This window comes from Peromyscus eremicus, chromosome 1 (assembly GCF_949786415.1).
Source record: "Peromyscus eremicus chromosome 1, PerEre_H2_v1, whole genome shotgun sequence".
Classification (NCBI taxonomy): Eukaryota; Metazoa; Chordata; class Mammalia; order Rodentia; family Cricetidae; genus Peromyscus; species Peromyscus eremicus.
In genome coordinates, this window is record NC_081416.1 from 87,181,163 (window position 1) to 87,253,251 (window position 72,089).

Here is a 72,089-nt window from a genome sequence, read left to right on the forward strand (position 1 = left end):
TATATGTATCTATCATATATCTTCATATGTTCTTTTTTTTTTTTTTTTTTTTTTTTGGTTTTTCGAGACAGGGTTTCTCTGTGTAGCTTTGCGCCTTTCCTGGAACTCACTTGGTAGCCCAGGCTGGCCTCGAACTCACAGAGATCTGCCTGGCTCTGCCTCCCGAGTGCTGGGATTAAAGGCGTGCGCCACCTCTTTTCAAAACCTTCTAAAGATTTTTCTAAGATGCTGATAAAGGTTTGGGAACCATATTGTCAATGACTCTGGAATGTATTTTTGTTTATCCATGCATGTGGAGAAAGTTCAAAGATTCCACCACACAGGTAGTGGCTAAAGTTTGGGCCTGGGAGGTTCCAGTTAGTCTGCTCATCTCTGTGCTGACAGGAAGCGGTCACTGTGAATAAAGATGTCTTGATTAGCAGATTAGTGCTATTGAGTATCAGAAAGCGCCTACATATCCAAGAGGTGCTAATGATTGCCTGTCTGTAGTCATGTGAGCTTAGTGTTATCTAAGCCATAGCGCTGGACCTGCTCTGCCTACATGGAGTCCCAGCAGCCCTCCCTGGCCACCAGCCAGAGTCCTAATGGTTTCACTTCTGCTTCTGTATTAGATGGGACTTTAAAATTCACAGGAAACCTTCACAAGGCACCCTGTTTTCAGTTGCTAGGCTCTCTCCACCACCCATCTGCCATTGGTCACCTACTTCTGTTCCAAGATCAGGGGAGTGTGAAATTCTGCCCATCTGGAGTTTCTCTAACTACACATATCACATGCCATTAGATGGGGAGGTAAGTCCATTGAGGCCTATAAGTCTGTAGAAAAGTCTGGCACCCAAGCCACTCTGCAATTGGAACTTATGTAACTCTCAACAGTCCTTTGCACTGGGTCTATAGGAACCTTCCTGACACAGACACCGCTTTCCTCAGTATTTCCCACTTATGGACGTTATCCTTCTGCCTCCCTGATTGCTTCATATTTTCTCTATTCGCTACTTCTGGAGTGTCTTACCACATCCCTCTTCCTATTCCATCTACTTCAATATCTCCTCTCTGTCTCTCTCTCTCTGTCTTTATTTATCTGTCTGTCTGTCTCTCTCTCTCTCTCTCTCTCTCTCTCTCTCTCTCTCTCTCTCTCTCACACACACACACACACACACACACACACACACACACACACACACCACTGTGTTTGGTACTTTCTGCTAAGTAGGATTGAGAAATACAATAAGAAAGAATGGTTTGTTTTTAAGAAATTTTCTTTTGTTGGAGGGACAGAAGAACCATCACATGGGAGAAGGAAAGAAATCTCTATGATCAGTGAAGGACGACACCTAAGTATCACTCAGGGTGGCTTTTTTGCACCTGTCTAGATTTGAGTTAACTGAAAAGTTTTTGGTAGTAAGGAGTGACCCCATAATTTGTAAGTTATTGCCAAATAAAAGTGAGGGCTCCTTATTAATGACTTATGAGGTATGTAAACACGAAGACAACACAGCATCAACCCAAGGACTGGGTCTGCACACTGCAGAAATGTCCATGCACTCAGCCTCCTTGAATACAGACCTACTTTAGGAAGATGAAACCCAGAGAGTACTCCAGGCACCTGCCTGTTGAGAGAGATCCAATCAGCCAAGATTAGGATTGAATTATACAGGAGTAAATAGAAAACTAAGCAAACATCAACAACAGAATAGAACAGCTACTACTCAGAGGGATAAAAGGAAGTTGAGTAAAGAAGGGTAAAGACCAGGAATTGTTTATTCTGGTGGCTCAGCTTGAATACTATTGCATAGTCTATTAGCTGGGCTTCGGGAGACACAGAACTAGCTGCATGTGTATGGAGAAAGATTGTTTTGAAGACTTCGCTCACACAATAGCAAGTTCAAAATATGCAGGGCTGACCCAGCAGATTGGAGAACCAGAGATCAGTGAGCATGACAGCTAAAGTCTAAGAGTGGTCTGGAAGCAGAATCCCTTCTTGTGGAGACCTCAATTTTTTTCTGCAAAGGCCTTCAGCTAATTAGAAGAGGCCCACTCATACAGTGGGTAATCTATTTTACTCAGAGTTCACTGATTAAAACATTAATTTCATTCACAAAAAATGGCATCACAAAGACAACTAGACTGGCATTTGATGGTATGTCTGGCTTCTTGGGCAGGTGTGCACATAAAATTCCGTTTAAATTTATAAAATTAGGCATCATTTACAATCATATAAAGATGTCCAAATATTCAGCTAACCAGAGTAATGACATGTTATACTAGAAAGTTAGGGGAGAAATGAAGTACACGCATGTAGTGTGGGGCGTAGAAAGGAAGAAGCTAAACTCCACTTGTGCGCAGTGAAGGGAAAACTGAAGAAGAGGGAAAAAAACAACAATTCAAGAGCAAGCAGCACAGCCATGGTTTTCAGAGAAAGGTAAGGTTCGCTCCTAAAGAGGGACTGAGGGTAGAAGATGAGAAAACGCTGTTTTTAATAATGTACAGGGTGGACACATGTTGAATTCCAAAATGTACGCATGTAAATCATATATGTACATAATATACAGTATTAAATATACACACACACACTAAGAAAAGAAAATATCTGTAGAATTAAAGAAAATTGATTATAAGTCCAGTATGGGGTATAAACCTATGATTGCAACCCCTCAAAGGCAGAGGCAGGGAGAAAAGAACTTCAAGGCCATAGTCAGCTGAAAGCCACCCTGGGCTGCATGAGACCCTGTAGCAACAAAAAGGGAGAAATCAATTATATTGTGCTGGGGAGGCAGCTCAGGGGATAAAGCACTTCCTGCCTTGGGCACAAGCCTAAGCATCTAAGTTCAGAGCCTCCCAACTCACGTAAAAGCTTGGTGCTACACTGAGCATCTGCAATCCCAGCACTGCTACAGTGAGATGGGAACAGAGCTGACAGAGTCTCTGGAATCTCATAGGACAGCTTGCCTGGTGGAAGCAAAAGTTTAAACAAGAGACTGTCTCAAACAAGTGGAAAGTCAAGGCTGACACAGAGGTCAGTCTCTGACCCCCACATGTCTGCTGTGACATGCACACACTTGTGCTCATACACACAAACATGCACACAGCAACACAGAGAGGAAATATGTAAATAAATAAATAAATAAATAAATAAATAAATAAATAGATGCCTCAATTATAGAAGAACTAGAGGTAGCTGAATGCTGATGTGGAAGGAGGTACATGCTGTGAGAATAAGAAAGGGCTGATGAAGACTGATGATGACAGGGAGAACTCCCAAGGACTCACTCATGGAAGCACATAACAGACTAAGCAAAGCCCCAGTAGCATGAGCTTCTTTCTTTCATACACAGATGAGAGCCCTGACTTCCTCCTCCCACAGAGTTGCTCTCCTCTCCTCTGGACTTTTACAGTGTGTGATGCTCACCATCATCCAGCAGGTTATTTGTTAAATGAATCTTCCTTCCTTAACATGATCCCATGAGTGATGGGGTCAGGACTCTTGGCCCAATATTAAAAATAACCGTTGCCACCATTTGCCATGCCTCTATCCTACCCTGACCCGGGGCTAGTTCCCTGAATTCATACCCAAGACACCCCTCTGAGGGAAGCATGGTTATTATCTCAGCTTTATGGATAAAGAACTTGAAATATAAACCCATACCCACTCAACAGCCTGCAGGCCACATGTGGCCACTATGAATGCTGCCCATCATAAACTACTTAAAACATGAGATTTTTTATTTGCAATTTTAAACACAATTGCCTGGTTCTCAAGTGTGAATTTTATAGATGACATTATATTTCAATGTCAAAAGAGAGGACATTCCTGTTTGAGGTGACTTGTTGGCTAGGAAGTAACAGAGATGGGCTTCAGAATCAAATCATCCTAACTCCAAAGTTTATACTTTGTGATTTGAAGTCCTGGCATGCTCCCAAAAGATAAGGGACTACCCATCCTCCTATACCATTGTCCCTGCCTTGGTCACAGACTATTGGTAGATTCTTCTCTAAAACTCTTGTAAGAACTTCATCTGTTCTCTGCCATACCCTTTTCCAGACCCTCCAAAGTCCTGTTTCATTGCATGTGCTTAGGACAGCACTGAGCCCAGTAGGGACATCGTAGTGAGAGAGGGGCACAGCCCATGTTTAGAATGTGTTTTGCTGTCCCTTCGCAGAAGCAAGGAAGTCAAAGCTAGGCCATCACAGCAACAGAATGTGGTCCTTCTGATCCTGCATGTGCATCTGATGACAGCTCACTGTGTGTAAACAGGTGTCAGCTTTAAATCAATCTTGCTTCCTGACACCCTATTTTAAAACAGTAATTATGTGTTCGTATTTGAATATGCTGCCCTGGGTAAATTATCTCCACCCTCCTCTCCAAGTTTTAATTTTTTAATATCAATTAAGGTCTTATGTTTTAAAGAAACTCACAGCAGAAGACACATACAGTGAGGCTAGAGTAAAGAGAGTAAAGAGGAATGAGAGGTAGGTGGAGGCAAACTCGTTCTGCCAACAGAGTTAGAAGATGTGGGAAACAGAGGTCACCTCTGCCGCACAGGACAGCCAGCTGCTCATAGTAAAAAGGGCAATAGGACTTAATGTAGAATGGACATGCTACTTTGAAGAGAAGCTGAGGAGCGGTTCATTGCTCAGTGGTCCTTTGATCTCCTGAGGACTTACAGATTTGAGACCTGATACTCCAAGGCACCCTGCAGCTCTCTTAGTCTATTTTTACCACTGAAACAAAAGGCTTGAGACTGGAGAAGGTACGAACATAAATATATGCCTAATACTTTTTGGAGAATGGGAAGGCCAAGATCAAGATGCCAGCATTCATTTCACATATGATATGGTGTCTTTTTTCTGCACTCTGGAGAAGGGTGTTATGCTCTATCTTTCTATGGAAAAAGTAGAAAGAGAAAAAAGGGTCTGTGCTTCTTAGCTTTGCCAACTTGATACAGCCTGGCGACATTAGAGAGGGAAACCTATAAAAGATGGACGTGTCTGTGGGAGAGTATCCTGATATTTCATTGGTATATGAGGGCCCAACACACTGTGGGCAATACCATTCCCTAGGCAGGTGGTCCTAGGTTGTATAAGAAACCTATCTAAGCATGAGTTAGAGTGAGCCAGCAAGCAATGTTCCTCCTTGGTTTCATCCTCAAATTCCTGCTTAAGTTCCTGCCTGAACTTCCCTTAGTGCCTCTAAGCCTGAAAGATGATATAAACTCTGCTCCTCCTAAGTTGCTTTAGCTCTGTGTATTTTATTATAGCTACAGGGATAAAACTAGAGCAGGATCATTTCTAGTAACACACCTTCTTTTCCCACCAGAAGATGCTGACATAGGAATACATGTATTCTGTCTTTTGGGAAGGCACAAAGGCTTCTGATTTGCATGTGGGTTTGAATTTCAGCTTTATTTGCTGTTCACAAGCAAGCACTCTAACTCTCTGAACTATGGAAGTTTCATGGTGGAGTGTGGACACCAGGTTTTGATTTAATGCTGTAAGTTCCATTTACATTTCTGAGATTGCTTTCTTTGGCTACAGACTCACCATGTTAATTGTTCCTATCTTGAAGGAACATTATGGGGAATAAAAGGCATGTAAATGCCTTGCCATTGAGCCTACTACAGGCCACAAGACAATTTTTGTTCTTTACGGGTTTGATGAAAATCCAATTAAAGGAAGATGTATTAAAGTACCTAGGTCAATGAATTTCAGTTTCCTTTTCTTTCCTCTAGATGGGTTTATGTTTAACTGTAGAGTTGAGGCATGCACTTGAGCTCTCTTACATGGACTATCTTAGTAGAGATGATGACTGTCAAAGGAACTGACACTGACGGAAGTGCAGAGGGACCAACGGATGCCTGCTGTATAGGAATAGGGATCTGGATTTGGATCCCCAGAGTGGTGGCTCGCCTCTGTAATCCTGGCACTGGGGCAGGGAGGCACAGAGCTATGTGGAGATCAGATCACACTGACCAGCCAGGCTAGCCAGTCAGTGATTGCTGGGTTCAGTGAGAGACCCTGCCTCCAAAGACAGTGGAGAAAAAAGAGTGGAGAGAGTCTCTCAGACTTCTGAGTGTCATGTGCATACTCATAGATGCACCATCACACACACACACACACACACACACACACACACACACACACGTCTTCAGTGTAGTCTCCTGGGTTATAATCCAGAGTCAAAGATGCAGAATCACTAAGGTATGTGAACCAAGATCAAGCAAGCATTCCTGCCTAAAAGCTTTCAGAGTCTGGAAACTATAGTGGTATCATACACTCCAATGGCTGTTGATCTAGACTCTGCCTGAAGTGTGGTAGTGATGGGGAGAAATGGTCCTGAGAAATCCTTGTTGTACACTCTCACCTCCATGCCCAGCCACTCAAGCAGCTTTTGCAGAGTCAAAGTCTGTCTTCCTCACACTTCCTGAGGCCTCTCTGACCTCACTCCTGCCTGATATTCTGTTCCAGCTGCACTGGTGTCATTTTTCCCTGAACATCTAAGATTCCCTCTGCATGTAGCACTCTTCCTCCAGAGAACCCCATGTCCTCCACCTCCATCCTGCTACCTTCAATCTTCCCTTCTGCATCAAAGCCTCGCATGACCAACATAGAGAGCAGACACATCCCCATCCTGCTCGTAGGTTCCTGACTAGGCTTTGACTCTCTCCCTCCCCCCACCCACAACAGAATAGCATTTGAACTTTTCTAGGAAGATGTACTTGTCTTTAAAAAGTAATTAGTGTTTTCATAATTTTAAAAATGATCCCATGCCAAATCCTAGAATTTGGAAACTGCCCTCTGTCTACACCCTGTGGTCTGTCTGGTAATCCTGCCTTTCAGTACTCAGATGCTTCCTGTTTCCATACCTTATCTTCCTTCCTGGCAGGATTTAGTGGCTTGGCTGATGCTCTCAGGTCCAGCTGCTCACACATGTCCTCTCAGCACTACCACTAGCTCCTTCAATTCCATGCTGCTCACAGAGCTGAAGAAAGGCTCCCACAGCCCCACAGGTACTGTGCCCACCAGTTCTCCCACTACAGACTAAGTTGGCCCTGGAATAGTGGTGAAACACTGTTCGTTGCTCACGTCCCCAACTCCCGTACTATCCTTCACTCACAACTGGTTTTTGCCTATACTTTGAGAACTATCTGTCAGGATCCTGAGCCCAGGGAATGGTGCTACCCACAGTGGACTGGGTCTCCCTACATTGATTAAGGTGCTCCAGATAATCCCCCACAGACATGCCCACAGTTCAACCTAATCTAGATAATCACTCACTTTAGATTCTTTCTCCAGGTAATTCTAGGCTGCATCAAGTTGGCAATGAAAACTAACCACCATACTATGATAACAGAGTGTTACATGCTGTGACTTCACCATCTTCATTACAAGTTTCATTCCATCTGCAATTCTTTTTTTGTAAACTTTACATTACATTTTTATTTTTTCCTTGAGTTTGCTTTAGCTAATTTCTTTATTACTAAGAGATTTTTCTATTCATTTTACATACCAACCACAGATTCCCCTCTCCTCCCTCTTCCCACCCACCCCCAGCCTCCTCCCCAAAGCACCCCCCATTCTCACCTCCTCCAAGACAAGGTCTCCCATGGGGAGTCAGCAGAGCCTGGTACATTCAGCTGAGGCAGGTCCAAGCCCCTCCTCCCTGCACCAAGGCTGCACAAAGTGTCTCACCATAGGAACTAGGCTCCAAAAAGCTGGCTCATGCACCAAGGACAAGTCCCTATCCCACTGCCTGGGGCACCACTAAACAGTTCAAGCTAAATAACTGTCTCACCTATCCAAAGGGTCTAGTCCAGTACCATGGGGGCTCCTCAGCTATTGGTCCACAGTTCATGCATTTCCACTAGTTTGGCTGGTCATCTCTGTACATTTTCCCATCATGATCTCGATGTCCCTTGCTCATAGAATCCCTCCTCTCTCTCATTGACTGGACTTCTGGATCTCAGCCTGGCACCTGGCCATGGATCTGCTTCCATCAGTCACTGGATGAGGGCTCTATGATGACAGTTAGGGTATTCAGCCATCTGATCACCAGAGTAGGCCATTTCAGGCACCCTCTATCCACTTGCACTTCTAAGAACGCACCTGTCTAATAAGCTGCTGATAGGTTTTGGTAAAAATCAATAAAGACATGCTGGGTGTCTTTTATTATTTTGAAAGGTGTGTCACCTACACATTCTTCACAGCAACAAAATTTTAATACATATATATATATTAAAATTTACACACACACACACATACATACATACACACACACACATAAGATAAAGTGAGAGCTGCTTTGCAAGGGTCCACAGAGAGACAAGTTGTCCAGGATTTTTTCAGACAACCATGAGATATATTCTGGGTGTGGAAAGGACAGAGGAAAACATGAACAAATATCTCTGCCAAAGCCCTAGCAGAGACTCAGGCTCTCTCCGGGCTTCTCCACCAGCTGTGAGGAAGCCATTATCACTTCATAAGCCTTTTCTCTGGGCCTCCCTGAACCCATTGCCTGAATGTAGTCCTTTACCAGGCAGTCCCAGCTCCTTCTCTCCCACACTCTTGGACAGAAATGAGAGAGAAGCTGCAAAAGAACTTTCTGAGGGGGTCAGGTAACTGATACCAGCTCTGGGAACCCTTTTCTTTCTCCTCACCCCCACAGAGCTGCAAACCCATGTCCAAGGTTTTCCTTGGAAGGCAACCCTGGGAGAGGGAGGCACAGTGGCTCCATTGTTCTTCACTGGCAAAAAAAAAAAAAAGGCGTCTGATGAAGCACACAGGGCAGGCTGGCCAGCCAAGCCAGCTCCTGGGGGGTTGCTCTAAGAAGTCTCTGTTGAAGAGGTTTGGCGATCCCAAAGTGTCCAGAGGCCAGAGCAAACACAGAGATGCACTTACATCCTCCCCTTCTAGTCTTCGGTCACATTGTTGATCTATCTGAGAGAACCGCCACTCACATCCTCAGTGAAGCAGTAATGCAGCTATAGCAGCTCAGCCCGTCAGACAGCAGGAAGAGCTGCAGCATCTCAGCAGGTCAGACAACAGGAAGCATGGAGTCTATTCCTGATCCTTGTGACCAAGGAGTGAGCTTCAAATGTCAGTACAATGTTGCCCAGGCCTGACCACAATGTCTTCATTCCCTCATCCACTCAGCATCTGCTTATTGAGTCCCTGGGCACTGGGCACATAATGGTGAGCAAAGCCTTGCTCCTTTTCATAGTCATTACACTCAGTAACAGTCAAATAATCATGTGACTAGATTGTTTGAAAACATCACAGGATCCTATGTAGCACAGTCTGGCCTCGAAGTAGCTATGTAGCCAAGGATGACCTTGAACCTCTGATCCCCCTACCTCCACTTCCCCAGAGCTAGGATTATAGGTGTGTACCATGACACCCTGTTTATGAGGTGCCAGGGATGGAATCCAGGGTTTCACACATGCTAGGCAAGCCCTTTACCAACTGAGCCACACCCCCAGTCTTGGAAAGCTTGTGTCAAAGTAGAGGAAAGTCTACTCTCCAGGGGGTAGGAGTGGACAATGGCCAAGAAGACCATTGCCCTAATGCATGTTCTAGGCAGGCCTTAACTTACTCCCTGAAGTTCCTATAACAAGTAGCTTTTTCTGACTTAGTCCTGTCCAGGTTTGGACCGAATCACACAAGAGCAGGCAATAGGATGCCTTTGTCTTTCTTCAGAATACCTCCCAAATAGATAACAATCTTTTAAGAGTTGGGTTTTCTGGAGCTTGGTTTCAATAGTTATCTGTTAATGTCCTTGTAGGCAGATCAGGATACCAAGTCCTTTCAAGGGCTAGAGATAAGAATCATATCCCAATATTTTGATCATTAACTAAAATCAGTTCTCTGTTCCAGTCCTTGTGTTTTATAGGCTGTTGAGTGTGAGGTAGGTTTCCAGTGCTGATATCCTCAAAACCAACTAATATGTAACCAGATATCTAACAATAATGATTTTACTATTCTGTCTGACGCAAAACGGGACATCTCTTCCTAGATAGTCCTCTACAAAGAGGTAGACATCTTATGCCCCATGGACCACTAATCTTCCCTCCCAGAAACATGACATACAGGTCTCATACACCGAGAGGTAACCCAAAACAGGCCTCATCAAAAAGATGAGCATAATAGATGTGACCATTGGTCACAGTGATCTGTAGCTTGAACTTAGCTGCATATTCTAGTCATAGGAGAAGTCTAGGCAAGAAAGGTTAACAACTGTGTTCCTCAGTCTAGCCAAGGAATTCAGGGTCTACATGGCTGGGGTGAGACCCAGATGTGAGTGTAGCTGGTCCTCTTTTCAGGAGATTCTAGCATAAAGCCAAGGTGAGACATTCTAAATGTTACTTGTGTCACTAGCACAGGTTAGTGAGGTGACTCAACATTACGAAGGACCTGACCTACAGTGCCACTACTGAGTGCTTGGTCTAGATCCTAAGAGCATAGCCCTAACTTTTAGAGTAACAAAGGATGACAGATACATGAACAAGGTCTACAGACAAAGGCTTTTCCAACATTGTTTTAAGAGAGAACAAAGAACTGATGCTGTGTAAGAGATGTGTTTATCTGAAACAAAACATCACAATCTTCCTAATCTGAAAGGACCTCAGAGATTACCATATGCCATCTCCTCCCACCTTTACTAAATGAGAGGATCTGAGATCAAAGAGAAATGGGTTTATACTGTTAGGAAGAGCAAAATTAGGTGCTTTATTCTCCAAGGTCAATGGCAAAAAAAAAAAAAAAAAAAAAAAAGGCACCAGTACCCACTGACCACCAACCCCACAGCTTCAGCTGGCCCTTCCCTGATGTTCCTCATCTACATGATGCACCCAACAACACATGCATAGCTTCAGGCTGTGTGGTCTGCACTTGGGGGCTTCTGAAGAGTATGCGTTTGTCACTTAGGAAACTCTTGTGTTTGTGGAAGCTGCTCCTTTTTTGTACTCCCAGGGAAGTCACTACTGACCTATCAGTCACTCAGATGCTACAAACATCTCTTCTCCCAGAGTTGTCCAAACCTGAGACTGCCTCGTTCCATCTGCCTCTGGCTTTTTCCTTGAGGAGGCATAGGTCTCACTGCATGTCACATTTCTAAAGAGATCAGATTCATCTTCTAAAATTTTATAACTTAGAGTGTGCGGTTTAGACACTGTAGTTAATCTTTCCTGCACAAGCTTTCTCCCAGAAACCCAAAATTTCATGTGACTGAGAGGAACATCCAAGAAATGGTTCTGCTAGCTTCATATGCAAGCCGAAGGGGACACATGAGAGGCATAATCCAAGAGCCTGAGCAAGAACATCCTGTCCGGTATGGAATTTGCAGTTGATCTGAATCTCTCCAGGATTTCCCCCATCAAACTTTGCCCGAGTTTCTCTGGGGCCTGATACATCCATACCTCTCTCTTCAGAGGTACTGCTATCCCCAGTGTTGTTGGCACTCTTCCTTGAAACTGAGACAGAAACTGTTTACCCAATGGTGGTTTGAATGAAGATGGTCCCCAAGGGCTCATATACTTTAAATGCTTTGTCTGAAGTTGGTGGAACTATTTGGGAAGGATTAGGAGATGTGCTCTATTGGAGGAGGGACTGGGTTGTTTGTTTGTTAGTCTTTAGGTTTCAAAAACCTCATCTGATTCTCAGTGCTCTCTCTCTGCCTGGTGGTTGTGGATCAAGATGACAGCTCTCAGCTCTTGCCTTTGCTCCACCATCATGGAATGATAGCCCTCTAAAACCATAATCCAATTAAGGACTTCCTTTTATATGTTGCCTTGGTCATGGAGTTTTGTCATAGCAATAGAAAAGCAATAAAGACACCTCCTCACTTCTCCACAACCTCAGCATTTACTCCAGTAATACTCACTTAGCCCTTTGTGGTATCCTCCCTAACACTTGAACTATCTCAAGCTCCTAAAAAATAAATTCCCTGTCTAATTACACTTACAGGACCCAGAATCTCATTGTTACTTTCTGATGCCACAGCAGCAGCCTGCCTCTGCTGCCAAAGTAGTTACAGCATCACCTGCCACCAGGTGCCTTCCCACCATCAGCTAGGTGACATGTGCACCCTTTAAAAGTGCCCACCAGGCATAGCTCGCTCTCTTTGCTTCTTCTCTTGTCTCTCCTCTCTCTTGCCTCTTGCTCCTCTTTTTCTCTTCTTCCCCCGCTTGCCTCTTCCTTTCTCTCTTGCTCTCTTCTTCCTCTTGCCTGTCTGCCTCTCTCAAGTCCCCACTCCAGCACGGCCTCTCACCCTTTCACCCTCCCCCAGTAAACCTCTTGCACTAACTCCGTTGCACAGGGCCTGTTTGCTTAGTGGCATGCCTTGGCAGGGCCCACCAAACGGTACCCACTATTGCTTTGCTTTCTCTTTATTTATCCTTCCACTCATTAATGGTCAAGATAGCTAATCTGGCCTCCACCTTCAGACTATGCTATAAGCTCTCAGCTAACCAACACCCTCCCAGTCTGTCTTCCAAATCCTTTAAGCTCTGATCTCATCTTTCCCCCGCTGATTCTGTTGGTTTTTCTTTTTCTCTATAATTTCAAGCAGTCTCTATTTCTAATATCTTCCATTCTCACTTCTACAGATTCCAGGCCCCAGTATGTGTCATGCTTCAACCTCATGGTCCTACCACATGACGAAACTATCATGGGTTTCACTGACTTTATCAATAAACTAGCAAATCAACGTGAGGAGCCTCTGACATCCTTCTGCAGCTTCATATCTCCTAGTCCTAAACCCCGAGTGTTAATCCTATATCCGAACATTTACAATGCCATTATGTGACTACTGAGGGGGTCGCAACCAACTGCACACAGCAGTGTCAGTGGAGCACAGTGACTTTCCTGACCTCCCTGCTCCAATGGGCCCTTTCCTCGGGGAAAGCTTGTTTTTCTGCAGTCTTTGAACCACTCATAGGCCTGCTCATTATCTTGTTGTCTGAAGTTAGGCAGGAACATTTCTGTGATTAATTAAGCAAAAGGCCCTGGTGCTGGTTGTGTTAGAACCACCAGATAATCACGCCTTTGGGGTGCTCTCCAAGCCTGGGGAACAGCTTGGCTGGGGTCTACAGAGGGCTGATTAACTCCAGGATTCTCAAGACTACCCTAGACACGTGGCTACCCAAGACACTGCCCCACTTTATACAAATACAGGCTTGATTTGACTTACATGGTGGGGAGGAATAGGCTGGATGGTCAGGCCTACCTGGTCCTGCTACTGTGATGGCTCAGATGTAGCCCTCAGGGTGGAGGCTGATGAACCAGAAAACTTTGAGTGTCTGTTGGTATCTATCTGTTTTGAGTTAAAGTTGCTATGCAGCCAAGGTTGACTTTGAACTCACTACAATTCTCCTGCCTAAGTAACTGGGGATTATAAGCATGTGCCCACCACTCCCATCCCCAAACAGAAGGCTTTTAAATAGAGTTTTCAAGCTTTCCTGGGGAGCTGCAGAATTTCCACAGACTTCTGGGTTTTAGGAAGGAGAAGAGAGCCAGCTAGAGACAGGAGAGTCAGATCACACTTGACCTGTGTTTTAGCTTCCAAGGCTGGCTGTAAGAAAGAACCATAGTCCACTGACTTTAAATTTATTCTCTTTCAGTTATAGGATCTCAAAACTCCACATCAAGATGGATGCTGAGTTGATTCCTCTTCTGTATCTGATGTTTTCCAGTAAACGTCTTCTCCTCATCTCACGGAGACTTTTTCTCAGCCTCTGCCTGTCTCCATATGGTTGTCTTTACTGTATGTCATCTTCGTGTCTTGGACTTATCTGATCCAAACCCATCTAATCTCTATTCAGTACATCTTCAGGACTCTGTTTCCAAATAAGACCTCGTTTCAGGTTCTAGGGATTTAGACTTGAAAGTACGGTTTTGGAAGACACAGTTCAATTCCTTACAACTTACCTATCATATAGAGCACTTGGCTTAATTTTCATTTCAATAAAGCAAACTACAACTAAAATAAAGTTCAAACTCAAGGTTATAAAATATCAGAAGGCTCGTGGCTAATATCTTCTTACTCCAGAGCCTCCAATGAGGCTGGAACACCAGTTCACTGTGGGCAGAACATTGGGCAGGAGGCTCTTGGCTGTCCTCCTCAGTACCTCTCTGATTGATATTCCCCAATCTTCCTTCTGAGATGTAAGTCTAGGGAGGTTCAGTCAGATACATGGAGCCTGGTAAGCTGACTAGGCATTCTCTCTAAGGCTGCTGGCTGCACGTGATACCAGAACTGGAAGACTGCGGAACAATTAGTATGGAAGAGAAGGTAATATAACACAGGGAAGGAAATGATCACCCAGAGCCCACAGAATGAGCTGGGACTCATGAGGCCAGTCCACAACCATCCTAGCTCTTATGACCTCTGATCTGGTGGAGGCCCTGTTGATTCACACCTTTTATTAAGGGGCAAAATATACCAACTGGCCTAAAAGTCAGATAAGGCAAAGGAAAATCCAGGTGGTACAATGATTGACATGTGAATAGGTGAGCCAGAAGGTACATGCCAATGAACATAAGTTATTAAGTGCTAGTTGTGCACAGCGATGTTCTTGTAGACCACCCAAACTGTTAACCTAAATGAGAAAAGAATTCCTACACACTGTAACTCAGGCTAGCCAATTAGCACAGTTCAAAGCCACCACGTTTAACTAAACCCTTCTAATGTGCATCCTTCCAAATTCACATGTAAGTGACACTAGAGATAAAGTGTCACTCATCTTCTTTACCTTAAATAGGCAGTCACCAAATAATGATTGAATTGCGTAGAACATAAACACAGGAGGAAAATCTCCAAGACAACTCTGGAATTGCAACCACTCTAGACTCAGTGTCCGTTTACTCAGCTCTAACTGTACTAAGAATGATGTTCTTCTAGACACTGTCCTTTAAACCTGTGGCAATGCTGTGCTGTGGGATGTCCTTCTGTAAGATGTGAATATGTATTACTCTCATCAGTTAATAAAAAACCTTCAGGTCGGTAGCTGGACAGGAAGTTAGTCGGGAAAGCCAAACTGAGAATGCTGGGAAGGAGAAGGGAAGAGTCAGGGAGTTGCCAGCCAGATGCAGAGGAAGCAAGTTGAGAATACCAAAATGAGAAAAGGTATCAAGCCACATGGCTAAACATAGATAAGAATTATGCGTTAATTTAAGTATAAGAGCTAGTTAGTAATAAGCCTGAGCTACCGGGTGAGTATTTATAAATAATATTAAGCCTCTGGGTCAATTATTTGAGAAGTGGCTTCTGGGTATTTGGGAACAAGCAGGTGGGAGAGAAGCTTCCTCTTACAATGCTATAAGAAGATGCAAGAAAAGAAAGAAAGAAAAGAAAATCAAGCTTTAGGGAAGTTAACTCATTTGATCAAGGACACATATTTAGACAATGGGAGACATGTGTTTTTTTGTTTTTTTGGGTTTTTTTTTTTTGTGTGTGTGTGTGTATCCAAATCATCTGAAATCATGACCACTTAGAAAACTTGACAAGACAACTTTACTTTCAACTTTCTGACAGTATTAAAAAAATCTACACCCATGCACATACTGGAAACATCAACTGAACTTTAAAAAAAAAAAAAGAGCATAGGAAATTGGGAGAAAATAGTGGTAGGGGAATCAAAGAGGAGGGAATGGGGGTAGACTTGATCAAAACACATTATATGAATAAATTAAATTCTCAATGTGTAAGAACATATTTGAATAATAGAAAAATGATAATTATAAGTAGAACTGCATCAATATTGAAATGCTACATACACAGAAGTCATTTTCTACAGGAATTAAAGTTATTCAAAGTAGAAAGTGAAAGATTAAAATAATTTTTCATTAAAAACTATCAGCAGCATAACTTGACACAGTCTAATTTTGACTTGGAAAAGCTGTACCCTACTCTCAGTGGTACTTAGGCAAAAGTAGACAGTGTGTTCCAGAGGCAAGCGATCCTGAGTAGCGATACTTTCAGCAAACTGAACAGGTCTCATGGTCAAGCTACATGGCAGTTGCCAAGGAGAAATGATGGACTTGTTCTGTCACCCTCCCATACTCTTCATATCTGGCTGTGATCCTGGGTACAGCAATGTGTCTGATGAGTTTACTATGGGGGAAGCTGATGTAGTAGACTTTGGCTAGAAAGAAGTGACAAGCAGCCAAGGGAAGGGTAAAGATGGAGATGGCATAGCAGAAAAGATCTGGAGGAACCGTTCTGATCCTGGGAGCACCCCAGGTAGAGACTGAGCTTAAGAAAGGAAATGAAGATTTGTTGTAGAATATTATTTTAAGGTGTGTTACTTTTGTTTAGGTTGCTTTTGTTTAACTCTGTGAAGCTCTGTTACTGTGCCTGTCTAAAACACCTGATGGTCCAATAAAGAGCTGAATAGCCAATGGTGAGGCAGGAGAAAGGATAGGAGGGGCTGGTGGCAGAGAGGACAAACAGAGCATAAACCTTGGAGGAGAGAAGGAAGAAGGAGAGAAGGAGGAAGACATCAGGGGCCAGCCAGCCAGCTACACAGAAAGCCATGGAGTAAGAAACAAAGAAAAGTATACAGGAATGGAGAAAGATAAAAGCCTAGAGGCAAAAGATAGATGGGATAATTTAAAGTTAAGGAAAGCTGGCTAGAAATAAGCCAAGCTAAGGCCAAGCATTTACAGTTAAGAATAAGCCTCTGTGTGTGATTTATTTGGGAGCTGAGTGGTGGACCCCCCAAAAGAGTAGAAAAAAACAACAATATTTTGGTACCAAATGTGGGGCCAAATTTCTACATATGGCTTAAGAAAGCTGAGAATAAAAAAAAAAAAAAAGAGGATACGGCTCTTTTAATAGTTTCTGCCTGCTGGTGAGCCCTTGAGTAGCTACTACATTAGGTAGGAACAAGAACCTAAGTAAAAATGCCTGCCACAGTGCAAGCATTGGCATTCTAGAGCTCTAGGAAAGGTTTAATGTAGTTCTGGGTCACAAACCTCTGACGGGGCTGTGAGCTTTAGAGTTGGCTTTCACAATCCTAGAAGGGGGCAGAGCCAGCCAAGAGCCATGTGCAGAGGATCCAGGTGTAGGTTAGCAGTTTAAAGGTTTGCTCACATGGTCAAAAAAGGCTAAAAGATACGTAGCAAAAGAGGTCCAGACAGAAAAAGCCTCTAAACAGGTTCTAGTATGTTTTACAACAAGTGTGGGCTTAAGAAAGAAAAGAAAATGGGTATAGACAGTCACAGAAAGAAATAGTTTAAAAATAAAATAAAGGCTTTAGAGACAGTAAAAGTAATATAAAAGGTAAAAATCCCTGAGGCCCAAGATAGATGGGATAATTTAAAGTTAAGAAAAGCTGGCTAGCAACAAGCCAAACTGAGGTCAGACATTCATAATTAAGAATAAGCCTCCATGTGTGATTTATCTGTGAGTTGGGTGGCAGGCCCCCTAAAAGAGTAATAAATCAACAACAACCAAGATGGATCTCATAAGCTGGTTGATCTGGGCAGGCCAGGGGGAGGACATGAAATCTTACTTCCAAAGGCTCTTCCTTCCTACAGCCTCAGTTGAAGGAAGGTGACGGTATTGGTCAGGATAGTCAGGCTTTGGGGATATGTTATTTTGCTTTTTATTGATGTGATCAATACCATGTTCAAAAGAAACTGGGGAAGGTGGGTAGTATTTGGCTTACACTTCTACATTACATTACTGAGTGCATTACTGAGGGCAGTCCAGACAGGAATTCAAGACAGGAACCTAGAGGCAGGAACTGAAGCAGAGGCTGTGAAGGAATGCCGCTGACTGGCTTGTTCCCCATTGTTTGCTCATCTTGCCTTCTTATACAAGCTATGACCACCTGCCCAGGGTGGCACCACCCACCTAATCTAATGGAAGACTGTGTTGGTAAAATAGCTATCAAAGAAAGTTACAAGTCATGAGGTAAGTCATATGTGAGGACAAAAGGCATTCATATCCTGCCTTAGGATTTCTATTGCTGTGAAGAGACACCATAACCACAGCAAGTCTTATAAAGGAAACATTTAATTGGGGCTTACTTACAGTTTCAGAGGTTCAGTCCATTACCATCATGGCTGGGAGCATGGTGACATGCAGGCAGACATGATGCTGTAGCTGTAGCTGAGAGTCCTACATCTTGTAGGCAACAGGAAGTCAACTAGGACACTGGGCAGTATCCTGAGCATAGGAAACCTCAAAGCCCGCCCCCACAGTGACACACTTCCTCCAACAAGGCCGTGCCCATTCCTACAAAGCCATACTTCCTAATAGTGCCACTCCTTGTGGGGGCCAATTATATTCAGACTATCACACATCCTAAGTCAGGAGGTTCCTTCACTTACCCAGTTCAGATCTTATGATTTGTGGTTATTAATTATGACCTTGGGTGTGTTGTGTAACGTAATCTCTGTGAAAGATAGTCAGTCCATCTATAGGTGAAGAAAATATCTACCTCATAAGAAAAATGACATGTAAAAGAGTCAAAACATTGCTTTCTTCCTGTCAAATGGCCAAATCTACCAGAGGCTCAATGATACAAAGACCTATCAATCTTCTCAGAAAGAAGAGGAAAAGTTGGTCATCTAGTGGACCAAGGCTACATGGGGAGGCCTAACACAGAAAATGGACATGTAATGTGGCTTCTATAACATAGGTGTTTTACTTCTCCAAATAATTTTTGAAACAATTTTTCTAAGTGACAAAGAATTTAATTTCATATTGAAAAGCTGGAGTCACAATCTGTCCATGTCAGTATTTCAAGCCCCTGTAACATAAGTAACATAAATAAGTTATATGTATGAATATTACATAAATATAAAAATGATAGAGGCATTCCTGATATAAAGTTAAAGACATAAGGGCTTAAGAAAATTAACTGAAGTTTCCTGAAAACTTGACATAACAGAGAGATAACTAGAGATGCCAAACCTTGACACCAGTGGAGCTATAAGGGGCCCAGGCTCAGATATTTGACCCCCAGCCCAAAATAGCACTGTACCTGCCTCAGTGGTATGATGGGATACCATTTATTCTGATTCTCACCTTTCTTTTTTGGTAAAAATTTTAATTTCTTTTAGTAAAAGAAATTATTGTTATTGCATACTTCTTTTCAACTCCATTTCTTTCTTGCTAGAGTTCATTCTTCATTTGTTCTTTGTAAACAGTGTTTAACATTTGTTTAGTCTGTGTATAGTTGGTGTGTGTTGTAGCATAAAATACATATGGAGGTCAGAGAATAACTTGAGAAAATCAGTTCTCTCCTTCTATCAAATGGGTCCTTGGAATAAAACTCAGGTCATCAGTCTTGGCATCAGTCACCTTTGCCCACTAAGCCATTCTTACTAGTTGTCTTAATTAGGGTTTCTATTGCTGTGAAAAGACACCATGACCATGACCACTCTAATAAAGGAAAATATTTAATGGGCTGGTTTACAGTTCAGAGGTTTAGTCCTTTATCATCATGGCAAGAAGCATGATGGCATGCAGGCAGACATGGTACTGGAGAAGGAGCTGAGAGTTCTACATCTTGATCAACAGATAGCAGTAAGAGACTGTCACACTAGGCCTGGCTTGAGTATTTGAGACCTCAAAGCCTTCCCCCAGTGACACACTTTCTCCAACAAGGCCATACCTACTCCAATAAGGACACACCTCCTAATGTTACTCGCTATGAGCCTATGGGGTCATTTTCATTCAAATTACCACAGTGGTCCTCATTAGAGCCTACATTAAGAGTGTCTATTAGTAAGTGAGGATAAAAAAATCTGCTTTAATTTTCCTTTAGAATATTTGCATATTGTCCTCATTTTGAATAGCAGTTTGGATGTCTCTAGAATTTTATGTTGATGCATAATTTTCTCCATGTTTTGAAAATAGCTTCGATTTTTTTTCATTTGAAAGTATTAGTATTTAAACTGCCATTTATTTGCTTTCAATATTGTGCTGGTTGGTTTTTGTCAACTTGACACAAACTTAGACATATCAGGGAAGTGAGAATCTAAAATGAGGAATTGCCTCCATCAGACTGGCTTGTAGGCAAGTCTATGGGGAATTTACTGATTAGCAGTACATGTGGGAGGGCTTTGCTCACTGTGGGCAGTGCACTTCCTGGGAAAGTAGATATGGGTTATACAATAGCAAGCTGAGAAAGCGGTGAGTACGCAAGCCAGGAAGCACTGTTTTCTCATTCTTCCATGGCCTCGGCTTCAGTTTTTACCTTGGCTTCCCAGCATGACAGATTTTAAGATGTGAGGTGACATAAACCCTAAGGTCATGGTCTTTATCACAACAATAGAAAGCAAACGAAGACAGATGTCTTTTTGTTCTGAATGCTTTTCAAGTCTTCCCCTTGATTTTGATTGTCCTCAGTTGTTGCTGTGTGTGTGTGTGTGTGTGTGTGTGTGTGTAAGTACACACATGCCACAGCACGTATGTGGTTGTGAGAACACAGCTTCTAGTGTCCGTTTTTGCCTTCCACCTTGTTTTTGGCATGGTCTCTTGTTCACAAAACACATGCCAGGGTTGCTTGCCCAAGTTTCCGGAGACTCTCCTGTCTGCCTCCCACGTTACCACAGAAGTGCTGAGATCACAGAGGCTTGCTAACATGCCCAGCTTTCCCGTGGGTGTTGGGCATTCTAGCTTGGGTTCTCACACTGCCATGGCAAGTGATCTGCTCACTGAGCCATCTCCACCTCCTGATTCTCAGTTTTGTTACTGGGATGGGAAAGTAGTTTGGGGGGTGTTTTTTGTTTTGCTTTGTTTTTTCCCTACTCATCCTAATCAGAACTTTTAAAATTCTAGGCAGATGAAGAGAATCTACCCCACCTTGGGATGCTGAACAAGTATTGAGCATTGTTAAAGTGTTGTTTAATGTGGTTAAAATAACTATTGACAATAACAAGAAGTCATTAAACACCCCTTCTGGTGTTTATTTTCCTATAAATAAGCATAGATGCTTGAGGATAGGAATCTTTGGTTTCATAATTGTTAGCCCTTAGTCTTGTCCTCAGCTCCCTGGCTGTTGAATAAAGATTGTCAGTCAGACAGCAAGTCAGACTGTTTTTATGCCATTTCAAAGTCTGCATATGCCTTGAGGAAGAGGCATACCAACTGCAGCTGCTTGCTACCAAAACTCAGAGCACAACCCCTCCCCTGAGGTTCAGCTGCAGCTGTGTTTCAAACAGTGTGTCAGACATCTTGTCATCACAAGCCTTGATGAACTCCCAATGATCTGCAGTCTCCTCTACCCAGATCAGCGGGGACCATTTGTCCTGGTAGTAACTGAAAGACTGTCACCTGTGACGGCACAAAGCGGACCACGCAGAGGTTGTGGGTAAACACAACCCTTCATTTGTATGAAGGTCTGCTGTGATTGGTGGAAATACCTCCTTTCCAGCTCCATGAGCAGGCCATTAATCTCGCTTTGTAAACCTGCCAGGAAACACCCTCCTATGCTGCCTCCCTGGTGCTGCAACTTAGACTCAGTGAAAGGCTCATCTTGAGTAGTCTTTCCTTGCTTACTTTCAACTTCTTCTACTAACGTCAGTAGGAAAAAAGGCTGAGCTGGAGAAGCAGCATCAGCTGGTGGCAGCGAACTTCAGAGGCGTCTGTGCAAACTTCAGAGCTGCAGGAGCTGTCAAGAGCCTTGGACGTAGAGGAGACACAGTGCTGATGGCAGCATGGGGAGCTGGCAGTGAGCGGGAGTTCCGAGGGGACAGCAGCAGCAACTAACCCTGCAGCAGAGGCCAGGACAGCCACTGTCACAAGGAGAAGTGTCTGAAAAGCTGTGGAATGCAGCTAGGAAAAATACAAGTGGAACGTGAGAAAGAGAGGATGGGCTTAGACGGAGAGATGAGTCCGGAAAGACTGGAGGCTACGTAAAGAATATAATCTTACCGCCTTGAATGGACCTGATCTTATCCGATCTCAAAAGCTAAGCAGGGTCAAGCCTGGTGAGGGCTTCAATGGGAGGTGATTGCAAAGAGCTAAAGAAGAGAATCTGCAGAATGCTGCCCGGCCTTAATCCTCAAGAGTCTCAGACACCAGAGTCCCTGAAGCTGTAACACTCGCCGCTTCTAAAGATGTTCTGACACTCCAAGCCTGGGCGCTGTAGACCAAATCAACAGTTAACCACTGGGGAATCTGAATATTCAAGGCCTACACCAGAGCTCTGACACTCATCACAGAGGGCATTTTTTGTCATCTGTTTTCTTGATGGTGGCCATTCTGACTTTGGTGAGATGGAATCTCAAAGTAGTTTTAATTTGCGTTCCTCTGATACTCTGATTGAGATGGTGATTGCACAATTACATGAGAAACATTGAACACTCTGGGGACTTTGGGTGGGTGATAATAAAACAAAATGGAAGGATATACTGGGGATTGAAAGGTGTGGTAGGGGCAAAGGAGCCAGGGAGAGGAGGCTGAATCATGGGGGAGGAGAATCAAGGAAAATGAAATATGTATGAGAACAACACATGGAAACTTGTTACTTTGTAAGATAATTTTAAAATTAATTTTCAATATTTATGTATATCTTTTTTGTCAAAAAATGGATAATAAGGGAATGAAGACTTTCAAGTATAAAACTATATTAATATTAGAGTATAATTCTGGGGTGAAGTGTGATGAACACAGGAAATAAGGAAGAGAGATAAGACCCAGGTTATAGTAAAGGACATCTTGTTTATTATTTAATCGTAAGTTAGAGTGGGCTGCAAAATCCTGGGATTTTTCTTTTCCACAGGGTACATTTTAAAGAATAAAGGGGAGGGTTGATTTGGAAACTGTTAGGTCTCAAACCTGGAACAAATGGCTAACTAAGGTATTCATTAACATATCAAATCGGACCTGGCCACCAGGTTTTCCCAGCATCCTTCAGTCCCAACCTGTTACAGGGTATGGGGGTATGGCTGGTATTCCCCAGCCCCTATTCTAAACTTCTCCAGCCCTTGGGCTGGACTGCCCTTCCCTCAGATGTCCTTTCCTATATAATTTAGCCATTTTTCCTATTCTAGTCTTTTGGCCAGTCTCTTGGCTCAGGCCACCACTTTTGGTTCCTTTTCCCCTGCCCCCCCCCCCCCATCATGGCCCAGCTCACTCTGGCCATGCCCATTCTGGACTCTCCCAGATGTCTCTTTCTCTGTCTGTGCTCTCCCTTTTATCTATAATAAACCTCTCCCACCTTACCAGGAGTAGTCATATCCTTTCCTTTTTTCTTTTCATTTTTTTCATTCAAAACTAATCATGTAACCTATCTACCCCACTCCTTAGTATTTATCCAAACAGAGGAGAACTTGTTCATACAAAGATCTATACTTTATAATAATTTTTTAATTGTGAAAGCTCAGGAGAAGAGTCCTGAAAAGACGAATAGAGGTTATGGTATAATCATGCAGTAGAACACTACTCATCAATAAAAAAACGAATTCTTGAGGCATGTAACAAGACAGTTTCAAACGCATCATGCAGAATGGAAGGAGCCAGGCACTAACAACTATTTGCTATAGTCATCTATTTATATACCATTCTGGAAAAGAGGCCCTATAAAAAGAGAAATCAGATCAACAGTTGCCAGGAGATGAACTAGAAAGAGAAGTTGGCTACTGAGTGCCTGATGGACCTACCTGGAGTAATGAAAGGACTCTGCATCTTCACGGGGGTGATTACATGCCTGCCTGCAGTTTTCAAAACACTAGCGACTGCATATGAAAGAAAGAAGTTTACTCAGTGCTAGCTATTTAGTTCTTTGTAATCTGACTTTTAAAAAGAAAATATTAACTTTATCTTTTGAAGCTCATTAGTTTTGATGAAAAACATTAAGGGTAAGTTAAAGAATGTGTTGGTATTTTGCACAGACTTTTTTAGATGGCTGACAGGAAAAGAATAATTGAAGACCGTTGATTAGACTTCATATAAATGGATATCTGAGGAGTATGTTGTACCTGGAGTGAATGACAGCTTACTTGATTATGGAATTAGGCAAACACATTTGTCATGTCCAAATTTAATTTTCCCTATATTTCTTTTCAGTCCTCTATCATCCCCTGCATACAATTTTTGTCTCTATTTTGGAAACCCCAAACATCTATTCTTCAGATTTTATTCTTTGCCATCCATACCTACCAATTTGTAATTTATTGTTTTAATCTCTTTATATTTCATACTTCAGAGGAGACTCCAGTTTATTTTCTGAACCACTCATTACATTTTCTATGATGTTTACTTTGTTCTTTGAGCTCCTAAAACAGTAGAAGCTTTGCCATGCCCCTTTCCATATTCTTTGCCCTGTCCAATTCCCTTTTACAGCTTTTCCTCTTTTTGGACAGTAGCATTAGCCTCTCTGTCTTGTGTCTTATCATATTGTATTTTATTAAGGACCCAAAACCCAAAGAGCGAAACATTTGCCTCCATTTCTGGTTTTTCTCTCCTATCTAGTGCTTACGTTTTGTTTTTACTGTATGTGGAGAGTCCCTTTCTTTATGTTTATGTTCCTAGTTTTGAATGGTGAAAGCACTTCATGACCAGATATCCATCAAAAGAGGAGGTTGAAAACAATCCCTTTGATTGCCTCTCCATCCACCTGCACTGGTCAGAATTTTCTCTACAGAGTGCACCACGCAGGTCTAGTAGGTGGAGTTTTGCATGATTTGATCCAACAGCCTGAGAGACTTAGGGCAGGTGCCACCATTTAGATATGACAAAATCGAGTGTGGTGCCGAGTCAGTGGGCCTTTGGGGGGTGATGAGGGTTAGATAAGATCAGGGGAATTAGTCCTTATGATTGAGTCCTGCTGGTTTTATGATCAGAGGAAGAGAGATCAGACAAACACAAACGTGCACACCATACTTCTTGTCTCTTGCAATATGACACCCTCATTACCTCTGGATTCTGCCGATAAGAAGGTCATTACCAGATGAGGTCCTTAGAATTTGTACCTGCAGAACTATGAGCCACCATAACCCTCTTTTCCTTATGAGGTACCTTGGGTATTTCTCTACAGTAACAGACTCATGCAGGAAGAACACAGCCTCGGTGTGCCCCAGAGAGGGAAGTTCACACACTTTTGTACTAGAAGCCACTGCAGAGCCACCTATCTGTGCTCTGGCTTCTTTTTAGATTGGTGGATATTTCCCAGACCTCCTGACTCCTGGCTTTGAACCCATAGAGGCCCTGACACTTAGCAACTTCCGGTCAGTGGAAGCCATGTGTGACTACAGATCAAACTTCACGAACATTCTAAATTAAGAGGCACCAAAGCATTCTTAGTGCTCTCCTGCAAGCTAGCACGCCACTACCTCAAGAGGAGACATGGGGAGGGGCAGACTTTTATGTTCCCCCTCAGTCAGACCATAGCCACAGTCCACAGAACTGATGCTACTCAAAACCATGGATGCTACAATTATCGTTTCTAGATACAGGCTTTTATTTTAATATTTTTTCAGCCATTAAAATATTTCGTAAATAATTTAGGATTTGAAAATAGGACAGTCGGTGCCGAGTTTCTGAGTCTGTTCTAACAGGAAGTGAGCTTCTGCTTTGAAGCACAGGTAAATGAAAGCTTGGATGGAAGGGAAAAGAGAACGTGGTGACAGATGAGAGCCTGGAGCACCACTGTGGTAACTGTGACAAAAATGTGATGTGTCACATTGAAAAGAGCTACCCCGACCTCCAACCAGGACTCCAGCCAGCCAGACCCCATGCGTCAAAGCTGTCATGACAGCCAAGGAGCTGAATTGCTGGATTAAGATAGTCTCTGGTCCTCTGAGAAATATTGACTGATTCCATCCACACCCTCCCTTCCTTCACTCAACCCAGCAGGCCACCTGCAGAGCTCACCCCTGTTCTCCCCTCACTCTGTTTTGCCCAGATCTTTTTGCACCAATTCTACCTGCTTTGAAAGATGAACAGCAACAACAAAAATCTTACCATTGATTAACTAAAAACACAAGAGAAGAAAATCTTTTTATGAAAATTTATAGCGAATTGCCATAATATATGTTGCTATTGAATTGGCAGAATACAGGATGACGATGATCCATCTGGAAAGCTAAACAAAAAAAAAATCCCCATTTTAGATGGTGTGAAAGTATCATTCATTGCATTGTGGAGCTGCTTAGCTGAACATCAAAAAGTTGTACATTATGGACATGGTTTATGTAAGAAATATTCAGAAATCTACTTAAATGAGCATTTGATGATTTGATGTTCATTCACATTGCTGGTTATTGTTACTGTGGCATAAGGGACCTTAGAGGCTTGTTTCTTTATGCAGTCTCTTATTTGTTATCTACAGGGTTTGCTCTCTCTCTCTCTCCCTCTCTCTCTCTCCTCTCTCTCTCTCTCTCTCTCTCTCTCTCCTCTCTCTCTCTCTGTGTGTGTGTGTGTGTGTGTGTGTGTGTGTGTGTGTGTATGTCTTTCTCTCTGTCTCTCTGTTTCTCCCCATCATATCTCCATCTCTAGCTTCCACAGTTTGTCTTCTCTTCCACTTTTCCCCTCAGATCCAAGGCATAATTAATTGAGAAAATGCTGCTCCAAATCAACAGCTCTAGTTGGAAACAGAACCCCAGTCAAGACACACAGGTTCTATCTCAGACCTTTGTTTATTCTACATGCTAACTAGAATACACATGCAGTTTTCAGGATGAGGTGCCTGGCACTGTAACAGAAAAGAGAATTTGAAGTAAGGTGATCTATAAGAAAATTTGTTTTTTTCTCTCCCAGTCCAGTTCCTCATCTATGAAGCAAGCATACCTTACCTCACATGGTCATATTGAGAACTGAACCAGACTGATTTGTGCATGGAACTTAATCACTGGGTTCAGGAGCCTAAACAAATCCAGGGTCAACATCTGGAGAATTTGCTGTCTCTCCAAGATCAAAGCTACTATTGATTCTAGACTGTGTGGCCAGGAAAGTGAGGTTCACTACATACAGACAGCAGCACCCATGGGTCTTTATGTACAGAGTAGACTAGCAACTAAGGTTAGGTGACAGGCTGAGTCTGGATTATACGGCAGCAATGTCTGAGCTGATAGCAAGAGTGCTCCGCAGGTCCTCCAAGAGTAGTCCATTGGGTACCACATCAGAAAGACCATGTAGAGCTTTCAGAAGGGGAACCTTCCACCTCCTTCCCAAACAACTTCACACAAAGATAATGTCCCTGTTGGAAGAGAAGAAACATTGTTCAGTCACGGACCTGTGAGTCCCTATACTGCCTTCCTAGAAAGTTCTAGAATTATTCTATTTCATTTTTCTATCAAAGTACACACATTGGCCTATTTCAGCCCTAGTAGTTAAGAGGACTGGCTGTTCTTCCAGAGGACCCAGGTTCAATTCCTGGGACCCATATGGCATCTCACAACTATCTATAACTCCAGTTCTAAGGAATCCAAGACCCTGTTCTGGACCCCATAGGCACCAGGCATGCATGTGGTACACAGATATATGTGCAGGCAAAACATCCATATACATAAAATAATAAGAAAACATTAAGAATTTTTAAAAGGAAAGAATTCTTAGAAAAAAAGTACACGTAGACACCAACAGCATCTTTATGGTTACAGAAACAAAAACACTTCTTGAACTGCTGTGGTAAAACATATTAATAGATGAGGTAAGGGATCTGGAATCCATCACATCTGTGTAAGAATGCTAGCACGCCCCCTTAGCAATGTGCTACTGGGACAACCATTCAACCCATGGAGCCTTGGCCAAGTGTAGAATAAAACTAACACACTGATTCTATAGGCCTCTTGCTTAAACAGTGTCCAGCAGAACTTTCCGGTGCCTGACACACATGTATACACAGATGCTGTGACCACTGCTGCTGCTGGGGATGCTGCCTGACCTGGACCTGGGCTCTGAATCCCTAAAGAATGAAGATGGATAAAGCCTGCCCTTAAATATGGTGCTAAGACAGAAGGCAGACTCCTTGGGGTCTCTCTTTTTCCCTCCTCTTTCAGGGAGAATGATAGATGTTGTCATGTCATCGGGAATTGCACCCAATCCTTACCCACAAGGAATCTGGAGCTTTGTGAGCCTCACTCTAGCAACTGGGATTTTGAAATGGAAATGATGACTGACTTCTTCCTGCACCCTAGCAATCTCAGCCCTTCCAACAGCTCCAACAGCTTCTAGTCATAACCCTGTGATTTGAGAACAATGAATCTTAATATAATTGAGTTAACTGTATCATTTTTAATGTAAGACAATCTTGATTACAGCCAAAGGGCACCATTAACACGCTGAAGGAATGGCCGAGATTTTAGCATGTGAATGTTGTACAGAAAATAGAACTAATTAGCACTAATTTAATTCGAAGATTAAAGAAAATCCTGCTTTTAATTTTTAATTTAAGACAAACCATTTTACTCTGAACAAAGAAAGAATAATAAGTACATTTTTTTTCCATCTGAAAGGCAATTTTTACTTTTGCATTATTACATTAATATGGGACTGTGGGAATCCTGACCCCATTAGAGATCAAATAATCAGCATTTAATTATTGACAGCAAATTAATATTTAATAAAGGCACAAGGGTTCCGGTATGTGAAAGAAAAGCAACCAAGGTTCTGCTGACCCAGAAACGGCCAGAAGGTGCCTCAGCCAGAATGCGCTCTCCTGTGCCCAGGGTAACAAGTTGGGATCCCCAAAGAGTTCTGGCAGTTGATTTTCATCCCAGCTGCTAAGTTAGAAGTGGGAGGAACTGAGCGGCTGTGATTTCTCCCTTCCTCTTTCTATTCCACCCCCACTGGTTTGTCCTTAATCAAGCACTTACGCTAAATAATACATCGAATGTCACAACCAAAAGGAGGACAGTCATAATAAAAAAATAATAGAAGAAGAGGCCAATCCTCCTTTTTATTCTGAGAGAAAAAAAAGAAAAAGAAAGGAATACCGACTTTTCTTTGCTGTGGGACTGCTTGTCAAGGATAATTTCTAACCGAGGAAGACATAATGGATTTACAATGAAACCCTGATGCTTTGCTCGGCCTCACAAAGATCCCTGAAATAAGCGCTATTACATTAGCGGCCCAAGGAAAAGCTGTTAGCTGATTTCCTGAGAAAGCTCAGAGCTGTGTGCAGAAAAATGGCCAGTGGGCAACCTGGTGGTGGTTTGAAAACCTGTATGCACCCCCTCTTCCCAGCTCCCAACAGTTAAGCCCATGCCAAGGATTTAGTGGAATCAGAGTGGGATATATTTAAAGCAAGGCTGGGATCCTGAATATTTGTCCAGGGCTGCATGACTGTGGATGGGCCTCAGACCCTCAGTCAGTTTTTCAGATAATGGCCTTCAGGGATAAATTTGGAGAAGCCAATGGCAGTAGTTAATTTTTATAGTTGTTTCAACACCACATCTGACAAAAGCAACTGAAGAGAGTCCAGGCTGCAGAGATGGCTTGGTGGTTAAGAACACTAGATGATGGTTTGATTCCCAGAACCTTTTACACTAATACCGGCTTCTTTCTGGCCTCTGTGGCACTACACACTCATAAACTCATGCAGACACATACATATACACAAAAATAAGTAAAGACACAAACAAAAATAACTTTATTTTTTGAAAAGGACAGCTTTATATGGTTCCCAGTTTAAGGGTATAGTCCAGTGGTTCTCAACCTTTCTAACCCTGCAACTTTTTAATACAGTTCTTCATGTTGTGGTGACCTCCAACCATAAAATTACTTCATTGCTACTTCATATCTGTAATTTTGCTACTGTTATGAATCATGATGTAAATGTCTTTGGAGACAGAGGTTTGCCAAAAGGACTGAGACCCACATATTCAGAACCACTTGTGTAGTCCATCATGGTGGGTAGGGGTTGGCAGTAGGAAGGTAAGGAAGCTGGTCACATTGCATCCACAGTCATAAAGAAGAGAAAAGTGAGTGCTGGTGCCTGGCTTTGTCTTTTGTCCTTTTTATTCAGTGGATGACCAAAGACCATGAGATAGTGCCCCCATCTTTCAGGGAGGGTTTCCCCTTTTCCTTTAAATTTCCCCAGGAATACCTTCAAGACACAAGTCAAGCTAACAACAGAGTCAACCATCACACTAGCTCAGATGTGTTGAGCTGGTGCTAGTACTGACAACTGACAAGGGTTATCTTCCTCATAGTCACTTCATCCACACTGCTGGCTCCTCTGCTGAGCATAGCCTCCTTATAAACCACTCCACCAACCTCATGCTGAATGTCTTTACCAAGTAAGCTTCAGACCTACTCCTTATACCGCATCTAAAACTGAGGTCCTCAAGCCAGTGCACTTCCCCTCTAAACAGAAAATACCAGTGTCACATTCTCTCCTCTCCCATCACAATACTCTGATAATTTTTGTTGTGTAACAATTTCCTCTGAGATACAGTCTTCATCTTTGATGGAGGCTCTTAAGACTCTTGCTGCCCTTAAGAGGAGGTGAAACATTCCATCCTGCAGGGAAGCACTTTGTTTAGCAAGTAAACAAATCAAAGCTTCAGGAAGTTTCTGAAACAGACCAGATTCACTAATTCCTTCTGTGCAAGCATATACATAGTGAGAACTGCTGAGGGACATGATCAGACCAGATGAACTACCTAGATGATGCTCAAACCAGCTGTGGTGATTTGAATGAGAATGGTCCCATAAGTTCATATATTTGAATGCTTGGTCCACAGTTGGTGGAACTGCTTAGGAAGGATTAGGATATATGACCTTGTTGGAAGGTATGTGTTACTAGGCATGAGATTTGAGATTTTAAAAGTATCAGTTAGCTCTCTCACTGACTCCAACTTGTTGATATGATATAAGCTCTCAGCTACTACTTCAGAGCCATGCCTGCCTGCCTGCTGCCATGCTCCCTACCATGATGGTCATGGACTCACCCTCTGAAACTATAAGCAAGTCTCCAATTAAATGCTTTCTTTTATAAGTTGCCTTGATCATGGGGTCTCTTTACAGCAATAGAAAAGTAACTAAGATACCAGCCGAGCCACCTAGAAGAAGCAGAGACCAGCCAAGCTGCATGGAAAAGGCTCAGCTCAACTGAGCTACCTGGAAAGGACACCATTCAACCTACTGAATTACCTGCAGGTTGTAGTGTGCTCCAGGTTTCTAGCTTTCCTTAGCTTTCACCCATGCTGGGGTGGGCTTTCGGTAATGCATCTATTTTGAGTTATTTCCACTCTTGTAAGTAATTGCTTACCCATATTTCTGTAAGCAGTCCCAATAAAATCCATTAGTTCACCAAACTGGGCTTTGGTAGTATCGGTACTTTGGTCTGTCATCAGTTCCCTATCTGGGGTGACTAGACACTTATTCATATCTCCCCAGGAATAGTGTCACACAACAATTTCTCACAAAAACAATCAAAATTTTAAATGTCTTCCCTTCCATGTACAACAGAGAGGGTGTAGGTATGGTGTAGTGGGTAGCCATTCCAGCTTTGATCTGGAAGTTCCAACCCCCATTGAGGCTTCGGTAACTGTCACGCCTACAAGGCGGGGCTGAGAGAGGACCCTGAAGACCCAAGATCCGGATGGGCCGGCTCTCTTGGTTCCTGGACCCAGGACACTGAAGGTAGACCGAGCAGAGTTCTCCAGAGAACACCGCCGGACTGTGCTACACCTTTCCCAGACCCTGTTACCTATCCCTTCACTTATAAGTTACTCCACAAAATAAACTTCTCTTTTAACTACGTGGAGTGGCCTTAATAATTTCACCAATAGTATGGAGTGTTGCTAAGAAATGTGGTTTGCTATCACATGTGGAGTCAATGTTTTAAAGCTTCTACATAGGGTCTGAATGCTCTTTAGCTAGAGGGCTCTTTGTAAAGAGCCTTGTAGAACCAGTACAGAGTTGTCCAGTGGGCAGAGTGACTACTTCTACTTCTTACTCCTGCCACCTGCTAGGTGTTTGCAACTTGGGTAAATCAGTCCACCTCATACGCCTCATAGGTTCCATCTATAAAATTAAGACATCACAGGTAGACTTAAGTGAACTGGTCCATATGAAATGATGGTACACAGAAAGAGCTTTAGTTCATATATGTAAGGATCCCCAATGACATTTTGTAAACAAAAGACTAAGGGGCCACTAACATTGCCTGGCACAGTATAACTCATGCTCTCTTAGAGATCTGTACAGACCTTTTCATTTAAGGAATTGTTTTCCCTAATTCACATGGCTCTAGATGTTTTCCTCTAGCCACCAATGCCATTCTTTTGAAAATGATCTGACTCTATGAACACATAAACCTATGAGATAATTTTAGCAAGTCTCTTTTTCTCAACTTCAAGTTGATTGAGTCCATCTTGGATTGTCCTGATAAAACTCCCTGGGCCTTACTCTAAAGAGTTAATATAGAGAAGAAATACAGCTTAGGCTCACTGTGTGTCAAGTATCATCTGTTGCAGGGAGGGCGAGTTTTAGGTTGAAGCTAACCCTGGCAGTAAGACTAGGAGTTTACCTGACAAGTAACAATTACTCACACTGAAAGGGTTTAAACAAGAAGAAGACATCTTCACAGAGCAGGTGAACATGTCAGCTGTGCCCATGAAAGGACACTCCATGAAGGACTTTCCTTTTTATGGGGTCATACTTAGGTCATAAATGAACAGAGCATGAAACAGTGACAAGTCAATGTTAAAACAGAAGAACTAATCCCACTTGGTGAGTGATGATCTGTATGGGCAGTCATGTCAATGTGAACACTTTACAATTGTTCTCATTGAGGTTCCTTTTATTTCAAGTGGAACTCTTATAAAAATCTGAGATAACCCCATAGCAATGTATGGGTCTGATGTGGAGAATCAAGGATCTATGACAGGAAGAGAAATGTTGCCTAGTCTCTTCACCCATGCAGGAACTGAAGTGTTCCATTTTGGATAGACATCTGATCAACAAGAGAAAGAATGGTATGGTGGTACCAGTAGAATCTAGAGCAGCTGTAGAAAACCTATGGAAGGGAAAGTGGCAGTGGATGTATGGTTCAGAAGCAGAGGTATCACACACAACTCTCAAATTAATGCCAGAGAACAGGCTCCTTGGAGAAGAGAAAGAAGAGCCAATTTGAAAGCATTCTTCCTATGTTTGACACATTAATGAGTGGATACTCATAGTCTACTCTATCACAAAGTTAAACATATGGGTCTCTTCCATAGTATACCCCTTCTCCATTCATTTCCACATCTGGTTATTAGCCCAGCACCACTATTTCAGATAAGGATCATGAAATTGCCCTTCTTCTCAATGTACCTGGAGTCTGAATCAAAACTCATCATCTTTTACTAGGATTTTATCAACAGATCCTTAATTGGTCTTTCATGTTTCATTCTTATCCCCTTGAATTCATCTGTCATAAAATTTTAACAATTAGACTGGAACCAAATATGGCTGGCTCTGCCTAAGTTTTTCATTCCCCAATCCTCATCTTGATCTGTAGGCAATGTAGTTATAGGGAGAAGAGGAATCAAACCATAGGTGGAGCTCTGAGAGCTGTTAGGTAAGAAGTTTCCAGTACACCCAGAGAACAGATGTACCACGGCAGAAAAAGCTGTATGACTTCCTCTAAGTCAACAAACTTACTAAGCCTTAATTGAATATTCTCTAAAAATGAAGCAATGGAAATCCTAAAATTAAGATGATGTTACTACTGTTATGATGTGCTGAACTAGACCCATCAGACAAAAGAGATACCACATATCTTACTACAGGCTAAAATCTATGATCCAAAAATTGAAATACTTTTGCCCTCCTTGAGATATCTTCATATTGATTGCTATTGTTTTCTCATTATTAGGCTAATAATACACAAATACTTTAGCAATCCTCTAAAAAGCAAAGCCTCAGTTCCTGTTTATGGTGACTCATAAAAGCGCTAGTTCTTTAGAAGCAAATACACTATGTGTGTATTGTGGCTGTTTAAATTGAGAGCTGAAGGCTGGCCTCCTAGGAGTACTTGGCATCTCAGCTGTTTGATTTCATAACGTTTTAATGAAGCAAGCAAGGGGTTTAGAATAAGAAAGAAACTGTATCTTCGAAGTGAGGCTGTATGATAAACTTGGTGCTAGGAGTGGTCAGCAGTGGACACACAGGAAAGTAACAGAAGAGCATCCTAGATCAATGCTAAATGAGAAAAATGCATCAAAAAGTCTTAATAATTAAGTACTTGAAAACCCTCAGCCATCAGTATCACTTTTATGGATCAAGGTCCTTCTGCTGTTTCTACATCAACTTGATAGAAGCTGCAAGAACCCTCAGCTGTGGCTAACCCAATTTCCTGCAGTGGAGACGGGGGAGCCTAGAGAGATCACTGTGTCTTGTGGCTAGGTAGTGAGAAACAGATCCAAAGCGCAAACCCCCATCACTTCAGAGACTCTAATCCCTCTCTGTCATGAACGTATAGGAGTCAACTAAGAAGGGAAACTCACTAAATTTCTTTAGTTCCCAGTAGCAACCCTAATAGGCTTGACATTCTTTCTGAATTGACAACCACAGAGCCAAGCCTCCATCACCTTCTGGTACCATGCCCTGATGCCTAAATCCAACACTTCAGCAGGGCTATAATTCAAAGTCTAGGTTGTGATGCAAAGATGAAGATATGGACACACAGTCTGAGACATTGCAGGCATCGCTAAGGAGATGATGAGTTTGCTGACTATAAGACGGTAGGAAGGGGAGGCAAAGAGGGAGACCGAGTAAAATGAAGATGCGTTGACTCTGATCCTGAGTCTAAGTTTAGTTCTTGAATTTATTCCTATCTCTCAATCCTATTTTCTCCTCGGGATAATTCTCCCAAATCTTTCTCCTTACTCATTTAAGGGTTCAGTCTCAGGAAAGTACACTGGGGTACCCAGAGTCATCTAGACATTAAGAGCAAGACAATGATACGGACCAGGGACTGGGCAACTTTGGAGTTCAAATCTTACAATAGTTTCCTCAGAGGTGGACATTCTGTGGGATGCATTTAAAGAGCTAACATCAAAACCAGCTTTCCTTAAAACAATCAAAACAAAAGAGTGACTATTGAAGAATGTTAATTGATATCTCACAGCTCTGGTTACTTCCGCTCGATGGTTTAATTATTAGTAGCTCAGTGAGTTTCATTAGGGACCTATTGTGCTGCTGTTGGCAAAACAACACTGGCATCTCATGTTCAATAATTAAAAGCAGGAAAAACAAACATCCTCTTTGGAGCCCTAGGTTTATAAATAGCAGGGGTATGTGGTCCCTTTAATCAATAACCAGGCTTGGATGATGGAGGCAAAGGCCTTCTCATCTCAACATCCCAGTTGTGTAAATCGACATTTCTACTTGAGGCTGCACCAAGACTGGCCATCCTGGTAGCCAGCCTGGCGTTTGGCTATATGGATATTGAAAGGCAACTTTCTAAGAAAAAAAAAAAAAAGGCAAAATCTTGACTCAGATATTTAAATGAATTCAAGGCATAAAATAAACATCTGTTAACGAAAGACTTGGAAATGATGCTATAACCTGCTCAAAGGAGAAATCAAGGATTCTAACATGAATTTAGAGATGGATGCAAAACTGGTATTTTGTTTTTGTTTCTGCTGAGGGAATGGAAGGGGAGAGTCAATTAAGCCTGGACTGGACAGAATTAATTTGCATTTCTATAGACAAGAATTGTTTTGCATGGCCCTCACTTATACACAACTTACACTGTGAAACAGCTCAGGAGGGGAACAATGAGAGGCTGAAATCAAATTAACTCCAAGACTGTCCTCCAGCAGCAGAGAGTTTTCCACTGCCTTAGTCCGGTCATCTTCATTTTTGCTTATTGCAAATTCCCTACACAGTAGATATAATAAACCTTTGTGCTTCAGGGTCAAATCCAAGTTCAAAAAACTCTGCTTTAGGCTTGATATGAGCTGTCATGGATGTGTGACAAACCTCTCTGAACCTACGTTCCTGATCACAAATCAGGCTCAGTAAACCCACACCATTAGCTTAAGATGCAGGCCAAGCTAACAGCTCAGTACTTGGTACACAGTGGTGATCTTTAAGTGTTTGCTTTCATAGTCCTATCCCCCTAGTTCAGCAGGACTCCAAACATCAGTCTTCATTTGGTGCTTTGACAATGGCTGAGGTAATACAGTAAACACTAGACACCCTAGACACTGGAGTTTGCCCATGACTCCTTGGCTTTTGGCAAAATGGCGAGGAAAGGTTACATCACAATATAACACTTTCCTCAGCCTGGGAGCTGAGATGTGACTTAGAAGTGAATATGCAATCAGCTGCTACCAGAGGCTGCAATTAAGAGGTTCCAGAGAAGCAGCAACTCTGCTTGAGGTCTTCCATGACTCTCCACTCTTGCTCAAAGCTAACATGCAAAGGAGCACAGTATTAGGAGATGGGAGACACAAAAGGAAATAGAGATCCATCTGACATAATGACCTATAGATTCTGGGAGAGAACTGGCAGTACTGACAATTTGTCACCAATACTAATTTATCCAACAAATGCCCTGGTGAGATTGTGTTCCCCAAAATATTGTGCACCCTAATAAACTTATCTGGAGTCAGAGAACAGAACAGCTACTAGACATAGAGGCCAGAAAATGGTGGCACACATTCCTTTAATCCTATCACTTGGGAGGCAGAGATCCATCCAGATCTCTGTGAGTTTAAAGCCACACTGGAAACAGCCAGGCATGGTGACTCATGCCTTTAATCCCAGGAAGTGATGGCAGAAAGAAGAAAGGTATATAAGGTGTGAGGACCAGGAGCTAGAGCTGGTTAAGCTTTCAGGTTTTCGAGAAGCAGTTCAGCTGAGATTCATTCCAGATGAGAACTCTGAGCCTTCCAGTCTGAGGAAACAAGATCAGGTGAGGAATTGGCAAGGTGAGGTGGCTGTGGCTTGTTCTGCTTCTCTGATCTTCCAGCATTCACCCCATTAACTGGCCTCAGGTTTGTTTTTATGAATAAGACCCTTTAAGATTCTTGCTACAAAATGATTGCTCAACTGACTAAAGACATAGGACATTGAGGGAGAAGGCCTTTGCCTGCATCATTCAAGCCTGGTTATAGATTAAAAAGACTACATACCCCTGCTATCTATAAACTTAGGGTTTCAAAGATGTTTATTTTTCCTGATTTTCATTACTGAACATAAGATGCCAATGTTGTTTTACCAAAACAAGTGGGTCTGATCATTGTTTGGGGGCTAGGCTGTCCCAAAACAGAATCCTAACTTTGCACTGACTTAGCCTGTAATCAGAGATGATTTATTTCATTCACCTTGCTCTTTAAATTCTTCATTGGAAAAAGCAGAAGAACAATAGGGATGTGCTCAAAGTATCATTCTCAAGATTAATTAGATCATAGTTGATGACTCGGTGAGTCATTGAATAATATGTGGCAGCTAAACTGGCTAGAGCTGGAAAGACAGCCTGGGTTCCGAATGTCTCTGTGTTCAGACTCATTCGGGAGTGTTCATCAGCTAAGCAGAGGGCAGAACTAAAATCTGAGGCCAAGAAAACTCAGCCAAGGAGAAGCTTTGCTGGCCAGTGGGTTGGCATTGTGGCCAAGGTCTAGTCTTTCTTCAGCTGAGAGGGGCTATAACCACACATATGACCTGTGTCATGCCTAGGCAGCTGGGGTGTTCCAAAGGCATACATATCTGCTTTCTCCTACAGTCACTGAATGAACTCAAGTCCTTGCTCTCAACCCCAGGGGAAGTGCAGTTGGAGGTGGCTAGAGGTAGTCCAACAGCCTCCTGGTCACCAGCGTACCTCAAGTCATCAGTACCCTCTGTAGCATCCCAGTTCATTGCCCCCCTCATTCTACCAGGACACCAGTCCAGTGGCCATTCCTGCCCTCTGCTCTTAGCTGTAGGGACCTTGAGCAGGGTAAGGTCCTCCTGTGCCTGCCTCCCACTTACAAGAGAATGATTTGCTTTTCCCTCTGGAAGCCCTCCTCCTACAGGGCTGTACCTCTGCTCTGCTACTTCATGGTTCCTATGGAGCTGGTCTATGAAACAAGCCCTCTGAGAGTCCATTGATATTTGCCTTCTGGACAGCTTTGTTTTTCTTTCAGCTCCACCAACCTGGAACCTAGGTCAGGTGTGTGAGTGATTGCATCTTGGGCCATTCCTTGGAGAGACTGCTAGCACCAATGACAATTTTTAGCAGAATTTATATAGGTAATTTCAATATTTAAGCAATAGCCACGGAAGGATATTTAGCCAAGAGGATACAAGATTCATGGATCCCAAAGTCAATTGTAGATCTCTAATTTTATAAGTCCCATGGAGTTTGTAGAAGTTTCCCACGTGAGGTTGGCACAATCTATATAGGTTGTTGGATATTTCTGATTCCAATCAAAGGAAAAAAATTAAATATTAAAAAGGAATATGAAGGTTCTACATGGGACTTGGGGCTTTTATTATGGAAAGAATAAATGAAATTGAAGCAAAAAATGTTTTCCCCAATACGGAAAAGTAATTATTTATAGAAATGACAGGTTTGACTGTTTTGTTTTGTGCATTTGTTGAAACTTGCCCAGAGATTCAGTGATAGGCAGTGAGCCATTTTCCTGACCACCATACCAGGAGAAAAAGCAGATATCCATTCCAGAGTGGGCACCATCCCTGGAGCCAAGCCCCAGAAACTGGTCCGGAAAGGCAGACCACTCTATTCACTAAGCCCCAGGGCTGCCCCTGGCCTCCCCATGCTGCTCAGTGGGTGTCAGTGGATGAGTGATAGGTTAACAAAGCTAACGTCAGATCAGGCATGATGGAGAGCATATATCCCTTCTCCAGACTCTTTATCACTCAGGGTGAGTGTTTTACAGCCCTGCATAGAGGTTGCCAGAAAACAGCATTTTAAGGAGCTCCAGGCCATATTTCATCCATTAACGTCCTCTTGCCCCAAGAGGCAAAACAAACTAGCAGGTGTTTCAGAACTAACATCTTTATTACAGATGACCTCACTATTGTGTTCTCTATAAAGAAAAAATATTACAAAGCATTAACGCACTTTAACTATTAAATTAATACAGATTTATGGCTCATATCCGGATCTAAATTTCTTGGCTTGCAAGGTCATTATTTTTCTGGGAATTTTTTTTGACAACATTGCTAATGGGGACCAAAGCAAAATTGATATGAGCTGCGATAGTAGATGCATGAGTTCAGAGAGGCAGCAGGTTATGGCTCCACATAAATTACTGCAGTGACAGTTTCACACTAGAACTTCTATGAGGATTTTCAATATTTGAGCAATAGCCACAGAAGGATATTTAGCCGAGAGGATGCAAGCACTAAGATTCCAATATTTACTTTGTTCTGACAAATGGCAAGACATGAAGACTGCACTTTAATTACTCGGAGAGCTTTGGCGCATAACTCCCCCGCCTACCCTCTCTCGCACGCTTAAAGTAACCGCTACTTGTTTTCTTTTGTATATCACCACCGGGTATTGTGTCTGCAGATGCTGAGAGTGTGAAAACCCCCTCACTCCTGCTCTCTTCCAGGGTTCTTAAAAATGGTGTGCTCTGGTCATGTGCCAAATGGAAAATACTACATCAATTATATTTTAATGGCCCATGAGTAGCCAAAGCCTCCAAATTTGGTAAGACTAAGGCAGTACAGACTGACTTCTTCGTTCCAAATTTAAAACACCATAGGTCCTCAATCTTCCATGTGTTAAGGGAGTGAAAGAGAGGCATGGCTAATGTCTAACCAGGAGGGCATTTGCAGTGAGCTCTGAACTTGAACCCAGGGGCCCTTCCCACTGGGGTATGGCTTCCACAGTCAGGGAAGCATCTTCTCTGTAAAAGAGATATGTGTACCCACAGCGCAGCGGACCACCAGGACCTGTACAGAACCCCAGGGTGGAGGGAGGCAGGAGGCCCCTGAAAGGAAAGACTGTATTTCCTGTGGGACTAAGAAAAACCCCTGAGAGGTAAAAAGTTGAATCTCTTTTTATTTCAAAGGACTTTTGGCTCAACTCCCTACTACCTAGTACAAGTTCCATAGATCATTGGGAGGTAGGCAATATCTTGTCACATGACCTCTAAGAATACATAAACCCAGCACTGACTACCTGAAAAGTTCTGAAAGAAATACATGGACATCAAGAGACACAATGCTGCTGAACCTGAGAGTAAGTTCACTCTCCAGTATTAGGGGCTGCGGCCCTAATTCCAAGTGCTGAACCCTACCTTCAGTCGCTTGGGAGGAAGGAGATCCTTTCCCTCCTGTTTCTGCTTTCACTTCCTGAAACATTTGCCCTGCCAAGTATAATTGCTTTGGGCAACATCCTCCTGTTGACTGACCAGTGGCAAGGGTGACAGTAGGCAGGTTACAACTAGAGCAGACAGAGGGAAGCTGAGGTTAGAGCATCCTCCGTGTCCCTTTACAAGTCCATAAAATCTAGGCTGCCATCCTGGAAAACAACAGGGGTACTTAAAATGGGATAGAACCAGAAGCAGGTAGATTAGGCAGGAACTGACAAATGGAAACAGGATATGATATATAGGCAACAGAGAGGTTCTCTCCCACTCCCACACCACCTCCAAGAGGGCACAAATGTCATGTTTGGGAGTCCCAGGTCATGCTATTTCTCTCACTACTCTGTCAAGATTTTTAATTCTTTTCCTCTCTCCATTTCCATTCTCACAATGATGAACCAAAAGATATATCAGAATAAAGTGTTTCTCAAAACAATCCACCCATCCAAAAGGTCTCAGTAGAAGAAGGGACAGTAGCATGTCCTGATAGCTTTGGCCTGTAGCATTAGAACCTCATTGAAAAAAAAAAGTTGAAAGAAAATCTTAATAAAGAACAATGTGCTGATGCAGAAAGCCAATGGCTTCAGATTTATTTATAAATCTCCTTGCCCCATTAGGAGACTGGAGACAGTCCATTCTCCTCTCTCTCTAATAGATGGATATTCATTGCCATAGAGTCAGCAGCCATGATCACAGGTATGCACCATTGCACTGACAGACACTCTAGGCCTCCTAGACAACCATGGACAACCACATACGTTGATAGGCTTACATGTAGAATATGAAAATAATCATCCTTATGCTTATGTATATATCAGTGACTCATGTATATGGGAGGTTTTCTGTGCCTCCCCTGAACATGATCCTATACGGGTGCACAAGTATGTTGTGCATGATCTGCAAAGTATGTGATGTGCCTGCACAAGTGCACGTGGAAGTTCAGTGTCTGCATGTTTATGTAAGTCTGGGTTCTGAAGCCCTACCACGCACCAGGCTGTTTGCAGCCAGTGTGGACCCGCTAATGATTTTAATGAGAGTGCCTCTGGATTCATATTTTTTTCATAAAATACATCACACTAAAACCAAATCAATGAGAAACATTAATTAGGGCCTTTGTAGATGCCTTCTGTGGTGGTGTTTTTCTTTTGCGAAGCACCAGACGAAGAATGCTGGGCTTTATTTAAGCTAAGTTGTTTGACATTTAGATGAGAGAAAAAAGGAGAAGAAACTCACAGGCCCAGGAACCGTTTTTGACAGCTCTTTGTCATGCAAGGGAGAAAAAAGGCGCCGGCTGTGAGAGTCTACTTTGAAGCCCTGGAAATTTGTAATGAAAAATTTAAGATACAAGAGAGGCAGAAAGACGAGCTATTCACGGGGCTCTGCATATATTAACACTTGTAATGCAAACTAAAGGTTTGCTGTGTGTTTTTATAATTTGGCCGCTAATAAATATCTTCCAGAAGTGCTTTGATTTTCTAGGCTTGGGTTTAGAGTTCGAATCCATTAAAAAGTAAAAGAAACAATTGGCATCAGACTCTGGTCCCTGATTAGGGGCCTGGGTACATCAATTATTGCAGACAGACCGCTGGCTGATATCAAAGGATGCTGGAAGCCCTTGCACACTTGGAGGGAAATAATATATTTGTCTACAACTTCTCTGCTGTGACCGTCATCCATGCCATCATCCAGGTCAACCCATCCCAAGCACTTGACTCTACTGGGCATAATTGTGGACAATTCCTAAGATACCATGTATCCACTATGAAAGTTCCTCCAAAGGACCATCTTTGTTGTTGGTAGGGAGTATGAAAACTGTTCCCTGTACCTTTGGAATCTAGTTTTGCCTTCCTTCCACATCACATGTCTATGAAGCCAGGGTAAATCCGGGCTAGGTACTCTTCCAGATTCTCATAGACACTGATAAAGTTGTTCTAGAATCTTCATGCAAAAGTCTTGACACACAAGAGCTCATTTTACCTACCATGTCTCTCTGTCTTTGCTATCACCCATCCATTGCTTTGGCTCATGGGTCACCCAAATGGCTCCAGTGTCCATTGGGAGCCACTCAAATTTTCCAGTCAGTTATGACCTTACAGCCTCTTGATGTCCCTAGCTCCCTTTATGCTTCTGTAAACTTTATCTACCTTCCCCACTCCTGGGACCAACATAGTCAGCAACTGCTATGTTTCCACTTGAACTTAGTGATGTGTGGACTCACCATTACGTTTGCATCTTGGATGCTCAACTTTTCCCCTGTCCATCAGTAATTGTTGCCACCACTACCATGTCAAACTAAACTTATTCCATAGCAGCAACTCTGCTATTCCCAGCAACCTTGATAAACTAATATTATCATAATCTCTACTGTTCAAAATAGGAAACCAGAGCTTATAAAGATTAAAATAGATTTCTAAAGGCCATCAAGGGAAGTAAGAAATCTGAAGTCAAGTTTTGATATCAACCTGACTCCAATGCTGACTTCCAACCATTGTGCTTGCTGCTTCCTATAATACTTTATGTAGTTTTCTTGGCTTTTAACCCCAGCACTCAGAGGCAGAGGTATGAATATTTCTGAGCATAAGGTCAATCTGACCTATTTAGTGAGTTCCCAGCCAGTCACAGAGGGACTACAAAGAAAGACTCAGCCAAGGTGTGGGGAGTTCTTCTTCATTTCCTCAGTCTTTCTGTATCTGTCTTAAAAATTGTCCTTTCTTAGGGCTGGGAAGCTGGGTCAATTGGTAAGACTACTTGAAAGCATGACTACCTAAGTTCACATCCCCAGACCTATGTAAAATAAGCTGGGCACAGCCAAGTATACCTATAACCCCAGGGGCTCAGGAGGATTTCTATCTACCAGCCTAGTTCTGGATTAAGTGAGAGATCTTGTCTCAAGGGAATACAGTGGAGAGTGATAGAATACTACACTCAGTATTCTGGACTCTATGTGTACATAAGCATTCACTTGTGCATATGAACCACACACCCGATAAATAATAAAAATTAAACCCTCCTTTTATTGATAGAGTCCCCAAGCCATCAAAGCTCTTTTAAGCCACCTTCGTTTACAAGAATCTACACATGATTTTAATGATGACCTATTTAAATTCTTACAGCACCATCTGGCCTCACCAAGGGAATGACCAGTTAAGAAGCAGGTCTTTTCCATGGAATGTGCCAGGGGGACAGAAGGCTGCCGGCACCTTCCACAGTGCAAAAAGCTTACACAAATACTAAAGAAAGAAGCTGTTTCCTTCAAAAAGACGCAGGAATCGATGGAAACCTCCTATGTGATGAGAAATTGACTTCTAAGTCAGTCCTCCCTTCCCATAAGGGCCAGCATGATAGTCTGGTCCCAAGAAGTCCCTACCAACACCTTGTTCTGGAGAGCAGCAGAAAACTCTGCCCCTGGTTGCACAAAACAGCCTCCTCTGAAAGACTTTCTGAGATGTCTGCTTTTCACTTTTCCAACATACCTGATGCCCAACTGGAAAGCATTTTCCTGCCTCCAAATAGCCCAGCAAAATAGAAGTTTTGCCAGCCAAGACTCTCAGCCTACCTGCTCCGAGATTTCCTATTTTCTATCACTGAGAATGCTGAAAAGAGAGTGGCCATGGAGGAATTCCTTTGCCATTGGTTTCCCCATGAACAATCTTGGCTCTTTTGGTCCTAGACTTTTTTATCTTAGTGGCCTCCAGTACTCTGATGCCACTTCAGTCAAAGACAAATGACTTCTGGCATGATGATGCAGATGACTTCTACAGTCCTGAGCACCAAGTCCCTACACTTCTGGAAAAAATAACACATAGGCCACTCCTGCTCAGAGTCCTCTGGGGGGAAAAAGTTGTCTGCAGAAAGACACCTCATCACAAAGGTCTCCAGTGTCCCCAGCAGCTGCCACTGAGAAGTAGATCTAGACTGTGAGTATAGGGAAGCATCCTTCCCCAAACTACGCTCTTTCATCTTTTGAATATGAAGGAGGAACTAGTACATAGAGGCCAAGGCTGGCAGGAGAGAAAGACAGCAGGTTGCCCTTGACTCTGAACTTGAAATCGCTGGGTAGCACCGACATTCACCATCTAGGGGCCTCATCGCTCAGGTCTCACAGTCAGTTCTGCTTCTTACAGTCCTGCACTGAGGAAACCAATTTTGGTTTCTCTTAAAGAAATTTCCACCCAAATACCCTGAGATCCAGAAGCTTACAGAACAATCCCAGAATGTACTCCCATGGGTTTCTTTTGATCCCTTAAGTATATACATCACACTAATTGGGGGTTTCAGCTTCTGCTTTCTTTGTTTGTTTATTTATTTGTTGGATCATGCTTTATTTTTAGATATATAATATAATTTATATATTAAAACACTAATCAAACAATTTGTTACAGTTTTAAACAGGAAAAAAGGAGAAAATTTTAGTTTTCTCTATTTATATTTGAGGACTTATTAGTTACTTTTCTCCTTGCTGCAACGAAATTCCCAACAAGAAACTGTTTGAGGGAGGAAAGGTTGATTTTGGCCTATGCCCTAAGAATACAGCCTGTCCAACTAGGGACGGAATGAAGGTAGCTCCAGGAGGTATCTGGTCACATGACCTCTACAGTCAGGAAGCAGGAAAAGATGCAAGCTGCTACTCAGCTCACTTTCTCCTTGTCATTCAGTCCAGGGCCCCAGCCCACAGGATGACACCACCTGCATTTGGGGTGGATCTTCCAACTACAGTTAAAACTCTTGGAAAAGCTCTCACAGTCATGCCCAGAGGTGTGTCCCACAGGTAACTCTAAATGTCATAGAGCTGACAGTCAATATTATGCATGGAAGTCCATCCCATGGAGACTAAGGGGTGTGGAGCTTCTCCTGGTATATGCCATTAGCTAACTTGATTTCATGGCACCATAAAAGACAAAAATATAGTGAACTGTCCCTTTAAGACCTAATGAGTGTGTTGAGGGAATCAATATCCCTCTTAAGCAGAGCCAAGATTTTAAGAGTGAAGAGGAATTACCAAAGGAATTATCTGAAGAGAGTCATGGAACTGGAGGTCAAGGACCAACAGTTTGAGCACAGTCTGTGGAAAGTACAACATGACTCTAAGGCAAAGTATGCCTTTTGGTCTTAAGCAGGTTTGAGTAAAGAAGAGAGTGATGTACTTAGGCCTAGGAACCTCTGACCTATCCATCACTCCTAGGCTTTTAGGCAAAGGGAAGAGGAAGGCTACTCTCACTCTATACATACACAAGAGAAGATTCTGAGGAGAGCTGTGATTCACAGCCAACTCACAGCTCTCTAGAAAGGAGGTCATGGGAATCAGTCCCTGGACTGTGCTCCCTGCTGGGCCTCATCCTTCCTCCAGAAGCAAGGTAGACACTGAAACAGTTGTGATGGGTCAGACCACAGAGGAGAGAGTAGAGTGGAAGCATAGGGGGGTGGATGACAGCACAAAAAACAATGTCAATCAGAGAGAGGGGTGGGGAAAAAGAGCATCTGTTAGATGGTTTCTGAACTCCTCTGGACAGGACATAGTCAAAGGTACAAAAAAATAATTCACCAAGAAATAGCTAAGGAAGCAGCCAAAATCAATCAGCAGGAAGTATGCAAACAAAATTTGAAATAAAATGGTAGTAGTAGCCTTGTACCAGCTACAAAGCTCACAAATTTGTTTGAAGGAGCCAGAATAGAGGAAGGGCGTGTCAAGGCCAAGGTCCCAGGCTGCCAACTTGGTTTTCTGACACTGTTTTACAACTCTGTCCATAATGACTTCTTTAGATCATACACCTTTAGATCCTGAGGATAGATATTTTTTCTGGGGTGTGTGTACATGTGGTCAGTGGTGAGTGTCTTGGTTACTTTCCCACTGTTGCAAGAAACACCCTGGCAAAAGCAACTCAAGGGGGAAATAGTTTACTTGGCCTCATAGTTCCAAGGTACAACCCATCATGGTGGGAAAGTCATGGTGACAAGAACTTGAGTCCATTGGTCACATTGCATCCTCAGGAGGAGGCGGGAGCAATGAGCGCTCAGTTTGTTTTCTCCATTTGTTCAGTCCAGAACCACAAGCCACGAGATGATGCTACCCACAGCCAACTGTGGTGATCTTCCCACCTCAGTTAACCTGATACCTCCCAAGCATGACTAGAGGCTAGCTATCCAGATAATTGCTCAGAGGTATGATCAGAGGCTTATCTCTTGGGTGAGTCTAGATTCTGTCAAGTTGATAGTCAATATTATCTCTCAACCCTAGTGTAGTGCCTGACAACATTCATGGGAATTTACCATGGGAACCTAGAGCTATGACCCCTGGCTTTGCTGGACTGCCCCATGTGACAACCATGTGTTAGAAGAATTCTTAGAGCCACCCTCAAGCTAAAGGATCTTGCGTTGTTCCATGTCCTTATACAGAGCAGATTTGCTCTATAGTATGGTCTAGACTCTTACAATGTATCTAGTCCCAGACCAGCCCATCCTCCTTGCACAGGCAAGTTGTCCAGAGACAATGCCAAAAGGAACTCCTCCTCTTCTAGGCAGGTAGAAAAGGTCTAACCACATACAGCCTCCACAAAGTGTGTTTAGAATACTATATTAGACATTTATAGTATATTACATTATATATTAGACAATTTTATATTAGACAACTCTGCTCCAGAACTCAGAAGGTAGTTCAGCCAGTGAAGTGCAAAGCACAAGGGTCTGAATTTGGATCCCAACGCCCACGTAAAAGCCAGGCATGATGGCATGTGCTACAATCCCAGTGCTAGCAGGTGGAGACAGGGGGACATGGTAGGAGTGCCGCTGTTAGCCTAGATGAGTCAGTACATTCAATGCTCAGTGAAAAAACATGTCTCAAAAAACAGAGAAGAGATAGAGGAAGACTCTGAGGTCTGTCTCGGGCCTCCAGCCACACATTCCACATACACATGGTAAGCATTTTCTACTTCCACATATTCCATACACACACACACACACACACACACACACACACACACACACACACACACATATTCTGCTTCTACACTGATCTTCTATGATGACAGTCACTGAAAGACTTAGAAATAACAGACCACTTCAAAAGGATTACATCCAATTTCAACCACATCTAATATGATCTGAAGCAGTCAGGGATCAGTGGGGTAAATTCAGAAAAAAAGACAACACTCTCTATAAGTATGCTATGGAAATCAGCGTGAGAAGGTCAAAAGGGGTGAGCGGGGAACTAAATCATGTTACAGTTTTGATCTAAAATGTCATTCAGATTCGTGTATTAAAGGGCCAGTCACCAGTTCAGCATTCAGAAAGGAAGACTGAGGAAGTAACTGGATCATAAGAATGGTGCCCTAGTCATTGAATGAATCAGTTGATGGGTTCATAATTTGATGGACTATTGGGAAGGGACAGAGGCATAGGAAATGGGATTGATTTGAAGGAAATGGGTGCTCAAAGGCATAATTCTTGGGAAGTATATATGATTCTGGCCCTTTTGCTCTCTCTGTCTTTGCTTCCTGGATGTCATGATGTGAACAGCTTTGTTCCACCATGCCTTCCCCACCATGATGTTCTCCCTCACCACAAGCCCACAGAAATGGGACTATGTGATAATGGACTGAACATCCTAAAATGATGACATGAAATAAACTTTTCCCCCTTGAAGCTGATTTCCTCAGATATTTTGTTATAGACTAAGCCAATATATTGTTCTGTGTCATGTGAGCAGACCCTCCTCAGTAGAATAGCCATATTTTTAGAATCCTATCCAATGGGCAGACTTTTCCCATTGCCTTCCTGCAGACCTTCCCATATGGCCACTGGGACATTTTAAGAAGATGTTCTGGCAATCCTGGTTAAATAGCTCTGTCTCTGGTTCTCCATTTGAAACTGACTTAATTCTGCACCATTGCCTGGACGTAAATGCATTTATGTATATTAATTTTTGCTCTACTTAGCAGAGTGGTCACTTAATTAAATGTCTTCAGTTGTTTTATTAGAGAAAAAAATAACCATCTCTCCACCCCCAGGATCCCTCCTTCCCACTTAGTGCCTCTGTTGTGCTGGGAATTTAAACACACTATTTGTTGTTTCCATTCCATTCATTTGTAACCCCTGATGCCACCACATTTATAGGAGCAGATATTAAAAAGTAATATCCAAGACCAAAGTCGCTAGACTGTTTAGTAGATTTTTAAATTGAAATCAAAATTATACAGATTTTTCATTCTGATAATTCTACCAATTCACTAATTCTTTAATCTTTACAGGTCATTGAACAGTTCCACATTAATGAGATGTAGTTAAGAACAAATTTTACATTTTTTCCTTTTTTTTTTCCTTGAAAAATGTTTCCTATCATTTGTAAATTAGAAAGAACTTGTTCCATTTATGGTCCATTTATTTAAAATAATCGAATGCATGGGATCTGACTGAACACTGTGTGTAATGATGCTTTTAAACAAATTACCATTTATTTATAAGCAAGAAATAGACTTTTAAAAAGCGCCAGGACTTGGTTACATTATTAATGACATTCTCCAGGCCCAACAGTTCTAGGGTGTGTGTGTGTGTGTGTGTGTGTGTGTGTGTGTGTTTACAACACTAGCATCCATGTGCAGACATTCACACATATGTGGATTTAATTTCAGCAAGAAAGTTGAAGATTTGGAAATAAAACAGAGTCTTCTAGAAAAATAACTTACATTACCTTTTCAGAAACTCTTGAACATAATTGAAAACTGGAAAAGACCAGCTATCCATCTAGGACATCTCAAATATAAACATTGCCTGTCATCACTAAATACCCAAAGCTAAATTCAGAGTCTGGTCTAACCCAGGCTGTTAAATGCAGAGAGTCAGGTCAAGCCCAGGCTATTGTGTGTACCAGGCTGAGGGTGTAGAGCAAAAGGAAATGCTCCCTACCCACCTGAGACAGGGGCATGTGCAAGTACACAAAACCTGCCTGTGGCCCCAGAGTTTCCACTCAGAGAATACTTGTATTTTAATGCAATGCTACAGTTAATTGCTTAGATTCGAGTATTGTAAATTACTATTATTCTTCACCACACTCTACCACAGGGAGGAAAATGTTTATCCTGTTAAGTGTTATTTAAAGAGCTTGAGTTGTGGGGAATCAGGGGAGATGGCTGACTACTCTAAGAATTAATGGGAAGACACAATGTGGTTTCATCAGCCTTGACCATAAAAGTTAAAGACAGACTACATTGCTTCCTCATAGCCCTTTTGATCCACAGAAAAAGAAATACACAGTAGGTACTGCTAGGTCCTTCTAGTATTTCATGCCAGCCCAGGGCCCTCCATTTCCTGAAATGTACAATCCAGAAAGTTCATTTGCTACGTCCAGTCAAGTCTAGGAGTTAATCCTATTCTCGAATTCCTTTCCTTGGAAATAGGGATTATCAACCCTGGAAGCAATGAAGGAAGAAAAGTAAAGCATAGATACAGGAAAATGAGAGAGGGAGGTGGAAATACACAGAAGTTGGGGGCATGGATAAGGTGATGTACAAGAGAAGCGAAGGGGCTCCCCAGAGTAACGTTAAGTTGTACCTGTGTCACTTCCTGCCAGTGTCTCCTGAGAAGCCTGGGGAGCTGGGGGAGATGATGTTTGGAGATGAAGTGAATGAATACAAAGACCAACTTTGTGTGGTCAGCACCAAACAGTGGGGCTAGACACTCTGTAGATATTTTTTGGATAAAAAAGTGACTGTATGAATGTATAAATGATGTGCCTATTTGCAAGAATAAGGTAGATATTGATTCTATTGACCAGTTATTTAGTATATCAGGTATCAAGTCCTCCACTCTTGGAGCTTTTGATAGGCTGCTCTCAAAGTCAGTCTCAACCAGAATTGTGGTATCATGATGCCCTATCAATAAATTTGTTACATCAGAGCAGGAAAAAAAATACTGAGAATATGAGAAATCTGTATTTAGTGTTCTGCTGGCTACTGTTATGTTATTTGATGTTGATATAGAGTAGGTATTTTGTAGGAATGTATAGTTGTCTGCCAATATAATTAGAAATCAGGCTCCTCTTTTCCTCCAATTTGAGAGGGTTGTGAATTTGAAAGTGTGTACTAAAAATCTGTACAGTTATATTATAACTTTTCAAATACTTATATAGTTAGCCCCTACAGTGAGCCAATGGTAGTATCTTTAGAGTACTATTTATCATAACTAATGATCATCCTGTTCAGGCATTATGTAGCTCTATTATCTTTAGTTGTCATTCTTAATATACCATATGTATTGAGGAATTGCCTATATTAGATTGGTCTGTGGGCATTTCTGTGGTCTAGATTATTAACAGATTTATGAGTATCCAGCCCACTATGGGTGGCACCATCCCTAGGCAGGTGCTTCCTGGGATATACAAACATGGGCTGATGAATGAGTCAGAGAGTGAGCCAGCAAACAACATTCCTCCATGATTTCTGCTTTTTTTGGGGGGGGGGTTCCTGCTCAAGTTCCTGCCCAGACTTTCTGACCTAGAAGTATAAGCTAATTAGACCTCTTTCCTCCTACCCCAGTAACCTTCGGTCAGAGGGTTTCATACCACCAAGGGAAGGAAAATAAGATCCCTGACCTGCATTACTTGCTCTGATTTTTCTGTTATTGCCCATGCTGCCCACTAGTCCTTCCTTCTTTACTTTGCTGTTCAAACCCAGATCAAAGGCCAGTTGTTCCTGTAAAGGCTCCTAAGATCTTTCATACCCAAAATACTGACTTCCCTTTGTTTTATGCCCCAGTTTATCTTATCTCTTTTGCTAGATATGGAGGTTGATAAAGAACAAATGGCTGATTCACCGCCCCAACCCTATTTCAGGATGAATGCAGCAAATGTACTATGGGAACAAGATTCTGCAAGCAGGTTACCTCGACTCCCTCGGAGCTGTGTCTCTTTTTAACTAGGTGACCTTGGGCCCATCACTTTCCTTGAATTTTTCTTTTTTTTTTTTAACTTTTATTGATTCTTTGTGAATTCCACATCATGCATTCTGATCTCACTTATCTCCCTGTCCCCTCATATCTGCCCTCTGTACTTGCAACCCCCACCCAAAAAAAAAAATCAAATTTAAAAGAAAAAACAAAGAAACAAAACAAAATAGAAAAGGAGAGAGAAAGAGACAGACAGACAGACAGAAGTACCTAGTGGAAGCTGTAGTGTGGCCTGTTGAGTCACATAGTTTACCCTTTAGTCCATTCATCTTTACTTGCAAATGTTCATTGCCATGAGTCATTGGTTCTGCTATGCCACTGATACCATGGCAATATCAGTATTATCTGTCTTGGTGGGGATGGTGAGAATAAGGAGGTGATATGCATATAAAGCCTTTGAGGGATGGCTAATACAAACTGAGCCTCACCTAGTATGTTTCATTTACTACAACCTAGTAGACTATGAGCTTCATGTGGGTAGAAGCTTCCTTTGATCTGCCACTTGCTAGTTCTTGTCACACTCAACACAGTTCTCAGTACACAGTGAGTGTGCTAGTCATATTGATTCAGTGAGGGTTAGATGGGTGGATACACGGGCAATAAAATTCTTCTTTGGGAAGTTGAGTTCCTGTGTTGTTCTCAGCTTCCTCTTACTTTACCCACAGAAGCTGATCTCATAAATCACAGGACGCACACAGTTCCAGCCTGTAACTTTCCTTCACCTGAAATCTGAATGCTAGCTTGAGATACGTGTGCAGGTGGGGCAGGAGAAGGGCTCATGGAGCCTCTGATAGTTGAGGAGAAAAGCTGGGACCTGTCTTCCAACTGTGGCCATCAGAAGCCTTGTGGCCACAATGAATATGTCCTTGAGTTGGTCCAGGTTGTTCTTCTGCTGTCCCTAATGACACGAAGGACAAAGAGATAGCATAGAAAAGAGAGGATGCATGTCAGCAAGTAACCATGGGCAGCAAGACAGTAGTTATGGTAAGGGCCTTCAAGACACAGGTTTTTGCTAACCTGTGAACAGCTATTCCAGGAGTTGTTCAGGAACCTGGCACACAGAGTGGGGGGAAAAAAAGCTTAGTTTTTTTAAGTGAGCAAGCTCAGATCACAAAGCTCGATCAACATATCCAGCGTCACAGAGCCAGCAACTAGATGAGCAGCCCTCATTTGTCTGAATATTAAAAGATGCACAACATAGTTAGGGAAATGCAAAAATAAAAAACAATGGTATATCAGCACATACATACCTACTAGCTCGACTAAAATTAGAAAGACTTGCTAAGCATCAGGCATTAACAAACACAACTCTCACAGAGCTTTTGGGGATGCAAAAGGTACAATCACTTGGGCAAGAAGTTTGCAGTTTCTTGTGAAGTAAGCACACACATTTACTATGTGACCCAGCAATGCTATGTAAGGGCTCTCTCTTCTCTCTCTCTCTCTCTCTCTCTCTCTCTCTCTCTCTCTCTCTCTCTCTCTCTCAATTTATATGAAACTCTAGAAAGGGCAGAATTATCGTCCTGGAATGCAGATCTGTGATTGAGATGGAAGACTGGCTGCAAAGGGGCACAATGATGATTTCTAATGTGTTGAAATAGTCTACATATGAATACACCAAATTCATCAGACTTCATACCTAGAAGGTTTTAGACAACATCAAATCTGATTGTCAATCAATAGCCATAAGGTAGATCACCAGGTTTCCATGATCAAAATCCTCCATTGTCATTCTATAGTGATAATAATAAAATAAAATAAATAACTACTTGGCCATGGCCTCTAGTGCCTCCCTTGACCTGCCTGTGGTCTGTACACAGCTTGTCTCTTGCAGGCCTCTCCAATCCCCCTCTACATCTTTTCTGCTCCAATCAAACAGTCCTTCTTGGAGATTCTAGAATGTTCTAACCATGTTCCTGTGTCAGATCACACATCTGTGACCCCCTCTGCCTGGGATATTCCCCACTCTGTGTTAGCTCCACCCTTCTCCTGTGCCACCATCTAACTGCTGATTATCAGGGGTAACACCAACCCTCTCCTATCAACCCCCATCTTCTGCTCTGTTTTCTTCATAGTCATATCAGTCTTAAGAATTATCATACCACTTTATAGCTTCTTTCCTCCTTATTTGAGTTAATATCATAAAGGAAGGGTTCCAGGGCCATATCTCCAGACACGAGTGCTATGTCACAACATAACATTTCCTTGAATGTAAACTTAACTGGATTGGTAACTACCTAGAATATGAGTGGTACATACATCTAGCTATGCCAGTGGGATGCTCCCAAAGAAGATTAAACTGAAGCAAGAAGAGTTGCCATGAATATGAATTACACCAGTGCCTGGGCTGGAGACTCAGACCAAATAAACAGGGGGAAAGCCAAGGGTAGCTGGGATTTCTTTCTCTGCTTTCTGGTACACCCTGGAGTAAGCCTCTACCACCACCATGCCTTCCCTCATTGCAATATATTGAATTTCTCTGAACTTTGAGCTAAAGTATACCCTTAAGTCACCTTTTGTCACAGAAATGAGAAATTGACAAATACAGTCCTCAGTAAATACAGTTTTCCAGTGTACACAGGACTGTCATTGAAAACCTAAGAATGGAACTGAATGAGTTAACCATGAAATTGAAGAAATTAAAAATAAAATGAAATAACCAAACCAGAACAAATTAGTAAAATGAAACAGAGAGCAAAATATTAGAAAATGGAATAGGAATCAAGATTATAAATAAATTCAAAGCTATTTCCTAGGGGAAAAATAAATTACAATATAGGTAAATTACCATTCTCTTTATTCCTGAATAAATCAGATATTATCAAATACAAAATTAGAAATTAAAATCAATTTAGAAAAACAGAAGGGAAAATTTAAATTATAATAAAACATTTTGTTCAATGCAAGACGAACATATTAAAAACACACAACTGTTTTGGTTCATCAAACTTCAAATCTAATTAGGCATTGTCATGACTCCTTCCTGATCACTAGCTGTTACATGACTCCACCACTCATAGTGGTCAATGGACCCAACTTTGAAATACGACCCTGGAAGGGGAACTGGGAAGAAGCTGTCTTTGGGCTGATGATGTGTAGCTTCATATGTCAACACAGCAAAGTGGCTAAGAGCTTGGAAGCTCTGCCACTTACTGCATAGCTTTAGCTACATCTCTCAATCTTAGTATCCATCTGTAAATGGGAAAGTAATACCTGGCTCATAGGAATGGCTAAGAAGGGATGTCAGGTGAGGTGTCAAGCATCTAAATGTTCATCCAAAGTAAGCTAGTACTAGGGTACACATGGGCTCCAAGCCTAGCTGGCAAGGGGGACCTGTAGGCTCTATGGAAAGGCCTGACCACTGAATAGCAAGGGAAGGGGAATGCCAGATTCTTTCACACTTTCCTGTTCCTCTAACTTTAGTCATTGTGCTGGCTAGTTTTATGTCAACTTGACACAATCTGGAATCATCTGAGAGGAGGGAACTTCCACTGAGAAAATGACTCCATAATATTGGGCTGCAGGCAGGCCTGTAGGGCATTTTCTTAATAAGTAATTGATGGGGGAGGGTCCAGCCCATTTTGAGTGGTATCACCCACCCCTGGGCTGGTGGTCTTGGATATTATAGGGAGCAGAGTGAGCAAGCCTTGAGGAGGAAACCAGCAAGCAGTATTCACTATGGCCTCTGCTTCAGTTCCTGCCTCCAGGTTTCTATTTCATTGAGTTCCTTCACTGACTCAGTGATGGATGGTGATAAGGAAATGTGAGTAAAATAAACCTCTCCAAGTTGCTTTTGATCAATGGGTTTCTTCACAGCAACAGAAACCCTTACAAAGACCTCAACTATATACCTCAGACAGTTTTGGTCCCTGAGGAGTTGCATAGATGACAGTGGTTCATAAGATTTTAATGAAGTTGAAAAATTCCTGTTGCCTAGTGATCTTGTAGCTATTGTCAGTCCTGGTGCGATATGTTTCTCAGGTCTGTGATGCTGTGGGATAATGCCCTTGTATATTGGTTTAATAAAATGCTGATTGGCCAGTAGCCAGGCAGAAAGTGTAGGTGGGGCCAGCAGAAGAGGAGAATGCTGGGAAGAGGGAGAGAAGAGTCAGGAGTTACCAGCCAGACACAGAGGAAACAAGATGTGAAGGCAGAACTGAGAAAAGGTACCAAGCCACATGGCTAAACATAAATAAGAATTATGGGTTAATTTAAGTGTAAGAGCCAGTCATTAATAAGCCTGAGCTAATGGCCATACAGTTTATAACTAATATAAGCCTCTGTGTGTTTATTTGGGTCTGAGCAGCTGCAGACTGGGCAGGACACAGAAAAACATTCAGCTACAAATGCCACCCAGACATGATGGCAAGATTTTCCACCTAAAACCTGAGAGAACTTAAAATGAGATTCTAAAAATGGAACTAACAACAGCTTCCTAGTTGTGTCTCAAGCAAGCCATGAGCCACAGTACGGTGGGTTCAGGCAGGCTTGAGCTAAGCCACATGGCAGATTCCCACTGCAGTACACAGTGGTGTCTGCAAGACACACAGCATGGTGTGTGGTGGATATAGCTTTTGCTAGTACAGACAAAAAAAAAAAAAAGAAAGAAAGAAAGAAAGAAAGAAAGAAAGAAAGAAAGAAAGAAAAGGTATTTGGGTTACATGCTACTGGATGGAAGCATAGACCCACTGCCTCCCAGAGTCGGCGGTGAGCATGGTTCCCCCAAAGCTGGCAGCAAACGTAGTTCCACCATGTTAGAAAGCTGAGGTGGGCAGAGCCAGCAGCCAAAGCTGCTATTTTAGTCCTAGTAATGCTGCAGTTTAAGGCAACAGATTCACAATAAGACAGATTCAGATGAAATAAGACTTTAAATGGCTTACAGTGTGTATAAAAATGTACATAGGCTTGAAAGAGAGAGGAAAAGAAATATAGACAGTTAAATAAAGAAATGTTTTTAAAAATAAAGTCTTTGAAGACACAGTAAAAGTAATATAAAAATAAGCCACATAAAGATGGAAATCACACAGAGAGTCTAGATTATACTGTCTTTGGGATTTTTAACTGGAGAGAGACATTTGATTATAAAGGCTGCTAAGTTAAACTAATATATGTATTTTAAAGGTACCTTGACTTCAAAATTTGGGTCTAAGGATATGTTGCTTTGGAAAGGAGGCTCTGCTTTTGTTTCCACAGGAGCAAGAGACCATGGATTTGTTCCAGGTTAAGATGGATCAGATTTGATCAAGCTAGACCTCCTGAACCTTAACATATGGTACCTATCAACAAAGATTATAGCTGGTCTTCCCAGGACTTGACCATTATCTCAAATTTTCTCAGGATCCCCATAAGACTACCAGTACCCCCTATCAGCAAGAAGTAGCCTAGAACACTATGCCCACGTTCCCAAAAAAATGGATTATGGATGTTTGTCTTTGTTTAGGTTACTGGTTACAAATTGTTATTGGTCATAGTCAATCTCTTTCTAAAAAAGAAAGGGGGATATGATATAGGATATATATATATACATATATATATATATATGATAGGATAAAAGGGTAGATTATTAAACCTACTTTTAAAGGGCAACAACTTGCTTAAAACATTTTACATTGCTATGTATTTTAGTGTATTAATGCAAATTTAAAGTTAATTTTGTTATACTGTATGCATATTTCTACTCTTGTTTAAAGTATTTTGTTTGTGCAACTCATTTGAAATTGTAGTGTATAGTTGAGAAATACAGATTAATAGTCTTCTATGGTCCCATCTTGCCCCGGACTTTCCTTCTGAAGCACAGGTGAGTGCCCTAGCTTGCCCCTAACCCCATCCCTGGGCACCAGCCACTCTGGGGAAGACCTGCCCAACTTGGCCCCAGGTTCTGGTCACAGGGCAGGTTCCCTTCTAGCCCCACTGGGAAGGATCCCCTTCTCTAAGACCCCTGGCAGACCCTGCAGTCTCCACGCCCTGCCCCCACGCCCATCCGCCTGAGCCCCAAGCCTCTTCCTGAGACTTAGAGGCCGGCCCCCAGCTCCCATCTTGCCCCGGACTTCCCTTCTGAAGCACAGCCCCACCGGGAAGGATCCCCTTCTCCAAGACCCCTGGCAGACCCTGCAGTCTCCATGCCCTGCCCCCATCCCCATCCGCCTGAGCCCCAAGCCTCTTCCTGAGACTTAGAGGCCGGCCCCCAGCTCCCAGCTCCCATCTTGCCCCGGACTTCCCTTCTGAAGCACAGAGCTCCCATCCTGCCCCGGACTTCCAATTTGGACAAGAGAGCTCCCATCTGGACAAAAGAGAGAGACTTCCTGAATCTGTCAGCTCTGTCTGAACCAAGTGTGTGGATAAGGCCAAGAACGAACCACAAGGAGATGGGCAGACATCAAGGCAGAAACACATACACAAAATGAATAGCAATACACCATCACCAGGTCCTAGCCCTCCTCCAACACCTAGACCTGAACATCAGAAATTGGAGGAAGCAGAAGAAAATAGCCTTATGAATGTCATCATGAAGAAGCTAGAGGCTCGTGTAGAGGAAAAGACAAAAAAATGTGAAGAACGCTGTAAACAACTAGAGGAAAGGGCAAACAAATTAGAAGAAATCAAAAAAGTCCTGGAAGAGAACAATAAAATACTGAAAGAAAATCAAGAAAAAACAATGAAACAAATGAAGGAAACAGTCCAAGACCTGAAAAGGAAAATAGAAAAAATGAAGAAGACACAAACAGAGGGAATGCTGGAAATAGAAAATCTGAGAAAACGATTGGGAACTTCAGATGCAAGTATAATCAACAGAATGCAAGAGATGGAAGAGAGAATCTCTAGCGTTGAAGATACAATAGAAGAAATAGATTCATCAGTCAAAGAAAACACTAAAGTCAACAAAGTCATGAACCAAAATGTCCAAGAAATTTGGGACACCATGAAAAGACCAAACCTACGAATAATAGGGGTAGAAGGAGGAGAAGAATACCAACTCAAGGGCACAGAAAATATATTCAACAAGATCATAGAAGAAAACTTTCCCAACTTAAAGAAGGAAATGCCTATGAAGATACAGGAAGCCTATAGAACACCAAACAGACTAGACCCCAAAAAAAAGTCCCCTCGCCACATAATAATTAAACAATTAAACGTACAGAATAAAGAAAGAATATTAAGAGCAGCAAAGGAAAAAGGCCAAGTGACATATAAAGGCAAACCTATCAGAATAACACCCGATTTCTCAATGGAGACTTTGAAAGCCAGAAGGTCCTGGACAGATGTAATGCAGACACTAAGAGACCATGGATGTCAGCCTAGACTAATATACCCAGCAAAACTTTCAATCATCATAGATGGAGTGAACAAGACATTCCATGACAAAGCCAGATTTAAACAATATTTATCCACAAACCCAGCCCTACAGAAAGCACTAGAAGGAAAATTCCAACCTAAGGAAGTCAGATACACCCTCGAAAACGCAGGCAATAGATAAAGCCACAGCAGTAAACCCCAACGAAGAAAAGTACACACACATCACCACCAAAAAATAACAGGAATGAACAATCACTGGACATTAATATCCCTCAATATCAATGGACTTAATTCACCTATAAAAAGGCATAGGCTTACAGAATGGATACGAAAGCAGGACGCATCTTTCTGCTGCATACAAGAAACACATCTCAAATTCAAAGATAGACACTACCTAAAAATAAAAGGCTGGGAAAAGACTTTCCAATCAAACGGTCTTAAGAAACAAGCGGGTGTAGCCATCCTGATATCCAGCAAAATAGACTTCAAACTAAAATCAATCAAAAGAGATCAAGAAGGGCATTACATACTCATCACAGGAAAGATCCACCAAGATGAAGTCTCAATTCTGAACATTTATGCCCCAAACACAAGGGCACCCACATATGTAAAAGAAACATTATTAAAGCTTAAATCACATATAAAACCCCACACATTAATAGTGGGAGACCTCAACACCCCACTTTCACCACTGGATAGATCCCCCAAATCGAAACTTAACAGAGAAATAAAGGACTTAACTGATGTCATGACTCAAATGGACTTAATCGACACCTACAGAACATTCCATCCTAACAAAAAAGAATATACCTTCTTCTCAGCACCCCATGGAACCTTCTCTAAAATCGACCACATACTTGGTCACAAAACAAATCTAAACAGATACAAAACAGTTGGAATAACCTCCTGTGTTCTATCAGACCACCATGGTCTAAAGTTGGATTTCAACAACAACAAAAACTACAGAAAACCTACAATCTCATGGAAACTGAATAATACCCTACTGAATCACCAATGGGTTAAGGAAGAAATAAAGAAAGAAATTAAAGACTTCCTAGAGATCAACGAAAATGAAGACACCACATATCCAAACCTATGGGACACTATGAAAGCAGTACTAAGAGGGAAATTCATAGCACTAAACGCCCACATAAATAAGCTGGAGAAATCTCACACTAGTGACTTAACAGCACACCTGAAAGTTCTAGAACAGGAAGAAGCAAAGTCTCCCAGGAAAAATAGATGCCAGGAAATTATCAAAGTGAGAGCTGAAATCAATAAAATAGAAACAAAGAGAATAATACAAAAAATTAATGAAACAAAGAGTTGGTTCTTTGAGAAAATCAACAAGATAGACAAGCCCTTATCCAAACTAACCAAAAGACAGAGAGAGAGCATCCAAATCAACAAAATCAGAAATGAAAAGGGGAACATAACAACAGACATTGAGGAAATCCAGAGAATCATCAGGTCATACTTCAAAAACCTCTATTCCACAAAACTGGAAAACCTAAAAGAAATGGATAATTTTCTGGATAGGTACCACATACCTAAATTAAATCAAGACCAGATAAACTATTTAAATAGTCCAATAACCCCTAACGAAATAGAAACAGTCATTAAAAGTCTCCCAACCAAAAAAAGCCCAGGACCAGATGGTTTCAGTGCAGAATTCTACCAGATCTTCAAAGAAGAGTTAATACCAATACTCTCTAAATTGTTCCATACAATAGAAACAGAAGGAACATTACCAAACTCCTTCTATGAGGCTACAATTACCCTGATTCCCAAACCAAACAAGGATACAACAAAGAAAGAGAACTACAGACCGATCTCCCTCATGAACATTGATGCAAAAATACTCAATAAAATACTGGCAAACAGACTCCAAGAACACATCAAAACAATTATCCACCATGATCAAGTAGGATTCATTCCAGGGATGCAAGGATGGTTCAACATACGAAAGTCTGTCAATGTGATACACCATATAAACAAACTCAAAGAAAAAAAAAACACATGATCATCTCACTAGATGCTGAAAAGGCATTTGACAAAATCCAACACCCCTTCATGATAAAGGTCTTGGAGCGATCAGGAATACAGGGAACATACCTAAACATAATAAAGGCAATTTACAGCAAGCCAACAGCCAACATCAAATTAAATGGAGAGAAACTCAAAGCAATTCCACTAAAATCAGGAACGAGGCAAGGCTGTCCGCTCTCCCCATACTTATTCAATATAGTACTTGAAGTTCTAGCCAGAGCAATAAGACAACATAAGGAGATTAAGGGGATACAAATTGGAAACGAAGAAGTCAAGCTTTCCCTATTTGCAGATGACATGATAGTATACTTGAGCAACCCCAAAGATTCCACCAAGGAACTGATACAACTTATAAACACCTTCAGCAACATAGCAGGATACAAGATCAACTCAAAAAAATCAGTAGCCCTCCTATATACAATGGACAAAAAAGCAGAGAAGGAAATCAGAGATACATCACCCTTTACTATAGCCACAAATGACATAAAATACCTTGGGGTAACACTAACCAAGCAAGTGAAGGACCTATATGACAAGAACTTTAAGTCCCTGAAAAAAGAAATTGAAGAAGATGTCAGAAAATGGAAAGATCTCCCATGCTCATGGATAGGCAGAACTAACATAGTAAAAATGGCAATCTTACCAAAAGCAATCTACAGATTCAATGCAATCCCCATCAAAATACCAACACAATTCTTCACAGACCTGGAAAGAATAATACTCAACTTCATATGGAAAAACAAAAAACCCAGGATAGCCAAAAGAATCCTGTACAATAAAACAACCTCTGGAGGCATCACGATCCCTGACTTCAAGCTGTACTACAGAGCTACAGTAATAAAAACAGCTTGGTACTGGCATAAAAACCGACATGTGGACCAATGGAATCGAATTGAAGACCCTGACATTAATCCGCATACCTATGAACAAATAATTTTTGACAAAGAAGCCAAAAGTGCACAATGGAAAAAAGAAAGCATCTTCAACAAATGGTGCTGGCAAAACTGGATATCAACATGTAGAAGGCTGCAAATAGATCCATATCTATCACCGTGCACAAAACTTAAGTCCAAGTGGATCAAGGACCTCAACATAAATCCAGCTACTCTGAACCTGCTAGAAGAGAAAGTAGGAAGTAGTCTTGAACGCATTGGCATAGGAGACCACTTTCTAAATAGAACACCAGTAGCACAGACACTGAGAGAAACAATCAATCAATGGGACCTCTTGAAACTGAGAAGCTTTTGTAGGGCAAAGGATACGGTCAACAAAGCAAAGTGACAGCCTACAGAATGGGAAAAGATATTCACCAATCCCACATCTGACAGAGGACTGATATCCAGAATATATAAGGAACTCAAGAAATTAGATATCAAAATGCCCAACAGTCCAATTAAGAAATGGGCTATAGAACTAAACAGAGAATTCTCAACAGAGGAAACTCAAGTGGCTGAAAGACATTTAAGGAATTGCTCAACATCCCTAATCATTAGAGAAATGCAAATCAAAACAACTCTGAGATACCACCTTACGCCTGTCAGAATGGCTAAGATCAAAAACACTGAAGACACCTTATGCTGGAGAGGATGTGGAGCTAGGGGAACTCTCCTCCACTGCTGGTGGGAATGCAAGCTTGTACAACCACTTTGGAAATCAATATGGCGCTTTCTTAGAAAATTGGGAATCCATCTCCCCCAAGATCCAGCTATACCACTCTTGGGCATATACCCAAGGAATGCTCAACCACACCACAAGAGCACTTGTTCAGCTATGTTCATATCAGCATTGTTTGTAATAGCCAGAACATGGAAACAACCTAGATGCCCTTCAACTGAAGAATGGATAAACAAAATGTGGTACATATACACAATGGAATACTACTCAGCAGAGAAAAACAATGACATCATGAGGTTTGCAGACAAATGGATGGACCTAGAAAAAATCATCCTGAGTGAGGTATCCCAGACTCAGAAAGACAAACATGGTATGTACTCACTCATAACAGGATACTAGATGTGGAACAAGGATGACTGGACTGCTACTCACATCACCAGGCAGGCTACCTGGAAAACATGACCCCAGGAAAGACACGGGGATCGCCCAATGACAGAGAAATGGAATGAGATCTACATGAACAGCCTGGACATGAGTGGGGGTAGTGAAGGGCGAGGGTCGAGGGAAAGAGAGCTTGGGTGAGTGGGAGATCCCAGCTGGATCAACAACAGAGAGGGAGAACAAGGAATAGGAGACCATGGTAAATGAAGACCACATGAGAATAGGAAGAAACAAAGTGCTAGAGAGGCCCACAGAAATCCACAAAGATACCCCCACAACAGACTGCTGGCAATGGTCGAGAGACAGTCCGAATTGACCTACTCTGGTGATGGGATGGCCAAACACCCTAATTGTCGTGCTAGAAACCTCATCCAACTACTGAGGGATCTGGATGCAGAGATCCATGACTAGGCCCCAGGTGAATCTCTGGGAGTCCAATTAGCGAGAATGAGGAGGGTTTATATGAGAGAGAATTGTTGAGACCAAGGTCGGATAAAGCACAGAGACAAATAGCCAAACAAATGGAAACACATGAAATATGAACCAATGGCTGAGGGGTCACCAACTGGATCAGGCCCTCTGAGTGGGTGAGACAGTTGATTGGCCTGATCTGTTTGGGAGGCATCCAGGCAGTGGCACTGGGTCCTGTGCTCATTGCATGAGTCGTCTGTTTGAAACCTGGGGCCTATGCAGGGTTGCTTGGCTCGGCCTGGGAGGAGGGGACTGGACCTACCTGGACTGAGTCCACCAGGTTGATCTCAGTCTGTGGGGAAGGCTTTTCCCTGGAGGAGATTGGAATGGGGGGCAGGCTGGGGGGAAGGTGAGGGGGGCGGGAGGGGGGAGAACAAGGGAATCTGTGCCTGTATGTAGAACTTAATTGTATTGCAAAATAAAAATTAAAAAAAAATAGTCTTCTATGATAATGAAACTTACAGTTATATTAGTTAAGTTTTCTAGGTATACATAGATATATTTCAAGTAGGTAGACAATCTTCAAACACTTCAAAGACCTACAAAATATAGCATTTAAAATGTTTTAAATGACCAAAAAAAAAAAAAAAAAAAAAAAAAACACTCTCGGCCGGGCGGTGGTGGCGCACGCCTTTAATCCCAGCACTCGGGAGGCAGAGCCAGGCGGATCTCTGTGAGTTCGAGGCCAGCCTGGGCTACCAAGTGAGTTCCAGGAAAGGCGCAAAGCTACACAGAGAAACCCTGTCTCGAAAAACCAAAAAAAAAAAAAAAAAAAAAAAAAATGTTTTAAATACTTAGACTTTTTGTACAATGAGACATGTCTGCTCCTGGCAGCACCAACTTACTTCAAAGAGAAAGATGGGCATCAAAGACACTCCATATGGAGCTTATGTTCTTGGCAAAAGTTAGCCATTTGGGCAAGAAACTGTTCTTGCCTGGACTGCTTGACAAAATGTTGTATCGACTGGACATGCAGGACCCAAGGAAAAATGACCACTGAATTTGCCAAAACAAGGTTAAATGGTCCTTCAGGTGCCTGCTTCCAAGAGGAGATTGTCAGACATTCTACAGGACACAGGAAAAAGTGACTGAGAGACTAGGCCTATTGGCTGAAGATGGATGCCTCAATGTTACAGAGGAACTTTGGATGATTGTCCAGGCAGGCAGCTGTCTCTGTTATTTCCAGAATTTTGGAAGTTGCTTACAATGCATTTCCTGTTTACTTGGGTAGTATTATATCCTTCTGGGGTCTTTGATGTAGTTGAAGACTAAATAGTTACAATTATAATTTTCCTTAGTTATGATAAAAGATAAATTAGATATGAAACTTTAGACTCACATATATAGGATAGATAGAATATTTTCTTTGAATTTGCAAAATACAAATAAACTAGATATTGTAACTATAATTCTTGCTTGATAATTGTTCTATTATATGTAATTTTGCTATGTTAGAGTTGAAACCTTCCTTTTTGTTTAGACATGAAAGGGGAAATGCTGTGGAATAATGCCCTTGTACACTGGTTTAATAAAACACTGATTAGCCAATAGCCAGGCAGGAAGTATAGGTGGGGCCAGCAGAAGAGGAGAATGCTGAGAAGAGGAAGAGCAGAGTCAGGAGTCACCAGCCAGACACAGAGGAAGCAAGATGTGAAGGCAGAACTGAGAAAAGGTACCAAGCCACATGGCTAAAGACAAATAAGAATTATGGGTGTAATTTAAGTGTAAGAGCTAGTCAGTAAGGAGCCTGAGCTAATATCCATACAGTTCATGATTAATATAAGCCCCTGGGTGTTTATTTGGGTCTGAGCGGCTGCAGACCAGGCAGGACACAGGAAAACTTTCAGCTACACTGTGACAATGCTGGTGTAAACCAATCTTTTTAGATATGTGTCAATACAGAAATACTGACCACTATAGTACAAGTGCCTCCAGAATTCAGTGCAATAATACACTATACACTTCATTGCCTAGAAGCTTAGATTGTATTATGTAGCCTTTGTGTTCAGCAGGGTATGCCAGCTAAGTTTGTGCAACTGCACTCTATGATTTTTGCACAATGATGAAATCATCTGCAGCCACATTTCTTAATGCCTGAAGTGATGCATAGCTGTACTCAGTCAGTGTTCACTGGACAGCCACTACAATATATCCTAGGAATGTATGAGCAACATAGGCTATTGTGGTTTAATGTAAAATGTCAACATACTCTTGTGTATTTGAACACTTGTTCCCTAGCTGCTTTGAAAGGTTAAGAAACTTGAGTGGGTATAAGTTTTCTGAGGGAAGGAGTCACTTGCAATTTGATAGCTAGCATTACTATCTGCTCTCTGCTTCCTGCCTACAAAATGAAATGTGACCAGCCACTCCATGCTCCTTCTATCATGTCTTCCCCATCATGATTGACTGTATCCCTTTTTAAAGCATTAGGCAAAATAAACCTTCTTCCCTTAGGTTGCTTCTTGGTAAATGTTTGGCTATAGCATTGGGAAAAGTAACCCATGGCTTTGGTTGGAGTTAAAGGAGGCCCATCAACTTTAGACACTGCTCCTTGGGGAACTGGACCTCCACAGTTTGCAAGCTACATTTACAAAGATGCTTTCTGGTACAGGTGACACTACCTGAGTTTTACCTTGAACAGACAGGAAAAATCCTCCCAAGAAATGTCTAGAAGGGAGACTTTCTTGATCACTGAGTTTCACAATAGTCCATGTGTATCTGTTCTAGGCAATCTTGGGCACATACAAACCTGGATGAGGCAGTTAGCATGTTCCAGGACTGATAATATCCATCTGTTAATGATAGGTGCTGTGCAGCAGAAACTGGAAAGGAAGGTCAACAGATTCAGATTGTTCTCCATCACATCCAAGGAGAAACCTTTGGTGTAAATGGGAACTTATGAAATCAAGTTCACATACTCCCCTTAGTCCTCTAGTACCTGAACTGGGTGAAACATACAAAGTGCTTTCTCTGACCAACCCATCCTGCAGCGTTGAGGCTATTAAGAAAACTGGGGTGACTTATGTGAGCCCAAGTACAAAACTCAGCCAAAATGATGTCAATTTAAATGCATTTGCTTGTTGAACTTGATATGTAGGTCCTCAGAAATGGTTGTCCTTAAGTTAAAAGCCAAAATTTAAATAAATGGGGACAGAGAAAATAATTTCCCATTTTGTTGGTGTTCAAGTACTTTCTAGTCTTGGGTTCCAATAAACTAAAAACTAATGCCTACAGGAGAGGACAGGAAACTCAGACAACACGTCTTCTTTTATATCAGGGAAGTTGGTGTGAGAAAAGAGCCTGTGCAAAGGTGTGTGGTGTGTCTGGAGCAAGAGGATGAGAAAGTAACTGTGCCTGTCCTAGCACAGTTCTCCCCAATGGAACCACACCGTGGGCCCAAACTGGAAGCTATGAATAGGAATTCAAATAATCAGGAACCCCTGGAAGTGCATACACTTTGTTCTCATCCAGACATCATCCAGCTTCTTGAGGAATGTCTCAGGAGATGCTGGGTCTGATGGTCTGTGAATCTCAGGTGGGAGAAACTTCTAATTCTTCTCCAGCTGTTTCTCCCTTCCCTGCTGCTGCCATAGTAGTGCCATTCGCTACTATCCCATAATACCCTGCTGCCACAACCCTGCATCTTCCACAGCCGGTTCCTGATGTAGTAAGCCAGAGTGCTCATTTTCCCTAAGTCAGCTTGTACTTTCTCTGGTTATTTATTTTCTGGTGTTAACATTCCTCTGCTAGGTAGGAACTACTGTACCTAACTAACCTATTTTACATCTGGCTGGTTTGTGTGTAAACATCAGAGATCTGAGCCTCCACAGCAGATTCATCTCCTCCCCATCCTGCTCATTAGCAGTATCTAAGCAGTTCAAGTAGAGATTGCTTTCACAGAGTTAAACAGAGAAGGGCAGCCCGAGTGCCTGCTTTTGCAACCATATTTAATAATGCAACAGTCATAGCCTGTGGCACCTACAGAGTGGGGAAGAATTATTCAGATAGCTCCACATTGGTAGGAGTGATCTTCTGCTTGGGAACTAGGAATAAGTCATCTAAACTCCAGTACCACATTGCAGAGATTCAAAATAGAAGAACCATATATATAATACTTCTCACATGATACTATCCTTAGAAATGCACATTTTAAAATTAAAATGTGAATTAACAGAGTTCCCCTAGGAATAATCTGCATTACCTTTATTTATAGTACCAATGCTTAAACTGTGTTTATGTACAAGGTATAGTGATAAATGCACGTAGCATTTTTTGAACCCCATAATCCTTTAAGATAAATATTATTGTCAGACTCATCTTTTAGAAGAGGAAACTGAAGCACAGAAAGGTTCTGCCCAAGGCCACACAGAGTAAACAATACCAGTCTTACCACTTGTCTTACCCACCTCATGTACCTCTCTTTCTCTATTGTGATTAAATTATTATCTAGACCAGTATTTCTCATGTGGGCCATGACCCCTTTGGGGGTCAAATAACCCTTTCACAGAGGTCACCTAAGACCATCAGAAAACACAGATATTTACATTGATTCATAACAGTAGCAAAATTAGAGTTATGAAATAGCAATGAGAATAATTTTATGGGTGAGGGTCACTGCAACATGAGAAACTATATCAAAGAGTCACAGCTTTAGGAAAGTTGAGAGCCACTGACCTAGACCCTCCGTTCACATGTTCCTTGTGATATTAAAGAGAAGTAATAATGCCACATGGATAAAAAGAGAGCTGATCCAATTCCACTTTCCTATCCACAGCCATTTGAATGTGTCACAATCTTCCCGAGGTCAAAATCATCCCTAAGAACCTTGGGGTTAGATTAACCTTGGTTTCTACCTCTGTGTTTCCCTTTATCTGGAAAAGCTCCCATTTCTAGGTTAAATGCTGGGCACTTGCCTTTGCCACTGTTTAAACTATGAGAACAGGGAAATCTGAGGCTTTGAGCAGGAGAGAGGTGAGTGTACTGTCTTTGGCATTTAAACAGAAGTCACCTCTTATACAAGAAGAAAGGTAAGCAGGGATCAGGAATCAGGATTGATCCAATTCAACACACAACCTGGTCACCTCCACATTTCCATGGCCCTAGGCTACCACCCCTTCTCCAAGGTGATGTGGGCTTCTCTCCTCTGCACCTGCTTGGAGAAGGACCTCTCAGAAGAGGGATAAATGAGCTTTAATGAAGGCAGTACAATGCAAAGAGAAGGGTAGGAATGGAGGCAGGGATAGTTTAGAAAAATCATTAAAGGATTTAACTGTTGATTTGGGCACTCAGGATTCCCAGAGATTATTTGTGCAATTTGGAAAACACAGATGTAACTGTTGACCAGTTATCATTCCTTTCAATAAACTGCACAGCATGCTTGTCATAAACTTGAAGATGAGAGATCTACCTTCTATTCTCTCTCTCTCTCTCCCTCTCCCTCTCTCTCTTTCTCTTCTTCTCCCAGTGTGTGTGTATGTGTGTGTACACAGGTATTCATACACATTTGTGTGTGTGCATGTAGAAGCCAGAGGATAACTTCAGGCACCATCCACATTGTTTTTCTTTGATTGTTTGTGTAACAGCATATTTTCTCTGCCCTGGAGCTCATCAATAGGCTAGGCTAGTTGGCCAGGGAACCCCAGGAATCACCGTTTCTACCTCCTCGGGGCTGGAATTATAAGTGCACACTATCATGCCTGGTTTATTTTTCATGTGAATTCTGGTGGTCAAACTCAGATATTTATAATTGAAAGACAAGCACTTTCCTGACTGGGCTGTTTCCCAATACAATTAAATCTGATTTAATTGTATTCATTCATTCTCTTTATTTCTTTAGTTCTGGCAATGGAATCCAGGGCCTTAAATGAAAGTACACTGCCACTGAGAATTCTTCCTACCTTGTGTAAGCCTCTGAGACCCAAATGCCTCTTTACCTGGTCATTGTCAGCCTCCGACACAGATTTCCAGGTACACTCATACACACTCACTAATACTTGGTTGGTCAATTGTTAGCTGACCAAGTTTTTTTTAATTATTGTTGTTTTCATGAATTTATTTTGTTTTGTTTTACAACTTGTCATTCTATGTAACCCAGACTGGCCTTGAACTCAAAGTTTTCCTACCTCAGTCTATGATGTACCAGGATTGCATGTGTATATCCCACCACCATGACTAACTTTGCTGGAAGTTTGGGTTTTTTTTGGGTGGGGGGTGTTTGTTTGCTTGATTTTATTGCGGGGGTGGTGTTCTTTTAATTTTTATCTATGTGTTTGTCTGCGTGAGTTTATGTGCACTATGTGCATGGAAATGACCACAAAGACCAGAGGGTGTCCTGGCTGTGTGATCTGGACCCCCTGATACTGGAGTTACAAGTGGTTATGAACTGCCTGATGTGGGTCCTCTTGCAGTAAACACTCTTTACCTCTGAGCCACCTCTCCAGTCTTACTGGAAATTTTGAATCCCAAGGGAAAAATGAGATTAAGAAGAACATGGTAGACCAGTTAGATGGAGATGAGCACACAGTCTTATGCCCGTTTACTGGGACAATCAGTCCTTGAAAGCATAGGAGTACAAGGATGGCCACCTCCATGCCAGTATACTTAAAGATAAGAAAGGCGGATAGTGGACTAGCATGGATGAGACTTGCTCAAGAGAAGTTAAAACCTGGTGAAGAGTATGGTGTGGCCCAGTACAAATTTTATTCTAAGTACAGTGGATAATGTCAGGATATTTTTAACGAAGGAAACGGTAATACCGGTTTTTGTGTTTTAAAAGGCCATTCTGGTTGCTTTAAGGTTGGAAATAATCATGTGGGTGGAAACAAGAGAAGTTGGAAAGTGGATATATTTTATTCTCCTACAATTCTGTGATAGCATAAAGGTTCTCCCGGAAGCAGAATTGTTAATACGATAACTGATAAGACTGTACAAACACAGACATTCACATGCACAAACTGTAACACAGCCTTCATGGTGTGCCCTTGAAGAGAAGAAAACAGCTTGTCTCCTACTGGACTCCTGTACGAGTAGGGCTGATAAAAGGCATTTTAAATTCCTTTCCCCCTTGGATCATTCACGAATATGTTACTCATAATTGCTGAGGCCCTTTCTCAACAGGAAGAGAGTTGCCCAGCATGAAGTTCATGGCTGTCAGAAACACAAAGAAAATGGTGATGCTGAAGAGATAAATGGGGTGAAAATTGTTCACCCTACCTCCTACCCTCTGAGGAGCGGCTGGGCCTCCCAAGTTGTAAGGCTACAGAGAGACTAAAGAAAACATCCTGGCCTTTATAAAACCTTCAGGAAGTTGGTCACCATGCTAGGGAGGCCAGAGACTTGCACCTTCAGAATGCCCATGCTGTCAGGAATCACCACTGTCTTCATGTCAAACACAGTTAGAATTGTAGTATCTAGGAGGATGCATTTGTTATTATTTCTTTCAAGAGGAATTCCAGACAAAATACATGGCAGCCAGTCTAGCACAAGTCCTTTCAAAGAATGTTTTAGTAACCATGGACATATTCAATAAGCTCTTTGATTTCATCCCATATCTCCTCCCATGTTTAAAACAAGAGTTTCAAGTGCCTTCTGCTATTTTATTTAAATAAAACTATTGATAGTAGTGATACTGGTCAACCTAAGGTAGCTCCAGTTCCCGTGCGTCTTGATCCTCTTCACGGTTTTCACTTGCCTGGTCCCTCTTCAGAACCTTCTGGATGCAGAGTGAACCCAACACTACTGAAGTGAAAGTTCTCTCTCAGTCAGAACCTAAGTCCAAATTTGTCATAGGAATTTTAGGGAGTCCCATCTGGGGCATCAGATGATATCAGGAGAATTGGAATCCCCTCCTAGAGTTCTTAGTCTCACTAGTAAAGGAATTTAAGAATGGACACAAATAGAAGCTTGAGAAGAATTATTATTATTTAAAAGAAAAACTCCCAGGGTGTGCAGGCTACAAATCTCAGCAGCTGTCTGAAGGAGGAGGAGGGGGAGGAGGAGGGAGGGGGAGGAGGAGGGAGGGGGAGGAGGAGGGAGGGAGAGGAGGAGGGAGGGGGAGGAGGAGGGAGGGGGAGGAGGAGGGAGGGGGAGGAGGAGGGAGGGAGAGGAGGAGGAGGAGGAGGAAGTCGGGACAGGGAGGGGAGCCATGCCTTTTATGCTGGCCTGTAGGTCAGACCCATAGCAGACTAGCAGCCACATGTGGGAGAGGAAAAGCCCTTAGAGAAAGAGTAAGAAATCCCAGGGGCTAGGGAATCGGAAGTGTTAGGGGAAGAACGATGAAAGCAGTGATAGAAAAGTCTACTTACAAAGGGGGTGAGGCTAACAAAGCCGTGTGGCTGTGTTCTGTAAGAGTGTGTGATGGGGGCAGGAATTCAAGAAAGGAGAAGATCAGCATCTCATTAAAGCTAAAATTCTTCCGCCATCTCTCTAGCATGACTGAAGGTGTGCAGCCATCCCAATGGTGATCCCTTGGCCAGGTCGTTGACACAGCCCAAATGGAATGCTAGGACTCCACTTGGGCCTGAGGTTCTGTTCGTCTGATCAGAAGAGTGTTTTCCTAATGGGTCTTTATCAGCACACTAACAACTGGTGAGGCATGGCTGTGGCTGTATCATATGGTTCCATATAGGTCTCATGGAAGAAAAATGCAAATGGTCAGACTGTTCACAAGCAGTAATTAAATGTAATGAGGACAATGCTTAATCTAAAGAGAAGGATGTTCCCAAACAGAAGAAGCGACTCCACCAACAATGGTGCCATCCTCAAAGGGAATGTGCCCTGTAGCACTCAGCACAGGTTTTCTTCCTCGCCAAGGCAAAAAGAAACTCACACTTCATAAGGTCCAAAGTTGACATCATGGAAGTTGAAAATACAATAGTGTTTGGGGCAAAAGAGGGAAGAGGGCTAGTTAATAGGTACTTAATTATAGTTGAAAGAGCTCAGGATTGGGCTGGACAATAGTCTGACTATATGTAATAACAATATACTGTGTACAGAGTTTAAAGTTAGACGGAAGGGGTTTTGTTTTCACCAGAAAGACATAGTAAATATTTCAGGAGGTAGACGTATTTAACATG